Source organism: Acomys minous (assembly GCF_964271855.1).
Source record: "Acomys minous genome assembly, chromosome: 10".
Classification (NCBI taxonomy): Eukaryota; Metazoa; Chordata; class Mammalia; order Rodentia; family Muridae; genus Acomys; species Acomys minous.
The window spans coordinates 104,426,376-104,483,508 of record NC_140491.1 but is presented as its reverse complement, the minus strand read 5'-3'; the positions used below and the strand labels follow the sequence as shown (position 1 = coordinate 104,483,508).

Sequence of the window (57,133 nt, the reverse complement as noted above, 5' to 3'; positions counted from 1 at the left end):
ATTAGCTGCTCTCCTAAAAATGAGGATGCAACATACCCAAATTCTTGGGACACACTGAAAGCAGTGCAAAGATGAAAGTTCATAGCACTAAGTGTCTTCATAAAGAGATTAGAAACATCTCATATAGGAGACTTAACAACACATCTGGAAGCCCTAGGGGAAAAAGAAAAAGAAGCAGAAACACCCAAGAGGAGTAGACAAATGGAAGTCCTCAAACTCAAGGTTGAAATCATTAATTAGAAACAAAGAAGCCAGGTGTGGTGGCACATGCCTTTAATGCAAGCATTCGGGAGGCAGAAGCAGGCAGATCTTGTGAGTTGGAGGCCAACCTGGTTTACAAAACAAGTCCAGAACAGCAAAGGCTACACAGAGAAAACCTGTCTCAAAACATGGAGGTGGAGGAGAGAGAGAGAGAGAGAGAGAAAGAGAGAGAGAGAGAGAGAAAGAGAGAGAAAGAGAGAGAGAGAGAGAGAAGAAGAAGAAAAAAAGAAAGAAAGAAGGAGAAAAAAAAGAATTTGGGGCTGGAGAGATGCCTGAGAGATTATGAGCACTGTCTGCCATTCCAAAGGTCCTGAGTTCAATTTCCAGCAACCACATGATGGCTCACAACCACCTAAAAACAGATCTGGTGCCTTCTTGTGGTGGGCAGGCACACTTGTGGTCAGAAAACTATATAAATATTAAAACAAAACAAAAACTTTTTAAAAAAAAGTCAAAGAATCAACAAAACCCAGAACTTGTTAATTTGAGAAAATCAACGAGATAGACAAACTGTTAGCCAAAGTAACAAAAAGGAAGAAAGTCCAAATCAAACAAATCAGAAATGAAAAGGGAGGCAGGACAACAGACACAGAAGAAACACAAGGAATCATTAGATCTTACTTCCAAAGCCTATACACTTCCATATTACAATCTACAGGAAATGGACGATTATCTCATTGAATTACATTTCCCAAAGCTGAATCAACATCAGAGAAATAAAACAAATAGTCCTACTTGCCTGAACCTAGGAAGGTCCAAGGCGTGCAACTTAGAATAAAACAGTAGATGACCAATGAGTGTTGAGTTAGAGAGACCTGGATGCTGCTTTGGAGTTAGGAAGGCAATATCCAAGCCAGGCATGATGCAGCAAGTGTTTAAGGCAGAGACAGGCTGATTTCTGTGAGTTTGAGGCCAACTCAGTCTACAAAGTGGCTGCAGGACACACAGTGCTGTTATACAAGGAAACCCAGTCTCCAAAATCAACAACAACAAAACCCCCACCAAAAGGTAAGGACAACAAAAAAGGATGGCACCATCCTGCCATGTTGTTTCCTTCCCCAAGCTGGAGAAGTCCCCAAGCCTAAACCCCATCGAATCAGCTTAAAATCTCCCTCTAGACACCCAGACACATTGTGTTGAGAACAAAGGTGGTTCTTCTTGTGTTTAGCTAATCAAAGGGATGGAGTGCGGACCTCCCTGTTGCTTCCCACCAGGTTCCTTGGATGTTACCTGATTAAGCATTTTGGCAAAATATGTCTACCTTAGAGACAGGCAGGTGTCCTAATCTGGCTCTCTATGCCAGTTTGTGCCTTTGACTGTTCAGTGATTGTTCAGCTTTCAAATCACCTGTGTCTGGTGCTCAAGGTGTCACTAGGTGGCTAGTTTGAAGCCTTAAGTAGGCACGCCTCAACAAGTCTAGGTCATGCATTGAGATCTGATCTCTGGTTTTGTGAATGCTAAGCAAGGACTTTCCTACCTGAGTTACCGACAGAGAAATCCATGCCATAAATGTTAGAGATGCAAAGCATCCTCCTGCCTCAGCCTTCTGAGCTTCTGCTGAAGTAGTAGAGGATGGGATGAAGTTCAGTTCTTTTTTTTCCCTGGCACCAGAAAACTACTGTATCTTTTCAGGAAGAGGTTAACCCCTCCACCCCCAGAGGACTCACACTCTGGACCATGCTGAACACAAATGAATCAGCACAGCCAGGTGAGTTGGCTCACACAGTCCTGAATCCTAGCAGCAGGAAGGCTGAGGCAGGAGGACCCCTGTGAGTTGGAACTGGAAGTTACCCTTAGCCATAGAACAATGGTGTCTCAGAAAACAATCCAAAACCAAGGACATCAAGAGCAAATAGAAGACTAAACAGTAAACAGACAAGCAAGAAAATGGAAGGATTTGGAGGAAAGAAGTCAATGGACTCATGATTTCCTCCTCTTTTTTATTGTTGTTTGTTTGTTTGTTTGCATTGCCCCAGAAAGCCTTGATTCAATTTAGAGACTGGGATAATCCAGGGTGGGATTAGCAGTCTGGGACTCAATTATCTGGTCACATGGCAGCTGGGGTTGGGAGGTGTGGCCTTCCCAGGGGCAGCCTGAGCCTCAGGGTATATAAAGGCTTCAGGGGAGCCACAGGAGCCATTTTGGGACCTGAAGCCTGCAGTTCCAGCCGGAATCTACAGGGATCCAGAGACACTGTGCTCATAGGAGCTCAGAACCTGTAAGTCACTTCCTGATAATAGCTGGGGCCCAATGAAAGAGAGAAATAAGACATTCATTGATTGTGTATGTTTTGTTCTTTTTGTACTATTTATTTATTTTGGTTTCTAAAAGATTTAATTCTAGAAGACTAGAATTAAGTAAATAGTTTTTTATTTAAAATGCAGGGTTTTTGTTCCTTAGACAAAACTTTAAGTGATACAGGATGGAGGAACAAGCCCATTTCATAGATGACCTCAGGTTTCCCCAGTTTGAGAAACAATATGTGTAAGTTGGGTGTGTAAATGTGCTGTAGTCTCTTTGTTGCAGATTTGTGACATGGTCTATGTGTGCTTGCCCCCCAAAGATGGTACTCAGCTTTCAGGGTGCTGGGTCCCCTTTCCCAGTGAGGATGGGATTGGGTAGAGCATTGGTTAGGGATGCATGTGTGCCCCTTGGTTGTCCTTGTAGGAGGCACCCAATGCTGTGAGGGAGAAAGTTTGGCTTTGAGACCACCATTGACATCAAGGGCTTAAGGGGACAATTAATCACTAGCTGTGAGCTTGAGTGATCCAGGGAAGGTGAGGAAGTGGTTTAATCCTTTTCCTGACCATCTCTTCTTGCCTGAATGTTTCCCCAGGAGTCTTGTGACTGAAGACCTTGCAGGATGAGTGTGCAGACCCCACCCACACTCCTGAAGCTGGCCAGGCAGGCTCTGCAGAGAGATGAGGCCTTGGCCATCTCCTGTCTGGAGATACTGCCTGTGGAGCTGCTCCCAGCTCTGTTCAAGGAGGCCTTGACTGGCAGACAGCCTCGCCTGGTGAGGGCCATGGTGGCCACCTGGCCTTTTCCCCGTCTCCCTGTGGGAGCATGGATGGAGACTCCTGACTTGGAAACCTTCCAGGCTGTGCTAGCAGGAATAGATATGTGGCTGACAAGAAAGAGTCACCCCAGGTAAGCAAGAAGCAAGAAGTGTAGAAAGGAGCCCATGGGAGAGATGGTGGGGTAGGGAGAATGGCTTCTCAATGAGTGGGTGGAAGGCTTCTGGTGATGCTCAGGCAGGCATGCGGGGGCCTTGGCAGCTGTTCTCTGCTTGTTGGAAGGACAGTGGGTTATGGGCTGGAGCTGAGAATAGAAGGGAAGAAGCCTACTGTGGCATCCCACAACCACTCATAACGGGACTAAGGTAAATAGAGAGTGCCTTAGTGGAAGGAAGTAGTGAGGTCTACACATGCATCCCTAGGAAAGCATCTGTAGCAGGCATGTGGACCCACTAGGTACCCTGTGTTGGCTGGAAAAGAAGCAGCCCTTGGCATGAGGAAAGCTGAGGTTAGAGCTGTGTGAAAAGGCTGGCTCAGGGTGGGGTCTTGCCTTGTAGCTGACACTTGCCATGATTTACCCACAGGAGGGGAAAGCTTCAGGTTCTAGACCTGAGGAAGGAACGCCATGGATCGTGGAGCATCTGGGCTGCAGCAGAGGATGGTGGCTGCTCAGATGAGCCTGTGGATGAGATGCTGCAAGATAAGAAGGTCCTTCCCAGATATGCCCTGAGGCCAAGGCGGAGATGCTGGCCTCTCAAGGTGGTAGCTGACCTTTGCCTCAGGCCCGGCCTGCAGGAAGAACAAGCATGCTTCTTGCAGTGGGCCCAGCAGAGACAGGGCTCCCTCCAGCTCTGCTGTGAGAAGATGCAGATCTGGGCTCAGCCTGTCCATGTTGTCAGACAGGTCTTGAACCTGTTTCCTCCAGAGTACATTGTAGACTTGGAACTGAACACAGAGTGGGATGTGTCCACGCTGGCACAGTTTGCTCCCTGCTTAGGCCAGATGAGAAATCTTCGCAGATTCTGCCTGGCTCCCATCTCCCAGAACGTCTTCCAGATTGGCCGCAGCACAACTGACGGAGAAGAGAAGTGTGTCCACAAGCTCCTTTCTCAGTTCTCCAGGCTCAAGCGTCTCCAGCATCTCTCCATGACTGGAGTCCACTTTCTCAGAGACCGCATGAGTCAGGCCCTTAGGTAAGTGAGGATGGGGAGATGGGCAGGCTACCAGGGCAGACCTTTCTCTCTGATGGGAAGGATTAGTGGTTCATGATGCCTGCTAGTCCGTGGGAACACACCTGTAGCTCTTTCCATTAGATTCTGGACTTGTTCAGGTCTTGTTTCCCTGTCCCCTGAGTCAAGTTCTCCAATGAGCACCTATGAAGGGGAGGACTGAAGTGTGCTGAAGAGTAAGTAGGTCAGGCCTCGTAAGGAAGGGTCTGGATTCCTCTTGGTACCAGCCCAAGCAATCTAAGGGAAAAGGAACAGGAAGGGGAGAGTGCAGTCAGGAGTCCTGGGACTCACTGCACAGTGTGGAGTGGAGCTCTGTGCTCAGATCTCTGAGCACAGGCTCGCTCTGCCCTGAGTTTTCTATGAGCGAAATGATTTAAGCCGAAGGAGAACTGAGTTCATGGCCAGTGTGGACAGTGTGGGTGTTCAGTAAGAGCAGAGTGACTGTGCAGAGGACAGGATGGAACCCAGAGTCATGGAGGCCACAGGAAATGTCCCTAGATTTGTTCAGGACATTCATGGATTGGAACTGCTCCTTCCTGGCTGCTTCCTGGGCTTCTGGGCTGAGCTGGGTTTGGGCTCAGGACATGAACTGTGAGTTTGACCGCAGTGGGTGAGCAGATTCCAACTGGGAGATTCTTAAAGAAGGTCCTTGGTGTGTGTGTGTCCAACTGAGCTAGGGTCACCTGTGCCCTTCGTCCTCTGTGTCCACCCTACTCTACACTCCCCTACACCCATTGCCTCACCTAATCCCCTGGTGTATCCCTAGGTGCCTGAAGATGCCTTTGCAGACCCTGCGCATCACTCACCAACAGATTTCCCGGTCAGACTTGAATTCCTTCTCTTGCTGCCTGAAGCTCTTTCAGCTAAAACATCTGCACATGAGAGGTGTGGTCTTAAGGGCTTTGGATGGGATGGCTCTCCGAGTTCTCCTAGACAACGTGGCAGACACTCTGCAGACCCTGGACTTGAACGGTTGTAAGATGAAGGACTCTCAGCTCACTGTCCTCATCCCTGCCCTCAGCAAGTGCTGCCAGCTGACCCAGCTCAGTCTCTATGGGAATGAATTCTCCAGGCCCATCCTGGGTGACCTTTTGCAGCACACAGCCCACTGGAGCAAGATGAGTGTGGAACAGTACCCTGCCCCCACGGAGTGCTATGGTGCTTTGGGTTCTGTCTTTGTGGAGAGATTTACCCAGCACTGTCCTGAGCTGGTAGAGACACTCAGGGCCATAAGGCAGCCCAAGTGCATCTCCTTTGCTACAGAGATCTGCCCTAGGTCTGGACAGCGCTACTTCTATCAACCGGGATCCAGACTACGTTACTGCTGGGGGTAGGAGGAACACCTGACATCTGGAGTTGAAGAAAAGGAATGCTTGGGCTGCCTGCATCTCTCATGCCATGTGGCCAGATCCTGTGGCTTCAAACTGTGTTCAGAGTGTTGGAAACCAGATGATGTGTGGTTAGTTGGAATTTGGAGTCTGAAGTGGACCTGGAGGAAACTGGGAGTGTGGGAACAGGGCTGTTTTGGTGTCAGTGAGACAGTTATGCATTGATAAGTGGCTTCTGTCCTGCCTGGATCTGCAGTGGCTTTATCCTGCACCTGGAAGCCTGTATGAGCTCCCTCTGGGGTCTTTTTCAGTTCTTACCCTCACAGCCAGGGTCAGGGTCAGGAGGATAAGATGACTCCCTGAGAAAGCCTGGGAGCTAATGAGTGAGGCCCAGGTCCAGATCAAAGTGTCATTTAGAGGTTAAATCTTGTTTGGTGACACTCGTTCCATCCTTGTCCTTTTCCTGCACAGTAGTTACAACCCTCTTGTGTACCTCTTCCATTATATGCACAAAAAGTATCAACTGCTGCAGTCAACATAGACACACCTCAGCTGAAGCAGAATTCTCCTGCTCACAGACAATCAACATCCACACTGTCAGGCCCCAGGGCAGCATGGACCCGAGACTGGTGGCCGAAGGGAAAGATGGTACAGCACAGGGTAAAGAGCACAGTGTTGTCACTGTTGATTCTCCTTTCATTCTTAAACCCTTCTTTCTGGTGTGTTGAAAGACTCATGCACTCCAGCCTGGCCTTGAACATTTGATCTTTTTGTCTCAGTAAGATCAACACCAAGAACCAGCCTCTGCAACCAGCATGACACATGTCTCTAGGGACATATTCCTTTGGACTCCAAACTCTATGAAGTAGCCGGAGTGTATAGACACGTGTGGAGTACTACACAAGCCCCTGTGCAGCATAAAACTCTTACTCCACATAAGAATGGTATCTTACGTCTCCCATTGGACCCTCTGTATCCATTTCTCTTTACAAATATTTTCCAGGCCTAGCCAGTCTATGCCCCCTCTTCTGTGTGGTATGAAATCAATAAAACGATTTATCATTACACAGTTTTCTTTGGTGCTCTATGTCTTGAACACATAGACATGGGCTCTTTGTTTCACTGTTCTTGGTGTTTTTTGAATTCCATAAAGCATCTAAGTTTAAGGGCTCTTCAACAAATTCTCTCTGGACAGTAATGTGAAGGTTCTCAAATCTGGGTAGGTACATAAAGTTCTCAGGCGGGATGGGCCCCATGTGGACATCTAGGCCAGCTTAGAGTACCGAGAAAAACATTGCCTTAAATCAAAAGCACAAACTACCCCTAGATAGAGAGAGAGAGAGAGGTAGCTCAGAGGTGATGAGCTCCTGTTGCTATTTCAAAGGACCAAAGTCAGTTTAAGCACTCACATCCTGTGGCTCTAAGTGGAACTCAAGGTCCAGGTACAGGTCCACCTCTTCTGGCCTGTGTGGATCCCTACTTTCATATTCACAAACCTAAACAACACGCATAGATATAAACCTAACTTGGAAAGTTATCAAAGATAAAAGAATTCAATTGTTCCAAGTTTAAACATAAGCAACATTGCCTACTCACACCATGTAGTGAGCACACCATGACACACACACTACACAAGTATAAACTTACACAGAGAATTCCAGACAGAGTTTCCTCATGAACACTGATGCAAAAATAGTCAATCATTGCTTTAGAGATGGCTGTGAGGTTAAGAGCACTGGGTGCCCTTCAAGAAGTTCTGAGTTCAATCCCAGTATCCACATGATGGCTCACAACCATCTCTAATGAGATCTGCTTCCCTCCTCTGGCGGGCAGGCACCTAGGCAAGCTAAATATATCATAGATAATAAAAAATATACCATAGATAATAATAAAACCAACCCCAAACCTAAATAAAATCCTAATCATCCATCAATAATGCAAAACAAAAACACTCTGAAAGAAAAACAATCAGATGATCATCTCATCAGATGCAGAAAGAGCCTTTGACAAAATCCAACACTCTTTCATGATAAAAGTCTTGTAGAGATCAGGAATACAAGGCCCATTCTTAAATATAATAATGGCTCCTTCCACTAAGTCAATAGCCAACATCAAATTAAATGAATGGAAACTGAAAGCTCTTTTCCTATAATCAGGGACAAAAAAAGTCTGCCCACTCTCTCTATATCACTCAGTTTAGTGCTGGAAGTTCTAGCTAGAGCAGTAAGACAACTAAAGGAGATCAGGGATTCCAAAGTGGAAAGGAAGAAGTCAAAGTATCCTTTTCTAGATGTTATGAGACTGTACTCAAGTGACTCCCAAAATACTACCAGACAAGTCTTCCAGCTGATAAACACCTTAGTATAGGTGGTGGGATAAAATATTGAACTCAAAAGTAAAAAATCAGCAGCCCTCATACAAATGAAGATGCCACATACCCAAATTCGTGGGACACACTCAAAGCAGTGCAAAGATGAAAGTTCATAGCAGTAAGCGCCTTCATAAAGAGATTAGAAACATCTCATTTAGGAGACTTAATAACACATCTGGAAGCCCTAGGGGGAAAAAGAAAAAGAAGCAGAAACACCCAAGAGGAGTAGACAAATGGAAGTCATCAAACTCAAGGTTGAAATCATTTATTAGAAACAAAGAAGCCAGGTGTGGTGGCACATGCCTTTAATGCAAGCATTCAGGAGGCAGAAGCAGACAGATCTTGTGAGTTGGAGGCCAACCTGGTCCACAAAACAAGTCCAGGTCAGCCAAGGCTACACAGAGAAAACCTGTCTCAAAATATGGATGGGAGGGAGAGAGAGTGAAAGAGAGGAGAAAAGCAAAAAGAAAGAAAGAAGGAAAAAAAGAAAGAAAGAAAGAAGGGGGAAGTCAAAGAATCGGTGGCTGGAGAGAAAGCTCAGAGGTTAAGAGCAAAGATCTGAGTTCAATTTCCAGCAACCACATGATGGCTTACAGCCACCTGTAATGAGATCTGGTGCCTTCTTGTGCTAGGCAGGCACACATGTGGGCAGACACTGTATAAGTAATAAAACCAAAGAAAACCTTTTTTTAAAAAGTCAAAGAATCAACAAAACCCAGGGCTTGTTAATTTGAGAAAATCAACGAGATCGACAAACTGTTAGCCAAAGTAACTAAAAGGAAGAGGGATGCTATCCAAATCAACCAAATCAGAAATGAGAAGGGAGGCAGGACAACAGACACTGAAGAAACACAAAGAATCATTAGATCTTACTTCCAAAGCCTATATACAATTCCAGATTTTACAATCTACAGGAAATGGACTATTTTCTCGATGAATTACTTTTGCTAAAGTTGAGTCAACATCAGAGAAACAAATTAAATTGTCGTACTTGCCTGAACCTAGGAAGGTCCAAGGCGTGCAACTTAGAATAAAACAGTAGATGATCATAACAGTGTTGAGTTAGAGAGACCTGGATGCTGCATTGGAGTTAGGAAGGCAATATCCCAGCCGGGCATGGGTCAGCAAGTGTTTAAGGCAGAGGCAGGCCGATTTCTGTGAGTTTGAGGCCAACTCAGTCTACAAAGTGGCTGCAGGACACACAGTGCTGTTATACAAGGAAACCCAGTTTCCAAAATCAACAACAACAAAAAACCCACCAAAAGGTAAGGACAACAAAAAAGGATGGCACCATCCTGCCATGTTGTTTCCTTCCCCATGCTGAAGTCCCCAAGCCTAAATCCCATCGAATCAGCTTAAAATCTTCTTCTAGCCACCCAGACACATTGTGTTGAGAACAAAGGTGGTTCTTCTTGTGTTTAGCTAATCAAAGGGATGGAGTGCAGGCCTCCCTGTTGCTTCCCACCTGGTTCCTTGGAGGTTACCTGATTAAGCATTTTGGCAAAATATGTCTACCTTAGAGACAGGCAGGTGTCCTAATCTGGCTCTCTTTGCCAGTTTGTGCCTTTGACTGTTCAGTGATTGTTCAGCTTTCAAATCATCTGTGTCTGGTGCTCAAGGTGTCACTAGGTGGCTAGTTTGAAGCCTTAAGTAGGCATGCCTCAACAAGTCTAGGTCACGCATTGAGATCTGATCTATGGTTTTGTTAATGCCAAGCAAGGACTTTCCTACCTGAGTTACCGACAGAGAAATCCATGCCATAAATGTTAGAGATGCAAAGCATCCTCCTGCCTCAGCCTTCTGAGCTTCTGCTGAAGTAGTAGAGGATGGGATGAAGTTCAGTTCTTTTTTTTTCCTGGCACCAGAAAAATACTGTATCTTTTCAGGAAGAGGTTAACCCCTCCACCCCCAGAGGACTCACACTCTGGACCATGCTGAACACAAATGAATCAGCACAGCCAGGTGAGTTGGCTCACACAGTCCTGAATCCTAGCAGCAGGAAGGCTGAGGCAGGAGGACCCCTGTGAGTTGGAACTGGAAGTTACCCTTAGCTACAGAACAACGGTGTCTCAGAAAACAATCCAAAACCAAGGACATCAAGAGCAAATAGAAGACTAAACAATAAACAGACAAGCAACAAAATGGAAGGATTTGGAGGAAAGAAGTCAATTGACTCATGATTTCCTCCTCTTTTTTATTGTTGTTTGTTTGTTTGTTTGCATTGCCCCAGAAAAAGCCTTGATTCAATTTAGAGACTGGGATAATCCAGGGCGGGATTAGCAGTCTGGGACTCAATTATCTGGTCACATGGCAGCTGGGGTTGGGAGGTGTGGCCTTCCCAGGGGCAGCCTGAGCCTCAGGGTATATAAAGGCTTCAGGGGAGCCACAGGAGCCATTTTGGGACCTGAAGCCTGCAGTTCCAGCCAGAATCTACAGGGATCCAGAGACACTGTGCTCATAGGAGCTCAGAACCTGTAAGTCACTTCCTTATAATAGCTGGGGCCCAATGAAAGAGAGAAATAAGACATTCATTGATTGTGTATGTTTTGTCCTTTTTGTACTATTTATTTATTTTGGTTTCTAAAAGATTTAATTCTAGAAGACTAGAATTAAGTAAATAGTTTTTTATTTAAAATGCAGGGTTTTTGTTCCTTAGACAAAACTTTAAGTGATACAGGATGGAGGAACAAGCCCATTTCATAGATGACCTCAGGTTTCCCCAGTTTGAGAAACAATATGTGTAAGTTGGGTGTGTAAACGACCTGTAGTCTCTTTGTTGCAGATTTGTGACATGGTCTATGTGTGCTTGCCCCCCAAAGATGGTACTCAGCTTTCAGGGTGCTGGGTTCCCTTTCCCAGTGAGGATGGGATTGGGTAGAGCATTGGTTAGGGATGCATGTGTGCCCCTTGGTTGTCCTTGTAGGAGGCACCCAATGCTGTGAGGGAGAAAGTTTGGCTTTGAGACCACCATTGACATCAAGGGCTTAAGGGGACAATTAATCACTAGCTGTGAGCTTGAGTGATCCAGGGAAGGTGAGGAAGTGGTTTAATCCTTTTCCTGACCATCTCTTCTTGCCTGAATGTTTCTCCAGGAGTCTTGTGACTGAAGACCTTGCAGGATGAGTGTGCAGACCCCACCCACACTCCTGAAGCTGGCCAGGCAGGCTCTGCAGAGAGATGAGGCCTTGGCCATCTCCTGTCTGGAGATACTGCCTGTGGAGCTGCTCCCAGCTCTGTTCAAGGAGGCCTTGACTGGCAGACAGCCTCGCCTGGTGAGGGCCATGGTGGCCACCTGGCCTTTTCCCCGACTCCCTGTGGGAGCATGGATGGAGACTCCTGACTTGGAAACCTTCCAGGCTGTGCTAGCAGGAATAGATATGTGGCTGACAAGAAAGAGTCACCCCAGGTAAGCAAGAAGCAAGAAGTGTAGAAAGGAGCCCATGGGAGAGATGGTGGGGTAGGGAGAATGGCTTCTCAATGAGTGGGTGGAAGGCTTCTGGTGATGCTCAGGCAGGCATGCGGGGGCCTTGGCAGCTGTTCTCTGCTTGTTGGAAGGACAGTGGGTTATGGGCTGTAGGTGAGAATAGAGTGGAAGAAGCCTACTGTGGCATCCCACAACCACTCATAACGGGACTAAGGGAAATAGAGAGTGCCTTAGTGGAAGGAAGTAGTGAGGTCTACACATACATCCCTAGGAAAGCATCTGTAGCAGGCATGTGGGCCCACTAGGTACCATGTGTTGGCTGGAAAAGAAGCAGCCCTTGGCATGGGGAAAGCTGAGGTTAGAGCTGTGTGAAAAGGCTGGCTCAGTGTGGGGTCTTGCCTTGTAGCTGACACTTGCCATGATTTACCCACAGGAGGGGAAAGTTTCAGGTTCTAGACCTGAGGAAGGAACGCCATGGATCGTGGAGCATCTGGGCTGCAGCAGAGGATGGTGGCTGCTCAGATGAGCCTGTGGATGAGATGCTGCAAGATAAGAAGGTCCTTCCCAGATATGCCCTGAGGCCAAGGCGGAGATGCTGGCCTCTCCAGGTGGTAGCTGACCTTTGCCTCAGGCCCGGCCTGCAGGAAGAACAAGCATGCTTCTTGCAGTGGGCCCAGCAGAGACAGGGCTCCCTCCAGCTCTGCTGTGAGAAGATGCAGATCTGGGCTCAGCCTGTCCATGTTGTCAGACAGGTCTTGAACCTGTTTCCTCCAGAGTACATTGTAGACTTGGAACTGAACACAGAGTGGGATGTGTCCACGCTGGCACAGTTTGCTCCCTGCTTAGGCCAGATGAGAAATCTTCGCAGATTCTGCCTGGCTCCCATCTCCCAGAACGTCTTCCAGATTGGCCGCAGCACAACTGATGGAGAAGAGAAGTGTGTCCACAAGCTCCTTTCTCAGTTCTCCAGGCTCAAGCGTCTCCAGCATCTCTCCATGACTGGAGTCCACTTTCTCAGAGACCGCATGAGTCAGGCCCTTAGGTAAGTGAGGATGGGGAGATGGGCAGGCTACCAGGGCAGACCTTTCTCTCTGATGGGAAGGATTAGTGGTTCATGATGCCTGCTAGTCCGTGGGAACACACCTGTAGCTCTTTCCATTAGATTCTGGACTTGTTCAGGACTTGTTTCCCTGTCCCCTGAGTCAAGTTCTCCGATGAGCACCCATGAAGGGGAGGACTGAAGTGTGCTGAAGAGTAAGTAGGTCAGGCCTCGTAAGGAAGGGTCTGGATTCCTCTTGGTACCAGCCCAAGCAATCTAAGGGAAAAGGAACAGGAAGGGGAGAGTGCAGTCAGGAGTCCTGGGACTCACCATGCATTGTGGAGTGGAGCTTTGTGCTCAGATCTCTGAGGACAGGCTCGCTCTGCCCTGAGTTTTCTAAGAGCGAAATGATTTAAGCCCAAGGAGAACTGAGTGCATGGCCAGAGTGGACGGTGTGGGTGTTCAGTAAGAGCAGAGTGACTGTGCAGAGGCCAGGATGGAACCCAGAGTCATGGAGGCCACAGGAAATGTCCCTAGATCCGCTCAGGACAAACATGGGTGGGAACTGCTCCTTCCTGGCTGCTTCTTGGGCTTCTGGGCTGAGCTGGGTTTGGGCTCAGGAGATGAACTGTGAGTTTGACCGCAGTGGGTGAGCAGATTCCAACTGGGAGATTCTTAAAGAAGGTCCTTGGTGTGTGTGTGTCCAACTGAGCTAGGGTCACCTGTGCCCTTCGTCCTCTGTGTCCACCCTACTCTACACTCCCCTACACCCATTGCCTCACCTAATCCCCTGGTGTATCCCTAGGTGCCTGAAGATGCCTTTGCAGACCCTGCGCATCACTCACCAACAGATTTCCCGGTCAGACTTGAATTCCTTCTCTTGCTGCCTGAAGCTCTTTCAGCTAAAACATCTGCACATGAGAGGTGTGGTCTTAAGGGCTTTGGATGGGATGGCTCTCCGAGTTCTCCTAGACAACGTGGCAGACACTCTGCAGACCCTGGACTTGAACGGTTGTAAGATGAAGGACTCTCAGCTCACTGTCCTCATCCCTGCCCTCAGCAAGTGCTGCCAGCTGACCCAGCTCAGTCTCTATGGGAATGAATTCTCCAGGCCCATCCTGGGTGACCTGTTGCAGCACACAGCCCACTGGAGCAAGATGAGTGTGGAACAGTACCCTGCCCCCACGGAGTGCTATGGTGCTTTGGGTTCTGTCTTTGTGGAGAGATTTACCCAGCACTGTCCTGAGCTGGTAGAGACACTCAGGGCCCTAAGGCAGCCCAAGTGCATCTCCTTTGCTACAGAGATCTGCCCTAGATCTGGACAGCGCTACTTCTATCAACCGGGATCCAGACTACGTTACTGCTGGGGGTAGGAGGAACACCTGACATCTGGAGTTGAAGAAAAGGAGCGCTTGGGCTGCCTGCATCTCTCATGCCATGTGGCCAGATCCTGTGGCTTTAAACTGTGTTCAGAGTGTTGGAAACCAGATGATGTGTGGTTAGCTGGAATTTGGAGTCTGAAGTGGACCTGGAGGAAACTGGGAGTGTGGGAACAGGGCTGTTTTGGTGTCAGTGAGACAGTTATGCATTGATAAGTGGCTCCTGTACTGCCTGTATCTGCAGTGGCTTTATCCTGCACCTGGAAGCCTGTATGAGCTCCCTCTGGGGTCTTTTTCAGTTCTTACCCTCACAGCCAGGGTCAGGGTCAGGAGGGTAAGATGACTCCCTGAGAAAGCTGGGAGTTAATGAGTGAGGCCCAGGTCCAGATCAAAGTGTCATTTAGAGGTTAAATCTTGTTTTGTGACACTCGTTCCATCCTTGTCCTTTGCCTGCACAGTAGTTACAACCCTCTTGTGTACCTCTTCCATTATATGCACAAAAAGTATCAACTGCTGCAGTCAACATAGACACACCTCAGCTGAAGGAGAATTCTCCTGCTCACAGACAATCAACATCCACACTGTCAGGCCCCAGGGCAGCATGGACCCGTGACTGGTGGCCGAAGGGAAAGATGGTACAGCACAGGGCAAAGAGCACAGTGTTGTCACTGTTGATTCTCCTTTCATTCTTAAACCCTTCTTTCTGGTGTGTTGAAAGTCTCATGGACTCGAGCCTGGCCTTGAACATTTGATCTTTTTGTCTCAGTAAGATCAACACCAAGAACCAGCCTCTGCAACCAGCATGACACATGTCTCCAGGGACATATTCCTTTGGACTCCAAACTCTATGAAGTAGCCGGAGTGTATAGACACGTGTGGAGTACTACACAAGCCCCTGTGCAGCATAAAACTCTTACTCCACAAAAGAATGGTACATTAAGTCTCCCGTTGGACCCTCTGTATCCATTTCTTTTTACAAATATTTTCCAGGCCTAGCCAGTCTATGCCCCCTCTTCTGTGTGGTGTGAAATCAATAAAACGATTTATCATTACACAGTTTTCTTTGGTGCTCTATGTCTTGAACACATAGACATGGACTCTTTGTTTCACTGTTCTTGGTGTTTTCTGAATTCCATAAAGCATCTAAGTTTAAGGGCTCTTCAACAAATTCTCTCTGGACAGTAATGTGAAGGTTCCCAAATCTGGCTAGGTACATAAACTTCTCAGGCGGGATGGGCCTCATGTGGACATCTAGGCCAGCTTAGAGTACCGAGAAAAATATTGTCTTAAATCAAAAGCACAAACTACCCCTAGATAGAGAGAGAGAGAGAGGTAGCTCAGAGGTGAAGAGCTCCTATTGCTATTTCAAAGGACCAAAGTCAGTTTAAGCACTCACATACTGTGGCTCTCAACTGGAACTCAAGGTCCAGGTGACAGGTCCACCTCTTCTGGCCTGTGTGGATCCCTACTTTCATATTCACAAACCCAAACAACACGCATAGATATAAACCTAACTTGAAAAGTTATCAAAGATAAAAGAATTCAATTGTTCCAAGTTTAAACATAAGCTACTCACACCATGTAGTGAGCACACCATGACACACACACCACACAAGTATAAACTTACACAGAGAATTCCAGACAGAGTTTCCTCATGAACATTGATGCAAAAATAGTCAATCAGGGCTTTAGAGATGGCTGTGAGGTTAAGAGCACTGGGTGCCCTTCAAGAAGTTCTGAGTTCCATCCCAGTATCCACATGATGGCTCACAACCATCTCTAATGAGATCTGCTTCCCTCCTCTGGCGGGAAGCTAAATATTTAGCTAGGCAAGCTAAATATTGCATAGATAATAAAAAATATACCATAGATAATAATAAAACCAACCCCAAACCTAAATAAAATCCTAATCATCATTCAATAATCCAAAACAGAAACACTCTGAAAGAGAAACAATCAGATGATCATCTCATCAGATGCAGAAAGAGCCTTTGACAAAATCCAACACTCTTTCATGATAAAAGTCTTGTAGAGATCAGGAATACAAGGCCCATTCTTAAATATAATAATGGCTCTGTACTCTAAGTCAACAGCCAACATCAACTTAAATGGACAGAAACTGAAAGCTCTTTTCCTATAATCAGGGACAACAAAAGTCTGCCCACTCTCTCTATATCACTTCAATGTAGTGCTGGAAGTTCTAGCTAGAGCAGTAAGACAACTAAAGGAGAGCAGGGATTCCAAAGTGGAAAGGAAAAAGTCAAAGTATCCTTATCTAGATGATATGAGACTGTACTCAAGTGACTCCCAAAATACTACCAGACAAGTCTTCCAGCTGATAAACACCTTAGTTTAGGTGGTGGGATAAAATATTTAACTCAAAAGTAAAAAATCAGCAGCCCTCCTAAAAATGAGGATGCCACATACTCAAATTTGTGGGACACACTGAAAGCAGTGCAAAGATGAAAGTTCCTAGCAGTAAGCGCCTTCATAAAGAGATTAGAAACATCTCATATAGGAGACTTAACAACACATCTGGAAGCCCTAGGGGGAAAAAGAAAAAGAAGCAGAAACACCCAAGAGGAGTAGACAAATGGAAGTCCTCAAACTCAAGGTTGAAATCATTAATTAGAAACAAAGAAGCCAGGTGTGGTGGCACATGCCTTTAATGCAAGCATTCGGGAGGCAGAAGCAGGCAGATCTTGTCAGTTGGAGGCCAACCTGGTCTACAACGCAATTCCAGAACAGCAAAGGCTACACAGAGAAAACCTGTCTCAAAACATGGAGGTGGAGGGGGGAGAGAGAGAGAGAGAGAGAGAGAGAGAGAGAGAGAGAGAGAGAGAGAGAGAGAGAGAAAAGAAGAAGAAGAAGAAAAAAAGAAAGAAAGAAGGAGAAAAAAAAGAATTTGGGGCTGGAGAGATGGCTGAGAGATTATGAGCACTGTTTGCCATTCCAAAGGCCCTGAGTTCAATTTCCAGCAACCACATGATGGCTTAAAACCACCTGTAAAGAGACCTGGTGGCTTCTTGTGGTGGGCAGGCACACTTGTGGTCAGAACACTATATAAATATTAAAACAAAACAAAAACTTTTTTTAAAAAGGCAAAGAATCAACAAAACCGAGAACTTGTTAATTTGAGAAAATCAACGAGATAGACAAACTGTTAGCCAAAGTAACAAAAAGGAAGAAAGTCCAAGTCAAATCAGAAATGAAAAAGGAGGCAGGACAACAGACACAGAAGAAACACAAGGAATCATTAGATCTTACTTCCAAAGCCTATACACTTCCATATTACAATCTACAGGAAATGGACGATTATCTCATTGAATTACATTTCCCAAAGTTGAATCAACATCAGAGAAATAAAACAAATAGTACTACTTGTCTGAACCCAGGAAGGTCCAAGGCGTGCAACTTAGAATAAAACAGTCGATGACCAATGAGTGTTGAGTTAGAGAGACCTGGATGCTGCTTTGGAGTTAGGAAGGCAATATCCAAGCCGGGCATGATGCAGCCAGTGTTTAAGGCAGAGGCAGGCTGATTTCTGTGAGTTTGAGGCCAACTCAGTCTACAAAGTGGCTGCAGGACACACAGTGCTGTTATACAAGGAAACCCAGTCTCCAAAATCAACAACAACAAAACCCCCACCAAAAGGTAAGGACAACAAAAAAGGATGTTTCCTGCCATGTTGTTTCCTTCCCAAAGCTCAAGAAGTCCCCAAAGCTAAATCCCATCGAATCAGCTTAAAATCTTCCTCTAGACACCCAGACACATTGTGTTGAGAACAAAGGTGGTTCTTCTTGTGTTTAGCTAATCAAAGGGATGGAGTGCAGGCCTCCCTGTTGCTTCCCACCTGGTTCCTTGGAGGTTACCTGATTAAGCATTTTGGCAAAATATGTCTACCTTAGAGACAGGCAGGTGTCCTAATCTGGCTCTCTTTGCCAGTTTGTGCCTTTGACTGTTCAGTGATTGTTCAGCTTTCAAATCATCTGTGTCTGGTGCTCAAGGTGTCACTAGGTGGCTAGTTTGAAGCCTTAAGTAGGCATGCCTCAACAAGTCTAGGTCACGCATTGAGATCTGATCTATGGTTTTGTTAATGCCAAGCAAGGACTTTCCTACCTGAGTTACCGACAGAGAAATCCATGCCATAAATGTTAGAGATGCAAAGCATCCTCCTGCCTCAGCCTTCTGAGCTTCTGCTGAAGTAGTAGAGGATGGGATGAAGTTCAGTTCTTTTTTTTTCCTGGCACCAGAAAAATACTGTATCTTTTCAGGAAGAGGTTAACCCCTCCACCCCCAGAGGACTCACACTCTGGACCATGCTGAACACAAATGAATCAGCACAGCCAGGTGAGTTGGCTCACACAGTCCTGAATCCTAGCAGCAGGAAGGCTGAGGCAGGAGGACCCCTGTGAGTTGGAACTGGAAGTTACCCTTAGCTACAGAACAACGGTGTCTCAGAAAACAATCCAAAACCAAGGACATCAAGAGCAAATAGAAGACTAAACAATAAACAGACAAGCAACAAAATGGAAGGATTTGGAGGAAAGAAGTCAATTGACTCATGATTTCCTCCTCTTTTTTATTGTTGTTTGTTTGTTTGTTTGCATTGCCCCAGAAAAAGCCTTGATTCAATTTAGAGACTGGGATAATCCAGGGCGGGATTAGCAGTCTGGGACTCAATTATCTGGTCACATGGCAGCTGGGGTTGGGAGGTGTGGCCTTCCCAGGGGCAGCCTGAGCCTCAGGGTATATAAAGGCTTCAGGGGAGCCACAGGAGCCATTTTGGGACCTGAAGCCTGCAGTTCCAGCCAGAATCTACAGGGATCCAGAGACACTGTGCTCATAGGAGCTCAGAACCTGTAAGTCACTTCCTTATAATAGCTGGGGCCCAATGAAAGAGAGAAATAAGACATTCATTGATTGTGTATGTTTTGTCCTTTTTGTACTATTTATTTATTTTGGTTTCTAAAAGATTTAATTCTAGAAGACTAGAATTAAGTAAATAGTTTTTTATTTAAAATGCAGGGTTTTTGTTCCTTAGACAAAACTTTAAGTGATACAGGATGGAGGAACAAGCCCATTTCATAGATGACCTCAGGTTTCCCCAGTTTGAGAAACAATATGTGTAAGTTGGGTGTGTAAACGACCTGTAGTCTCTTTGTTGCAGATTTGTGACATGGTCTATGTGTGCTTGCCCCCCAAAGATGGTACTCAGCTTTCAGGGTGCTGGGTTCCCTTTCCCAGTGAGGATGGGATTGGGTAGAGCATTGGTTAGGGATGCATGTGTGCCCCTTGGTTGTCCTTGTAGGAGGCACCCAATGCTGTGAGGGAGAAAGTTTGGCTTTGAGACCACCATTGACATCAAGGGCTTAAGGGGACAATTAATCACTAGCTGTGAGCTTGAGTGATCCAGGGAAGGTGAGGAAGTGGTTTAATCCTTTTCCTGACCATCTCTTCTTGCCTGAATGTTTCTCCAGGAGTCTTGTGACTGAAGACCTTGCAGGATGAGTGTGCAGACCCCACCCACACTCCTGAAGCTGGCCAGGCAGGCTCTGCAGAGAGATGAGGCCTTGGCCATCTCCTGTCTGGAGATACTGCCTGTGGAGCTGCTCCCAGCTCTGTTCAAGGAGGCCTTGACTGGCAGACAGCCTCGCCTGGTGAGGGCCATGGTGGCCACCTGGCCTTTTCCCCGACTCCCTGTGGGAGCATGGATGGAGACTCCTGACTTGGAAACCTTCCAGGCTGTGCTAGCAGGAATAGATATGTGGCTGACAAGAAAGAGTCACCCCAGGTAAGCAAGAAGCAAGAAGTGTAGAAAGGAGCCCATGGGAGAGATGGTGGGGTAGGGAGAATGGCTTCTCAATGAGTGGGTGGAAGGCTTCTGGTGATGCTCAGGCAGGCATGCGGGGGCCTTGGCAGCTGTTCTCTGCTTGTTGGAAGGACAGTGGGTTATGGGCTGTAGGTGAGAATAGAGTGGAAGAAGCCTACTGTGGCATCCCACAACCACTCATAACGGGACTAAGGGAAATAGAGAGTGCCTTAGTGGAAGGAAGTAGTGAGGTCTACACATACATCCCTAGGAAAGCATCTGTAGCAGGCATGTGGGCCCACTAGGTACCATGTGTTGGCTGGAAAAGAAGCAGCCCTTGGCATGGGGAAAGCTGAGGTTAGAGCTGTGTGAAAAGGCTGGCTCAGTGTGGGGTCTTGCCTTGTAGCTGACACTTGCCATGATTTACCCACAGGAGGGGAAAGTTTCAGGTTCTAGACCTGAGGAAGGAACGCCATGGATCGTGGAGCATCTGGGCTGCAGCAGAGGATGGTGGCTGCTCAGATGAGCCTGTGGATGAGATGCTGCAAGATAAGAAGGTCCTTCCCAGATATGCCCTGAGGCCAAGGCGGAGATGCTGGCCTCTCCAGGTGGTAGCTGACCTTTGCCTCAGGCCCGGCCTGCAGGAAGAACAAGCATGCTTCTTGCAGTGGGCCCAGCAGAGACAGGGCTCCCTCCAGCTCTGCTGTGAGAAGATGCAGATCTGGGCTCAGCCTGTCCATGTTGTCAGACAGGTCTTGAACCTGTTTCCTCCAGAGTACATTGTAGACTTGGAACTGAACACAGAGTGGGATGTGTCCATGCTGGCACAGTTTGCTCCCTGCTTAGGCCAGATGAGAAATCTTCGCAGATTCTGCCTGGCTCCCATCTCCCAGAACGTCTTCCAGATTGGCCGCAGCACAACTGATGGAGAAGAGAAGTGTGTCCACAAGCTCCTTTCTCAGTTCTCCAGGCTCAAGCGTCTCCAGCATCTCTCCATGACTGGAGTCCACTTTCTCAGAGACCGCATGAGTCAGGCCCTTAGGTAAGTGAGGATGGGGAGATGGGCAGGCTACCAGGGCAGACCTTTCTCTCTGATGGGAAGGATTAGTGGTTCATGATGCCTGCTAGTCCGTGGGAACACACCTGTAGCTCTTTCCATTAGATTCTGGACTTGTTCAGGACTTGTTTCCCTGTCCCCTGAGTCAAGTTCTCCAATGAGCACCCATGAAGGGGAGGACTGAAGTGTGCTGAAGAGTAAGTAGGTCAGGCCTCGTAAGGAAGGGTCTGGATTCCTATTGGTACCAGCCCAAGCAATCTAAGGGAAAAGGAACAGGAAGGGGAGAGTGCAGTCAGGAGTCCTGGGACTCACCATGCATTGTGGAGTGGAGCTTTGTGCTCAGATCTCTGAGGACAGGCTCGCTCTGCCCTGAGTTTTCTAAGAGCGAAATGATTTAAGCCCAAGGAGAACTGAGTGCATGGCCAGAGTGGACAGTGTGGGTGTTCAGTAAGAGCAGAGTGACTGTGCAGAGGCCAGGATGGAACCCAGAGTCATGGAGGCCACAGGAAATGTCCCTAGATCCGCTCAGGACAAACATGGGTGGGAACTGCTCCTTCCTGGCTGCTTCTTGGGCTTCTGGGCTGAGCTGGGTTTGGGCTCAGGAGATGAACTGTGAGTTTGACCGCAGTGGGTGAGCAGATTCCAACTGGGAGATTCTTAAAGAAGGTCCTTGGTGTGTGTGTGTCCAACTGAGCTAGGGTCACCTGTGCCCTTCGTCCTCTGTGTCCACCCTACTCTACACTCCCCTACACCCATTGCCTCACCTAATCCCCTGGTGTATCCCTAGGTGCCTGAAGATGCCTTTGCAGACCCTGCGCATCACTCACCAACAGATTTCCCGGTCAGACTTGAATTCCTTCTCTTGCTGCCTGAAGCTCTTTCAGCTAAAACATCTGCACATGAGAGGTGTGGTCTTAAGGGCTTTGGATGGGATGGCTCTCCGAGTTCTCCTAGACAACGTGGCAGACACTCTGCAGACCCTGGACTTGAACGGTTGTAAGATGAAGGACTCTCAGCTCACTGTCCTCATCCCTGCCCTCAGCAAGTGCTGCCAGCTGACCCAGCTCAGTCTCTATGGGAATGAATTCTCCAGGCCCATCCTGGGTGACCTGTTGCAGCACACAGCCCACTGGAGCAAGATGAGTGTGGAACAGTACCCTGCCCCCACGGAGTGCTATGGTGCTTTGGGTTCTGTCTTTGTGGAGAGATTTACCCAGCACTGTCCTGAGCTGGTAGAGACACTCAGGGCCCTAAGGCAGCCCAAGTGCATCTCCTTTGCTACAGAGATCTGCCCTAGATCTGGACAGCGCTACTTCTATCAACCAGGATCCAGACTACGTTACTGCTGGGGGTAGGAGGAACACCTGACATCTGGAGTTGAAGAAAAGGAGCGCTTGGGCTGCCTGCATCTCTCATGCCATGTGGCCAGATCCTGTGGCTTTAAACTGTGTTCAGATTGTTGGAAACCAGATGATGTGTGGTTAGCTGGAATTTGGAGTCTGAAGTGGACCTGGAGGAAACTGGGAGTGTGGGAACAGGGCTGTTTTGGTGTCAGTGAGACAGTTATGCATTGATAAGTGGCTCCTGTACTGCCTGTATCTGCAGTGGCTTTATCCTGCACCTGGAAGCCTGTATGAGCTCCCTCTGGGGTCTTTTTCAGTTCTTACCCTCACAGCCAGGGTCAGGGTCAGGAGGGTAAGATGACTCCCTGAGAAAGCTGGGAGTTAATGAGTGAGGCCCAGGTCCAGATCAAAGTGTCATTTAGAGGTTAAATCTTGTTTTGTGACACTCGTTCCATCCTTGTCCTTTGCCTGCACAGTAGTTACAACCCTCTTGTGTACCTCTTCCATTATATGCACAAAAAGTATCAACTGCTGCAGTCAACATAGACACACCTCAGCTGAAGGAGAATTCTCCTGCTCACAGACAATCAACATCCACACTGTCAGGCCCCAGGGCAGCATGGACCCGTGACTGGTGGCCGAAGGGAAAGATGGTACAGCACAGGGCAAAGAGCACAGTGTTGTCACTGTTGATTCTCCTTTCATTCTTAAACCCTTCTTTCTGGTGTGTTGAAAGTCTCATGGACTCGAGCCTGGCCTTGAACATTTGATCTTTTTGTCTCAGTAAGATCAACACCAAGAACCAGCCTCTGCAACCAGCATGACACATGTCTCCAGGGACATATTCCTTTGGACTCCAAACTCTATGAAGTAGCCGGAGTGTATAGACACGTGTGGAGTACTACACAAGCCCCTGTGCAGCATAAAACTCTTACTCCACAAAAGAATGGTACATTAAGTCTCCCGTTGGACCCTCTGTATCCATTTCTTTTTACAAATATTTTCCAGGCCTAGCCAGTCTATGCCCCCTCTTCTGTGTGGTGTGAAATCAATAAAACGATTTATCATTACACAGTTTTCTTTGGTGCTCTATGTCTTGAACACATAGACATGGACTCTTTGTTTCACTGTTCTTGGTGTTTTCTGAATTCCATAAAGCATCTAAGTTTAAGGGCTCTTCAACAAATTCTCTCTGGACAGTAATGTGAAGGTTCCCAAATCTGGCTAGGTACATAAACTTCTCAGGCGGGATGGGCCTCATGTGGACATCTAGGCCAGCTTAGAGTACCGAGAAAAATATTGTCTTAAATCAAAAGCACAAACTACCCCTAGATAGAGAGAGAGAGAGAGGTAGCTCAGAGGTGAAGAGCTCCTATTGCTATTTCAAAGGACCAAAGTCAGTTTAAGCACTCACATACTGTGGCTCTCAACTGGAACTCAAGGTCCAGGTGACAGGTCCACCTCTTCTGGCCTGTGTGGATCCCTACTTTCATATTCACAAACCCAAACAACACGCATAGATATAAACCTAACTTGAAAAGTTATCAAAGATAAAAGAATTCAATTGTTCCAAGTTTAAACATAAGCTACTCACACCATGTAGTGAGCACACCATGACACACACACCACACAAGTATAAACTTACACAGAGAATTCCAGACAGAGTTTCCTCATGAACATTGATGCAAAAATAGTCAATCAGGGCTTTAGAGATGGCTGTGAGGTTAAGAGCACTGGGTGCCCTTCAAGAAGTTCTGAGTTCCATCCCAGTATCCACATGATGGCTCACAACCATCTCTAATGAGATCTGCTTCCCTCCTCTGGCGGGAAGCTAAATATTTAGCTAGGCAAGCTAAATATTGCATAGATAATAAAAAATATACCATAGATAATAATAAAACCAACCCCAAACCTAAATAAAATCCTAATCATCATTCAATAATCCAAAACAGAAACACTCTGAAAGAGAAACAATCAGATGATCATCTCATCAGATGCAGAAAGAGCCTTTGACAAAATCCAACACTCTTTCATGATAAAAGTCTTGTAGAGATCAGGAATACAAGGCCCATTCTTAAATATAATAATGGCTCTGTACTCTAAGTCAACAGCCAACATCAACTTAAATGGACAGAAACTGAAAGCTCTTTTCCTATAATCAGGGACAACAAAAGTCTGCCCACTCTCTCTATATCACTTCAATGTAGTGCTGGAAGTTCTAGCTAGAGCAGTAAGACAACTAAAGGAGAGCAGGGATTCCAAAGTGGAAAGGAAAAAGTCAAAGTATCCTTATCTAGATGATATGAGACTGTACTCAAGTGACTCCCAAAATACTACCAGACAAGTCTTCCAGCTGATAAACACCTTAGTTTAGGTGGTGGGATAAAATATTTAACTCAAAAGTAAAAAATCAGCAGCCCTCCTAAAAATGAGGATGCCACATACTCAAATTTGTGGGACACACTGAAAGCAGTGCAAAGATGAAAGTTCCTAGCAGTAAGCGCCTTCATAAAGAGATTAGAAACATCTCATATAGGAGACTTAACAACACATCTGGAAGCCCTAGGGGGAAAAAGAAAAAGAAGCAGAAACACCCAAGAGGAGTAGACAAATGGAAGTCCTCAAACTCAAGGTTGAAATCATTAATTAGAAACAAAGAAGCCAGGTGTGGTGGCACATGCCTTTAATGCAAGCATTCGGGAGGCAGAAGCAGGCAGATCTTGTCAGTTGGAGGCCAACCTGGTCTACAACGCAATTCCAGAACAGCAAAGGCTACACAGAGAAAACCTGTCTCAAAACATGGAGGTGGAGGGGGGAGAGAGAGAGAGAGAGAGAGAGAGAGAGAGAGAGAGAGAGAGAGAGAGAGAGAGAGAGAGAGAGAAAAGAAGAAGAAGAAGAAAAAAAGAAAGAAAGAAGGAGAAAAAAAAGAATTTGGGGCTGGAGAGATGGCTGAGAGATTATGAGCACTGTTTGCCATTCCAAAGGCCCTGAGTTCAATTTCCAGCAACCACATGATGGCTTAAAACCACCTGTAAAGAGACCTGGTGGCTTCTTGTGGTGGGCAGGCACACTTGTGGTCAGAACACTATATAAATATTAAAACAAAACAAAAACTTTTTTTAAAAAGGCAAAGAATCAACAAAACCCAGAACTTGTTAATTTGAGAAAATCAACGAGATAGACAAACTGTTAGCCAAAGTAACAAAAAGGAAGAAAGTCCAAGTCAAATCAGAAATGAAAAGGGAGGCAGGACAACAGACACAGAAGAAACACAAGGAATCATTAGATCTTACTTCCAAAGCCTATACACTTCCATATTACAATCTACAGGAAATGGACGATTATCTCATTGAATTACATTTCCCAAAGTTGAATCAACATCAGAGAAATAAAACAAATAGTACTACTTGTCTGAACCCAGGAAGGTCCAAGGCGTGCAACTTAGAATAAAACAGTCGATGACCAATGAGTGTTGAGTTAGAGAGACCTGGATGCTGCTTTGGAGTTAGGAAGGCAATATCCAAGCCGGGCATGATGCAGCCAGTGTTTAAGGCAGAGGCAGGCTGATTTCTGTGAGTTTGAGGCCAACTCAGTCTACAAAGTGGCTGCAGGACACACAGTGCTGTTATACAAGGAAACCCAGTCTCCAAAATCAACAACAACAAAACCCCCACCAAAAGGTAAGGACAACAAAAAAGGATGGCACCATCCTGCCATGTTGTTTCCTTCCCCAAGCTGGAGAAGTCCCCAAAGCTAAATCCCATCGAATCAGCTTAAAATCTTCCTCTAGACACCCAGACACATTGTGTTGAGAACAAAGGTGGTTCTTCTTGTGTTTAGCTAATCAAAGGGATGGAGTTCCGACCTCCTTGTTGCTTCCCACCTGGTTCCTTGGATGTTACCTGATTAAGCATTTTGGCAAAATATGTCTACCTTAGAGACAGGCAGGTGTCCTAATCTGGCTCTCTATGCCAGCTTATGCCTTTGACTGTTCAGTGATTGTTCAGCTTTCAAATCACCTGTGTCTGGTGCTCAAGGTGTCACTAGGTGGCTAGTTTGAAGCCTTAAGTAGGCATGCCTCAACAAGTCTAGATCACGCATTGAGATCTGATCTATGGTTTTGTGAATGCTAAGCAAGGACTTTCCTACCTGAGTTACCGACAGAGAAATCCATGCCATAAATGTTAGAGATGCAAAGCATCCTCCTGCCTCAGCCTTCTGAGCCTCTGCTGAAGTAGTAGAGGATGGGATGAAGTTCAGTTCTTTTTTTTCCCTGGCACCAGAAAAATACTGTATCTTTTCAGGAAGAGGTTAACCTCTCGACCCCCAGAGGACTCACACTCTGGACCATGCTGAACACAAATGAATCAGCACAGCCAGGTGAGTTGGCTCACACAGTCCTGAATCCTAGCAGCAGGAAGGCTGAGGCAGGAGGACCCCTGTGAGTTGGAACTGGAAGTTACCTTTAGCTACAGAACAACGGTGTCTCAGAAAACAATCCAAAACCAAGGACATCAAGAGCAAATAGAAGACTAAACAGTAAACAGACAAGCAAGAAAATGGAAGGATTTGGAGGAAAGAAGTCAATTGACTCATGATTTTCATCCTCTTTTTTATTGTTGTTTGTTTGTTTGTTTGCATTGCCCCAGAAAGCCTTGATTCAATTTAGAGACTGGGATAATCCAGGGTGGGATTAGCAGTCTGGGACTCAATTATCTGGTCACATGGCAGCTGGGGTTGGGAGGTGTGGCCTTCCCAGGGGCAGCCTGAGCCTCAGGGTATATAAAGGCTTCAGGGGAGCCACAGGAGCCATTTTGGGACCTGAAGCCTGCAGTTCCAGCCTGAATCTACAGGGATCCAGAGACACTGTGCTCATAGGAGCTCAGAACCTGTAAGTCACTTCCTTATAATAGCTGGGGCCCAATGAAAGAGAGAAATAAGACATTCATTGATTGTGTATGTTTTGTTCTTTTTGTACTATTTATTTATTTTGGTTTCTAAAAGATTTAATTCTAGAAGACTAGAATTAAGTAAATAGTTTTTATTTAAAATGCAGGGTTTTTGTTCCTTAGACAAAACGTTAAGTGATACAGAATGGAGGAACAAGCCCATTTCATAGATGACCTCAGGTTTCCCCAGTTTGAGAAACAATATGTGTAAGTTGGGTGTGTAAACGTCCTGTAGTCTCTTTGTTGCAGATTTGTGACATGGTCTATGTGTGCTTGCCCCCCAAAGATGGTACTCAGCTTTCAGGGTGCTGGGTCCCCTTTCCCAGTGAGGATGGGATTGGGTAGAGCATTGGTTAGGGATGCAGTGTGCCCCTTTGTTGTCCTTGTAGGAGGCACCCAATGCTGTGAGGGAGAAAGTTTGGCTTTGAGACCACCATTGACATCAAGGGTTTAAGAAGACAATTAATCACTAGCTGTGAGCGTGAGTGATCCAGGGAAGGTGAGGAAGTAGTTTAATCCTTTTCCTGACCATCTCTTCTTGCCTGAATGTTTCCCCAGGAGTCTTGTGACTGAAGACCTTGCAGGATGAGTGTGCAGACCCCACCCACACTCCTGAAGCTGGCCAGGCAGGCTCTGCAGAGAGATGAGGCCTTGGCCATCTCCTGTCTGGAGATACTGCCTGTGGAGCTGCTCCCAGCTCTGTTCAAGGAGGCCTTGACTGGCAGACAGCCTCGCCTGGTGAGGGCCATGGTGGCCACCTGGCCTTTTCCCCGACTCCCTGTGGGAGCATGGATGGAGACTCCTGACTTGGAAACCTTCCAGGCTGTGCTAGCAGGAATAGATATGTGGCTGACAAGAAAGAGTCACCCCAGGTAAGCAAGAAGCAAGAAGTGTAGAAAGAAGCCCATGGGAGAGATGGTGGGGTAGGGAGAATGGCTTCTCAATGAGTGGGTGGGAGGCTTCTGGTGATGCTCAGGCAGGCATGCGGGGGCCTTGGCAGCTGTTCTCTGCTTGTTGGAAGGACAGTGGGTTATGGGCTGGAGCTGAGAATAGAGGGGAAGAAGCCTACTGTGGCATCCCACAACCACTCATAACGGGACTAAGGGAAATAGAGAGTGCCTTAGTGGAAGGAAGTAGTGAGGTCTACACATGCATCCCTAGGAAAGTATCCGTAGCAGGCATGTGGACCCACTAGTTACCCTGTGTTGGCTGGAAAAGAAGCAGCCCTTGGCATGGGGAAAGCTGAGGTTAGAGCTGTGTGAAAAGGCTGGCTCAGTGTGGGGTCTTGCCTTGTAGCTGACACTTGCCATGATTTACCCACAGGAGGGGAAAGCTCCAGGTTCTAGACCTGAGGAAGGAACGCCATGGATCGTGGAGCATCTGGGCTGCAGCAGAGGATGGTGGCTGCTCAGATGAGCCTGTGGATGAGATGCTGCAAGATAAGAAGGTCCTTCCCAGATATGCCCTGAGGCCAAGGCGGAGATGCTGGCCTCTCCAGGTGGTAGCTGACCTTTGCCTCAGGCCCGGCCTGCAGGAAGAACAAGCATGCTTCTTGCAGTGGGCCCAGCAGCGACAGGGCTCCCTCCAGCTCTGCTGTGAGAAGATGCAGATCTGGGCTCAGCCTGTCCATGTTGTCAGACAGGTCTTGAACCTGTTTCCTCCAGAGTACATTGTAGACTTGGAACTGAACACAGAGTGGGATGTGTCCATGCTGGCACAGTTTGCTCCCTGCTTAGGCCAGATGAGAAATCTTCGCAGATTCTGCCTGGCTCCCATCTCCCAGAACGTCTTCCAGATTGGCCGCAGCACAACTGACGGAGAAGAGAAGTGTGTCCACAAGCTCCTTTCTCAGTTCTCCAGGCTCAAGCGTCTCCAGCATCTCTCCATGACTGGAGTCCACTTTCTCAGAGACCGCATGAGTCAGGCCCTTAGGTAAGTGAGGATGGGGAGATGGGCAGGCTACCAGGGCAGACCTTTCTCTCTGATGGGAAGGATTAGTGGTTCATGATGCCTGCTAGTCCGTGGGAACACACCTGTAGCTCTTTCCATTAGATTCTGGACTTGTTCAGGACTTGTTTCCCTGTCCCCTGAGTCAAGTTCTCCAATGAGCACCCATGAAGGGGAGGACTGAAGTGTGCTGAAGAGTAAGTAGGTCAGGCCTCGTAAGGAAGGGTCTGGATTCCTCTTGGTACCAGCCCCAGCAATCTAAGGGAAAAGGAACAGGAAGGGGAGAGTGCAGTCAGGAGTCCTGGGACTCACTGCACAGTGTGGAGTGGAGCTTTGTGGTCAGATTTCTGAGCACAGGCTCGCTGTGCCCTGAGTTTTCTATGAGTGAAATGATTTAAGTCCAATGAGAACTGAGTTCATGGCCAGTGTGGACAGTGTGGGTGTTCAGTAAGAGCAGAGTGAGTGTGCAGAGGCCAGGATGGCACCCAGAGTCATGGAGGCCACAGGAAATGTCCCTAGATCCGCTCAGGACATTCATGGGTTGGAAATGCTCCTTCCTGGCTGCTTCCTGGGCTTCTGGGCTGAGCTGTGTTTGGGCTCAGGAGATGAACTGTGAGTTTGACCGCAGTGGGTGAGCAGATTCCAACTGGGAGATTCTTAAAGAAGGTCCTTGGTGTGTGTGTGTCCAACTGAGCTAGGGTCACCTGTGCCCTTCGTCCTCTGTGTCTACCCTACTCTACACTCCCCTACACCCATTGCCTCACCTAATCCCCTGGTGTATCCCTAGGTGCCTGAAGATGCCTTTGCAGACCCTGCGCATCACTCACCAACAGATTTCCCGGTCAGACTTGAATTCCTTCTCTTGCTGCCTGAAGCTCTTTCAGCTAAAACATCTGCACATGAGAGGTGTGGTCTTAAGGGCTTTGGATGGGATGGCTCTCCGAGTTCTCCTAGACAACGTGGCAGACACTCTGCAGACCCTGGACTTGAACGGTTGTAAGATGAAGGACTCTCAGCTCACTGTCCTCATCCCTGCCCTCAGCAAGTGCTGCCAGCTGACCCAGCTCAGTCTCTATGGGAATGAATTCTCCAGGCCCATCCTGGGTGACCTGTTGCAGCACACAGCCCACTGGAGCAAGATGAGTGTGGAACAGTACCCTGCCCCCACGGAGTGCTATGGTGCTTTGGGTTTTGTCTTTGTGGAGAGATTTACCCAGCACTGTCCTGAGCTGGTAGACACACTCAGGGCCATAAGGCAGCCCAAGTGCATCTCCTTTGCTACAGAGATCTGCCCTAGATCTGGACAGCGCTACCTCTATCAACCGGGATCCAGACTACGTTACTGCTGGGGGTAGGAGGAACACCTGACATCTGGAGTTGAAGAAAAGGAACGCTTGGGCTGCCTGCATCTCTCATGCCATGTGGCCAGATCCTGTGGCTTCTAACTGTGTTCAGAGTGTTGGAAACCAGATGATGTGTGGTTAGCTGGAATTTGGAGTCTGAAGTGGACCTGGAGGAAACTGGGAGTGTGGGAACAGGGCTGTTTTGGTGTCAGTGAGACAGTTATGCATTGATAAGTGGCTTCTGTCCTGCCTGGATCTGCAGTGGCTTTATCCTGCACCTGCAAGCCTGTATGAGCTCCCTCTGGGGTCTTTTTCAGTTCTTACCCTCACAGCCAGGGTCAGGGTCAGGAGGGTCAGATGACTCCCTGAGAAAGCCTGGGAGCTAATGAGTGAGGCCCAGGTCCAGATCAAAGTGTCATTTAGAGGTTAAATCTTGTTTTGTGACACTCGTTCCATCCTTGTTCTTTGCCTGCACAGTAGTTACAACCCTCTTGTGTACCTCTTCCATTATATGCACAAAAAGTATCAACTGCTGCAGTCAACATAGACACACCTCAGCTGAAGGAGAATTCTCCTGCTCACAGACAATCAACATCCACACTGTCAGGCCCCAGGGCAGCATGGACCCCTGACTGGTGGCCGAAGGGAAAGATGGTACAGCACAGGGCAAAGAGCACAGTGTTGTCACTGTTGATTCTCCTTTCATTCTTAAACCCTTCTTTCTGGTGTGTTGAAAGTCTCATGGACTCTAGCCTGGCCTTGAACATTTGATCTTTTTGTCTCAGTAAGATCAACACCAAGAACCAGCCTGTGCAACCAGCATGATACATGTCTCCAGGGACATATTCATTTGGACTCCAAGTTCCATGAAGTAGCCGGAGAGTACAGAAATATGTGGAGTAATACACAAGCCCCTGTGCAGCATCAAACTCTTACTCTACAAAATAATTGTCTGTTAAGTCTCTCATTGGACCTTCTGTATCCATTTCTTTTTAAAAATATTTCCCAGGCATAGCCATTTCATGCCACCCATTCTGTGTAATAAGATATCAATAAAACTATTTATCATTGCACAGTTTTCTTTGGTGCTCTATGTCTAGAACACATAGACATGGGTTCTTTGTCTCACTGTTCTTGGTGTTGTCTGAATTCCATAAAGTATCTAAGTTTAAGGACTTTTCAACAAATTCTCTCTGGATACATGTCAAAAGGAAAGACTCTTGATAATAATGTGAAGGTTCCAAAATGTGATAGGTGCATAAAGTTCCCCAGCATGGTCAGCCCATGTGGACATCTAGGCCAACCTAGAGTACAGAGCAAAGCATTGTCTTAAATCAAAAGGACAACCCAACTCCTAGATTGAGAGAGATGGCTCAGAGGAGAAGAGCTCCTGTTGCTATTTCAAAGGACCAAAGTCAGTTTTCAGCACTCACATCCTGTGGCTCTCAACTGGAACTTCAGGTCCAGGTGACAGGTCCACCTCTTCTGGCCTGTGTGGATCCCTCTCTTCATAGTCACACCCAAACAACACACAGAGATATAAACCTAACTTGAAAAGTTATCAAAACAAAACAAAAAATGCCTCAATCGTTCCAAATTGGAAACATAAGAAACGATGCATTATTCAGTCCATGAAGTAAAGACACCATAATATATAAGGCACACAAAGATAAGCAAATACAGAGAATTCCAGACAGAGTTCTCTCATGAACATTGATGCAAAAATAGGCAATCAGGGCTTTAGACATGGCCGTGAGGTTAAGAGCACTGGCTGCCCTTCAAGAAGTTCTGAGTTCAATCCCAGTATCCATATGATGCCTCACAACCATCTCTAATGAGATCTGCTTCCCTCCTCTGGTGGGCAGGCACATATGCAAGCCAAACATTGCATACATAATAAAAAGTACACCATAGTCAATAAAAAAAACCCAACTCCAGAACCTAAATATAATCCTCAAAATCCTCATCATCCATCAATGTAATCCAAAACAGAAACACTCTGAAAGAAAAACAATCAGATGATCATCTCATCAGATACAGAAAGAGCCTTTGACAAAATCCAACACTCTTTCATGATAAAAGTCTTGTAGAGATCAGGAATACAAGGCCCATTCCTAAATATAATAATGGCTCTGTACACTAAGTCAACAGCCTACATCAACTTAAATGGACAGAAACTGAAAGCTCTTTTCCTATAATCAGGGACAAAAAAAGTCTGCCCACTCTCTCTATATCACTTCAGTTTAGTGCTGGAAGTTCTAGCTAGAGCAGTAAGACAACTAAAGGAGAGCAGGGATTCCAAAGTGGAAAGGAAGAAGTCAAAGTATCCTTATCTAGATGATATGAGACTGTACTCAAGTGACTCCCAAAATACTACCAGACAAGTCTTCCAGCTGATAAACACCTTAGTTTAGGTGGTGGGATAAAATAATTAAATCAAAATTAAAAAATTAGCTGCTCTCCTAAAAATGAGGATGCTACATACCCAAATTTGTGGGACACACTGAAAGCAGTGCAAAGATGAAAGTTCACAGCAGTAAGCACCTTCATAAAGAGATTAGAAACATCTCATATAGGAGACTTAACAACACATCTGGAAGCCCTAGGGGGAAAAAGAAAAAGAAGCAGAAACACCCAAGAGGAGTAGACAAATGGAAGTCCTCAAACTCAAGGTTGAAATCATTAATTAGAAACAAAGAAGCCAGGTGTGGTGGCACATTGCCTTTAATGCAAGCATTCAGGAGGCAGAAGCAGGCAGATCTTGTGAGTTGGAGGCCAACCTGGTCTACAAAACAAGTCCAGAACAGCCAAGGCTACACAGAGAAAACCTGTCTTAAAACATGGGGGTGGAGGAGAGAGAGAGAGAGAGAGAGAGAGAGAGAGAGAGAGAGAGAGAGAGACAGAGAGAGACAGAGAGAGACAGAGAGAGACAGAGAGACAGAGAAAGACAGAAGTGAGAGAGAGAGAGACAGAGAGACAGAGAGAGACAGAGAGAGAGAGAGAGAGACAGAGAGAGAGAGAGAGACAGAGACAGAGAGAGAGAGAGAGAGAGAGAGAGAGAGAGAGAGAGAGAGAGATAGAGAGAGAGAGAGAAGAAAAAGAGAAAGAAAGAAGAAAAAAAGAATTTGGGGCTGGAGAGATGCCTGAGAGATTATGAGCACTGTCTTCCATTCCAAAGGTCCTGAGTTCAATTTCCAGCAACCACATGATGGCTTACAACCACCTGTAAAGAGATCTGGTGCCTTCTTGTGGTGGGCAGGCACACTTGTGGTCAGAACACTGTATAATATTAAAACAAAACAAAAACTTAAAAAAAAAAAGGCAAAAAATCAACAAAACCCAGGGCTTGTTAATTTGAGAAAATCAACGAGATAGACAAACTGTTAGCCAAAGTAACAAAAAGGAAGAAAGTCCAAATCAAACAAATCAGAAATGAAAAGGGAGGCAGGACAACAGACACAGATGAAACACAAGGTATCATTAGATCTTACGTCCAAAGCCTATACACTTCCATATTACAATCTACAGGAAATGGACGATTATCTCATTGAATTACATTTCCCAAAGCTGAATCAACATCAGAGAAATAAAACAAATAGTCCTACTTGCCTGAACCTAGGAAGGTCCAAGGCGTGCAACTTAGAATAACACAGTAGATGACCAATGAGTGTTGAGTTAGAGAGACCTGGATGCTGCATTGGAGTTAGGAAGGCAATATCCCAGCCGGGCATGATGCAGCAAGTGTTTAAGGCAGAGGCAGGCTGATTTCTGTGAGTTTGAGGCCAACTCAGTCTACAGAGTGGCTGCAGGACACACAGTGCTGTTATACAAGGAAACCCAGTCTCCAAAATCAACAACAACAAAACCCCCACCAAAAGGTAAGGACAACAAAAAAGGATGGCACCATCCTGCCATGTTGTTTCCTTCCCAAAGCTGAAGAAGTCCCCAAAACTAAATCCCATCGAATCAGCTTAAAATCTTCCTCTAGACACCCAGACACATTGTGTTGAGAACAAAGGTGGTTCTTCTTGTGTTTAGCTAATCAAAGGAATGGAGTGCAGACCTCCCTGTTGCTTCCCACCTGGTTCCTTGGATGTTACCTGATTAAGCATTTTGGCAAAATATGTCTACCTTAGAGACAGCCAAGTGTCCTAATCTGGCTCTCTATGCCAGCTTATGCCTTTGACTGTTCAGTGATTGTTCAGCTTTCAAATCACCTGTGTCTGGTGCTCAAGGTGTCACTAGGTGGCTAGTTTGAAGCCTTAAGTAGGCACGCCTCAACAAGTCTAGATCACGCCTTGAGATCTGATCTATGGTTTTGTGAATGCCAAGCAAGGACTTTCCTACCTGAGTTACCGACAGAGAAATCCATGCCATAAATGTTAGAGATGTGCCGGGCGTGGTGGCGCACGCCTTTAATCCCAGCACTCGGGAGGTAGAGGTAGGCGGATCGCTGTGAGTTCGAGGCCAGCCTGGTCTACAAAGTGAGTCCAGAGCAGCCAAGGCTACCCAGAGAGACCCTGTCTCAAAAAAAAAAAAAAATGTTAGAGATGCAAAGCATCCTCCTGCCTCAGCCTTCTGAGCCTCTGCTGAAGTAGTAGAGGATGGGATGAAGTTCAGTTCTTTATTTTCCCTGGCACCAGAAAAATACTGTATCTTTTCAGGAAGAGGTTAACCCCTCGACCCCCAGAGGACTCACACTCTGGACCATGCTGAACACAAATGAATCAGCACAGCCAGGTGAGTTGGCTCACACAGTCCTGAATCCTAGCAGCAGGAAGGCTGAGGCAGGAGGACCCCTGTGAGTTGGAACTGGAAGTTACCCTTAGCTATAGAACCACGGTGTCTCAGACCACCAAAACCAACAATCCAAAACCAAGGACATCAAGAGCAAATAGAAGACTAAACAGTAAACAGACAAGCAACAAAATGGAAGGATTTGGAGGAAAGAAGTCAATTGACTCATGATTTTCATCCTCTTTTTTATTGTTGTTTGTTTGTTTGTTTGCATTGCCCCAGAAAGCCTTGATTCAATTTAGAGACTGGGATAATCCAGGGTGGGATTAGCAGTCTGGGACTCAATTATCTGGTCACATGGCAGCTGGGGTTGGGAGGTGTGGCCTTCCCAGGGGCAGCCTGAGCCTCAGGGTATATAAAGGCTTCAGGGGAGCCACAGGAGCCATTTTGGGACCTGAAGCCTGCAGTTCCAGCCTGAATCTACAGGGATCCAGAGACACTGTGCTCATAGGAGCTCAGAACCTGTAAGTCACTTCCTTATAATAGCTGGGGCCCAATGAAAGAGAGAAATAAGACATTCATTGATTGTGTATGTTTTGTTCTTTTTGTACTATTTATTTATTTTGGTTTCTAAAAGATTTAATTCTAGAAGACTAGAATTAAGTAAATAGTTTTTATTTAAAATGCAGGGTTTTTGTTCCTTAGACAAAACTTTAAGTGATACAGAATGGAGGAACAAGCCCATTTTATAGATGACCTCAGGTTTCCCCAGTTTGAGAAACAATATGTGTAAGTTGGGTGTGTAAACGTCCTGTAGTCTCTTTGTTGCAGATTTGTGACATGGTCTATGTGTGCTTGCCCCCCAAAGATGGTACTCAGCTTTCAGGGTGCTGGGTCCCCTTTTCCAGTGAGGATGGGATTGGGTAGAGCATTGGTTAGGGATGCAGTGTGCCCCTTTGTTGTCCTTGTAGGAGGCACCCAATGCTGTGAGGGAGAAAGTTTGGCTTTGAGACCACCATTGACATCAAGGGTTTAAGAAGACAATTAATCACTAGCTGTGAGCGTGAGTGATCCAGGGAAGGTGAGGAAGTAGTTTAATCCTTTTCCTGACCATCTCTTCTTGCCTGAATGTTTCCCCAGGAGTCTTGTGACTGAAGACCTTGCAGGATGAATGTGCAGACCCCACCCACACTCCTGAAGCTGGCCAGGCAGGCTCTGCAGAGAGATGAGGCCTTGGCCATCTCCTGTCTGGAGATACTGCCTGTGGAGCTGCTCCCAGCTCTGTTCAAGGAGGCCTTGACTGGCAGACAGCCTCGCCTGGTGAGGGCCATGGTGGCCACCTGGCCTTTTCCCCGGCTCCCTGTGGGAGCATGGATGGAGACTCCTGACTTGGAAACCTTCCAGGCTGTGCTAGCAGGAATAGATATGTGGCTGACAAGAAAGAGTCACCCCAGGTAAGCAAGAAGCAAGAAGTGTAGAAAGAAGCCCATGGGAGAGATGGTGGGGTAGGGAGAATGGCTTCTCAATGAGTGGGTGGGAGGCTTCTGGTGATGCTCAGGCAGGCATGCGGGGGCCTTGGCAGCTGTTCTCTGCTTGTTGGAAGGACAGTGGGTTATGGGCTGTAGGTGAGAATAGAGGGGAAGAGGCCTACTGTGGCATCCCACAACCACTCATAATGGGACTAAGGGAAATAGAGAGTGCCTTAGTGGAAGGAAGTAGTGAGGTCTACACATGCATCCCTAGGAAAGTATCTGCAGCAGGCATGTGGACCCACTAGGTACCCTGTGTTGGGTGGAAAAGAAGCAGCCCTTGGCATGGGGAAAGCTGAGGTTAGAGCTGTGTGAAAAGGCTGGCTCAGTGTGGGGTCTTGCCTTGTAGCTGACACTTGCCATGATTTACCCACAGGAGGGGAAAGCTCCAGGTTCTAGACCTGAGGAAGGAACGCCATGGATCGTGGAGCATCTGGGCTGCAGCAGAGGATGGTGGCTGCTCAGATGAGCCTGTGGATGAGATGCTGCAAGATAAGAAGGTCCTTCCCAGATATGCCCTGAGGCCAAGGCGGAGATGCTGGCCTCTCAAGGTGGTAGCTGACCTTTGCCTCAGGCCCGGCCTGCAGGAAGAACAAGCATGCTTCTTGCAGTGGGCCCAGCAGCGACAGGGCTCCCTCCAGCTCTGCTGTGAGAAGATGCAGATCTGGGCTCAGCCTGTCCATGTTGTCAGACAGGTCTTGAACCTGTTTCCTCCAGAGTACATTGTAGACTTGGAACTGAACACAGAGTGGGATGTGTCCATGCTGGCACAGTTTGCTCCCTGCTTAGGCCAGATGAGAAATCTTCGCAGATTCTGCCTGGCTCCCATCTCCCAAAACGTCTTCCAGATTGGCCGCAGCACAACTGACAGAGAAGAGAAGTGTGTCCACAAGCTCCTTTCTCAGTTCTCCAGGCTCAAGCGTCTCCAGCATCTCTCCATGACTGGAGTCCACTTTCTCAGAGACCGCATGAGTCAGGCACTGAGGTAAGTGAGGATGGGGAGATGGGCAGGCTACCAGGGCAGACCTTTCTCTCTGATGGGAAGGATTAGTGGTTCATGATGCCTGCTAGTCCGTGGGAACACACCTGTAGCTCTTTCCATTAGAAGCTGGGCTTGTTTAGGTCTTGTTTCCCTGTCCTCTGAGTCAAGTTCTTTAATGAGCACCCATGATGGGGAGGACTGAAGTGTGCTGAAGACTTAGTAGGTCAGGCCTCGTAAAGAAGGGTCTGGATTCCTCTTGGTACCAGCCCAAGCAATCTAAGGGAAAAGGAACAGGAAGGGGAGAGTGCAGTCAGGAGTCCTGGGACTCACCATGCATTGTGGAGTGGAGCTCTGTGCTCTGATCTCTGAGCACAGGCTCGCTCTGCCCTGAGTTTTCTATGAGCGAAATGATTTAAGCCCAAAGAGAACTGAGTGCATGGCCAGAGTGGACGGTGTGGGTGTTCAGTAAGAGCAGAGTGACTGTGCAGAGGCCAGGATGGAACCCAGAGTCATGGAGGCCACAGGAAATGTCCCTAGATACGCTCTGGACATTCATGGGTTGGAACTGCTCCTTCTTGGCTGCTTCCTGGGCTTCTGGGCTGAGCTGGGTTTGGGCTCAGGAGATGAACTGTGATTTTGACCACAGTGGGTGAACAGATTCCAACTGGGAGATTCTTAAAGAAGGTCCTTGGTGTGTGTGTCCAACTGAGCTAGGGTCACATGTGCCCTTGGTCCTCTGTGTCCACCCTACTCTACACTCCCCTACACCCATTGCCTCACCTAATCCCCTGGTGTATCCCTAGGTGCCTGAAGATGCCTTTGCAGACCCTGCGCATCACTCACCAACAGATTTCCCGGTCAGACTTGAATTCCTTCTCTTGCTGCCTGAAGCTCTTTCAGCTAAAACATCTGCACATGAGAGGTGTGGTCTTAAGGGCTTTGGATGGGATGGCTCTCCGAGTTCTCCTAGACAACGTGGCAGACACTCTGCAGACCCTGGACTTGAACGGTTGTAAGATGAAGGACTCTCAGCTCACTGTCCTCATCCCTGCCCTCAGCAAGTGCTGCCAGCTGACCCAGCTCAGTCTCTATGGGAATGAATTCTCCAGGCCCATCCTGGGTGACCTGTTGCAGCACACAGCCCACTGGAGCAAGATGAGTGTGGAACAGTACCCTGCCCCCACGGAGTGCTATGGTGCTTTGGGTTCTGTCTTTGTGGAGAGATTTACCCAGCACTGTCCTGAGCTGGTAGAGACACTCAGGGCCATAAGGCAGCCCAAGTGCATCTCCTTTGCTACAGAGATCTGCCCTAGATCTGGACAGCGCTACTTCTATCAACCGGGATCCAGACTACGTTACTGCTGGGGGTAGGAGGAACACCTGACATCTGGAGTTGAAGAAAAGGAACGCTTGGGCTGCCTGCATCTCTCATGCCATGTGGCCAGATCCTGTGGCTTCTAACTGTGTTCAGAGTGTTGGAAACCAGATGATGTGTGGTTAGCTGGAATTTGGAGTCTGAAGTGGACCTGGAGGAAACTGGGAGTGTGGGAACAGGGCTGTTTTGGTGTCAGTGAGACAGTTATGCATTGATAAGTGGCTTCTGTCCTGCCTGGATCTGCAGTGGCTTTATCCTGCACCTGGAAGCCTGTATGAGCTCCCTCTGGGGTCTTTTTCAGTTCTTACCCTCACAGCCAGGGTCAGGGTCAGGAGGGTCAGATGACTCCCTGAGAAAGCCTGGGAGCTAATGAGTGAGGCCCAGGTCCAGATCAAAGTGTCATTTAGAGGTTAAATCTTGTTTGGTGACACTCGGTCCATCCTTGTCCTTTGCCTGCACAGTAGTTACAACCCTCTTGTGTACCTCTTCCATTATATGCACAAAAAGTATCAACTGCTGCAGTCAACATAGACACACCTCAGCTGAAGGAGAATTCTCCTGCTCACAGACAATCAACATCCACACTGTCAGGCCCCAGGGCAGCATGGACCCGTGACTGGTGGCCGAAGGGAAAGATGGTACAGCACAGGGCAAAGAGAACAGTGTTGTCACTGTTGATTCTCCTTTCATTCTTAAACCCTTCTTTCTGGTGTGTTGAAAGTCTCATGGACTCGAGCCTGGCCTTGAACATTTGATCCTTTTTGTCTCAGTAAGATCAACACCAAGAACCAGCCTCTGCAACCAGCATGACACATGTCTCCAGGGACATATTCCTTTGGATTCCAAACTCTATGAAGTAGCCGGAGTGTATAGACACGTGTGGAGTAATACACAAGCCCCTGTGCAGCATAAAACTCTTACACCACAAAAGAATGGTATATTAAGTCTCCCGTTGGACCCTCTGTATCCATTTCTTTTTACAAATATTTTCCAGGCCTACCCAGTCTATGCCCTCTCTTCTGTGTGGTATGAAATCAATAAAACGATTTATCATTACACAGTTTTCTTTGGTGCTCTATGTCTTGAACACATAGACATGGGCTCTTTGATTCACTGTTCTTGGTGTTTTCTGAATTCCATAAAGCATCTAAGTTTAAGGGCTCTTCAACAAATTCTCTCTGGACAGTAATGTGAAGGTTCCCTAATCTGGCTAGGTACATAAAGTTCTCAGGTGGGATGGGCCCCATGTGGACATCTAGGCCAGCTTAGAGTACCGAGAAAAATATTGTCTTAAATCAAAAGCACAAACTACCCCTAGATAGAGAGAGAGAGAGAGGTAGCTCAGAGGTGAAGAGCTCCTGTTGCTATTTCGAAGGACCAAAGTCAGTTTAAGCACTCAAGTCCTGTGGCTCTGAACTGGATTTCAAGGTCCAGGTGACAGGTCCACCTCTTCTGGCCTGTGTGGATCCCTACTTTCATATTCACAAACCTAAACAACACGCATAGATAGAAACCTAACTTCAAAAGTTATCAAAGATAAAAGAATTCAATTGTTCCAAGTTTAAACATAAGCAACATTGCGTTACTCACACCATGTAGTGAGCACACCATGACACACACACCACACAAGTATAAACTTACACAGAGAATTCCAGACAGAGTTTCCCTCATGAACATTGATGTAAAAATAGTCAATCAGGGCTTTAGAGATGGCTGTGAGGTTAAGAGCACTGGCTGCCCTTCAAGAAGTTCTAAGTTCAATCCCAGTATCCACATGATGGCTCACACCATCTCTAATGAGATCTGCTTCCCTCCTCTGGTGGGCAGGCACCTAGGCAAGCTAAATATTGCATAGATAATAAAAAAATATACCATAGATAATAATAAAACCAACCCCAAGCCTAAATAAAATCCTAATCATCTATCAATAATGCAAAACAGAAACACTCTGAAAGAAAAACAATCAGATGATCATCTCATCAGATGCAGAAAGAGCCTTTGACAAAATTCAACACTCTTTCATGATAAAAGTCTTGTAGAGATCAGGAATACAAGGCCCATTCCTAAATATAATAATGGCTCTGTACACTAAGTCAATAGCCAACATTAAATTAAATGGCCAGAAACTGAAAGCTCTTTTCCTATAATCAGGGACAACAAAAGTCTGCCCACTCTCTCTATATCACTTCAATTTAGTGCTGGAAGTTCTAGCTAGAGCAGTAAGACAACTAAAGGAGATCAGGGATTCCAAAGTGGAAAGGAAAAAGTCAAAGTATCCTTATCTAGATGATATGAGACTGTACTCAAGTGACTCCCAAAATACTACCAGACAAGTCTTCCAGCTGATAAACACCTTAGTTTAGATGGTGGGATAAAATAATTAACTCCAAAGTAAAAATCAGCAGCCCTCCTAAAAATGAGGATGCCACATACCCAAATTTGTGGGATACACTCAAAGCAGTGCAAAGATGAAAGTTCCTAGCAGTAAGCACCTTCATAAAGAGATTAGAAACATCTCATATAGGAGACTTAACAACACATCTGGAAGCCCTAGGGGGAAAAAGAAAAAGAAGCAGAAACACCCAAGAGGAGTAGACAAATGGAAGTCCTCAAACTCAAGGTTGAAATCATTAATTAGAAACAAAGAAGCCAGGTGTGGTGGCATATGTCTTTACTGCAAGCATTAGGGAGGCAGAGGCAGGCAGATCTTGTGAGTTGGAGGCCAACCTGGTCTACAAAGCAATTCCAGAACAGCAAAGGCTACACAGAGAAAACCTGTCTCAAAACATGGAGGTGAAGGAGAAAGAGAGAGAGAGAGAGAGAGAGAGAGAGAGAGAGAGAGAGAGAGAGAGAGAGAGAGAGAGAGAGAGGAAGAAGATAAAAAGAAAGAAAGAAGGAGAAAAAAAGAATTTGGGGCTGGAGAGATGCCTGAGAGATTATGAGCACTGTCTGCCATTCCAAAGGTCCTGAGTTCAATTTCCAGGAACCACATGATGGCTTAAAACCACCTGTAAAGAGATCTGGTGCCTTCTTGTGGTGGGCAGGCACACTTGTGGTCAGAACACTATATAAATATTAAAACAAAACAAAAACTTTTTTAAAAAGGTCAAAGATTCAACAAAACCCAGGGCTTGTTAATTTTAGAAAATCAACGAGATAGACAAACTGTTAGCCAAAGTAACAAAAAGGAAGACAGTCCAAATCAAACAAATCAGAAATGAAAAGGGAGGCAGGACAACAGACACAGAAGAAACACAAGGAATCATTAGATCTTACTTCCAAAGCCTATACACTTCCATATTACAATCTACAGGAAATGGACGATTATCTCATTGAATTACATTTCCCAAAGCTGAATCAACATCAGAGAAATAAAACAAATAGTCCTACTTGCCTGAACCTAGGAAGGTCCAAGGCGTGCAACTTAGAATAAAACAGTAGATGACCAATGAGTGTTAAGTTAGAGAGACCTGGATGCTGTATTGGAGTTAAGAGGGCAATATCCAAGCCGGGCATGATGCAGCCAGTGTTTAAGGCAGAGGCAGGCTGATTTCTGTGAGTTTGAGGCCAACTCAGTCTACAAAGTGGCTGCAGGACACACAGTGCTGTTATACAAGGAAACCCAGTCTCCAAAATCAACAACAACAAAACCCCCACCAAAAGGTAAGGACAACAAAAAAGGATGGCACCATCCTGCCATGTTGTTTCATTCCCCAAGCTGGAGAAGTCCCCAAAGCTAAATCCCATCCAATCAGCTTAAAATCTTCCTCTAGACACCCAGACACATTGTGTTGAGAACAAAGGTGGTTCTTCTTGTGTTTAGCTAATTAAAGGGATGGAGTTCCGACCTCCTTGTTGCTTCCCACCTGGTTCCTTGGATGTTACCTGATTAAGCATTTTGGCAAAATATGTCTACCTTAGACACAGGCAGGTGTCCTAATCTGGCTCTCTATGCCAGCTTATGCCTTTGACTGTTCAGTGATTGTTCAGCTTTGAAATCACCTGTGTCTGGTGCTCAAGGTGTCACTAGGTGGCTAGTTTGAAGCCTTAAGTAGGCATGCCTCAACAAGTCTAGATCACGCATTGAGATCTGATCTATGGTTTTGTGAATGCCAAGCAAGGACTTTCCTACCTGAGTTACCGACAGAAAAATCCATGCCATTAATATTAGAGATGCAAAGCATCCTCCTGCCTCAGCCTTCTGAGCATCTCCTGAAGTAGTGGAGGATGGGATGAAGTTCAGTTCTTTTTTTTCCCTGGCACCAGAAAAATACTGTATCTTTTCAGGAAGAGGTTAACCCCTCGACCCCCAGAGGACTCACACTCTGGACCATGCTGAACACAAATGAATCAGCACAGCCAGGTGAGTTGGCTCACACAGTCCTGAATCCTAGCAGCAGGAAGGCTGAGGCAGGAGGACCCCTGTGAGTTGGAACTGGAAGTTACCCTTAGCTATAGAACAGTGGTGTCTCAGAAAACAATCCAAAACCAAGGACATCAAGAGCAAATAGAAGACTAAACAATAAACAGACAAGCAAGAAAATGGAAGGATTTGGAGGAAAGAAGTCAATTGACTCATGATTTTCATTCTCTTTTTTATTGTTGTTTGTTTGTTTGTTTGCATTGCCCCAGAAAGCCTTGATTCAATTTAGAGACTGGGATAATCCAGGGTGGGATTAGCAGTCTGGGACTCAACTATCTGGTCACATGGCAGCTGGGGTTGGGAGGTGTGGCCTTCCCAGGGGCAGCCTGAGCCTCAGGGTATATAAAGGCTTCAGGGGAGCCACAGGAGCCATTTTGGGACCTGAAGCCTGCAGTCCCAGCCGGAATCTACAGGGATCCAGAGACACTGTGCTCATAGGAGCTCAGAACCTGTAAGTCACTTCCTTATAATAGCTGGGGCCCAATGAAAGAGAGAAATAAGACATTCATTGATTGTGTATGTTTTGTTCTTTTTGTACTATTTATTTATTTTGGTTTCTAAAAGATTTAATTCTAGAAGACTAGAATTAAGTAAATAGTTTTTTATTTAAAATGCAGGGTTTTTGTTCCTTAGACAAAACTTTAAGTGATACAGAATGGAGGAACAAGCCCATTTCATAGATGACCTCAGGTTTCCCCAGTTTGAGAAACAATATGTGTAAGGTGGGTGTGTAAACGTGCTGTAGTCTCTTTGTTGCAGATTTGTGACATGGTCTATGGGTGCTTGCCCGGCAAAGATGGTACTCAGCTTTCAGGGTGCTGGGTCCCCTTTCCCAGTGAGGATGGGATTGGGTAGAGCATTGGTTAGGGATGCATGTGTGCCCCTTGGTTGTCCTTGTAGGAGGCACCCAATGCTGTGAGGGAGAAAGTTTGGCTTTGAGACCACCATTGACATCAAGGGCTTAAGGGGACAATTAATCACTAGCTGTGAGTGTGAGTGATCCAGGGAAGGTGAGGAAGTGGTTTAATCCTTTTCCTGACCATCTCTTCTTGCCTGAATGTTTCCCCAGGAGTCTTGTGACTGAAGCCCTTGCAGGATGAGTGTGCAGACCCCACCCACACTCCTGAAGCTGGCCAGGCAGGCTCTGCAGAGAGATGAGGCCTTGGCCATCTCCTGTCTGGAGATACTGCCTGTGGAGCTGCTCCCAGCTCTGTTCAAGGAGGCCTTGACTGGCAGACAGCCTCGCCTGGTGAGGGCCATGGTGGCCACCTGGCCTTTTCCCCGTCTCCCTGTGGGAGCATGGATGGAGACTCCTGACTTGGAAACCTTCCAGGCTGTGCTAGCAGGAATAGATATGTGGCTGACAAGAAAGAGTCACCCCAGGTAAGCAAGAAGCAAGAAGTGTAGAAAGGAGCCCAGGGGAGAGATGGTGGGGTAGGGAGAATGGCTTCTCAATGAGTGGGTGGGAGGCTTCTGGTGATGCTCAGGCAGGCATGCGAGGGCCTTGGCAGCTGTTCTCTGCTTGTTGGAAGGACAGTGGGTTATGGGCTGGAGCTGAGAACAGAGGGGAAGAAGCCTACTATGGCATCCCACAACCACTCATAATGGGACTAAGGGAAATAGAGAGTGCCTTAGTGGAAGGAAGTAGTGAGGTTTACACATGCATCCCTAGAAAGTATCTGTAGCAGGCATGTGGACCCACTAGGTACCCTGTGTTGGCTGGAAAAGAAGCAGCCATTAGCATAGGGAAAGCTGAGGTTAGAGCTGTGTGAAAAGGCTGGCTCAGGGTGGGGTCTTGCCTTGTAGCTGATACTTGCCATGATTTACCCACAGGAGGGGAAAGCTTCAGGTTCTAGACCTGAGGAAGGAACGCCATGGATCGTGGAGCATCTGGGCTGCAGCAGAGGATGGTGGCTGCTCAGATGAGCCTGTGGATGAGATGCTGCAAGATAAGAAGGTCCTTCCCAGATATGCCCTGAGGCCAAGGCGGAGATGCTGGCCTCTCAAGGTGGTAGCTGACCTTTGCCTCAGGCCCGGCCTGCAGGAAGAACAAGCATGCTTCTTGCAGTGGGCCCAGCAGAGACAGGGCTCCCTCCAGCTCTGCTGTGAGAAGATGCAGATCTGGGCTCAGCCTGTCCATGTTGTCAGACAGGTCTTGAACCTGTTTCCTCCAGAGTACATTGTAGACTTGGAACTGAACACAGAGTGGGATGTGTCCACGCTGGCACAGTTTGCTCCCTGCTTAGGCCAGATGAGAAATCTTTGCAGATTCTCCCTGGCTCCCATCTCCCAGAACGTCTTCCAGATTGGCCGCAGCACAACTGACGGAGAAGAGAAGTGTGTCCACAAGCTCCTTTCTCAGTTCTCCAGGCTCAAGCGTCTCCAGCATCTCTCCATGACTGGAGTCCACTTTCTCAGAGACCGCATGAGTCAGGCCCTTAGGTAAGTGAGGATGGGGAGATGGGCAGGCTACCAGGGCAGACCTTTCTCTCTGATGGGAAGGATTAGTGGTTCATGATGCCTGCTAGTCCGTGGGAACACACCTGTAGCTCTCTACATTAGAAGCTGGACTTGTTCGGGTCTTGTTTCCCTGTCCCCTGAGTCAAGTTCTCTGATGAGTACCCATGAAGGGGAGGACTGAAGTGTGCTGAAGAGTAAGTAGGTCAGGCCTCGTAAGGAAGGGTCTGGATTCCTCTTGGTACCAGCCCCAGCAATCTAAGGGAAAAGGAACAGGAAGGGGAGAGTGCAGTCAGGAGTCCTGGGACTCACTGCACAGTGTGGAGTGGAGCTCTGCCCTGAGTTTTCTATGAGCGAAATGATTTAAGCCCAAGGAGAACTGAGTTCATGGCTAAAGTGGACAGTGTGGGTGTTCAGTAAGAGCAGAGTGACTGTGCAGAGGCCAGGATGGAACCCAGAGTCATGGAGGCCACAGGAAATGTCCCTAGATCCGCTCAGGACAAACATGGGTGGGAACTGCTTCTTCCTGGCTGCTTCCTGGGCTTCTGGGCTGAGCTGGGTTTGGGCTCAGGAGATGAACTGTGAGTTTGACCGCAGTGGGTAAGCAGATTCCAACTGGGAGATTCTTAAAGAAGGTCCTTGGTGTGTGTGTGTCCAACTGAGCTAGGGTCACCTGTGACATTCATCCTCTGTGTCCACCCTACTCTACACTCCCCTACACCCATTGCCTCACCTAATCCCCTGGTGTATCCCTAGGTGCCTGAAGATGCCTTTGCAGACCCTGCGCATCACTCACCAACAGATTTCCCGGTCAGACTTGAATTCCTTCTCTTGCTGCCTGAAGCTCTTTCAGCTAAAACATCTGCACATGAGAGGTGTGGTCTTAAGGGCTTTGGATGGGATGGCTCTCCGAGTTCTCCTAGACAACGTGGCAGACACTCTGCAGACCCTGGACTTGAACGGTTGTAAGATGAAGGACTCTCAGCTCACTGTCCTCATCCCTGCCCTCAGCAAGTGCTGCCAGCTGACCCAGCTCAGTCTCTATGGGAATGAATTCTCCAGGCCCATCCTGGGTGACCTGTTGCAGCACACAGCCCACTGGAGCAAGATGAGTGTGGAACAGTACCCTGCCCCCACGGAGTGCTATGGTGCTTTGGGTTCTGTCTTTGTGGAGAGATTTACCCAGCACTGTCCTGAGCTGGTAGAGACACTCAGGGCCATAAGGCAGCCCAAGTGCATCTCCTTTGCTACAGAGATCTGCCCTAGATCTGGACAGCGCTACTTCTATCAACCGGGATCCAGACTACGTTACTGCTGGGGGTAGGAGGAACACCTGACATCTGGAGTTGAAGAAAAGGAACGCTTGGGCTGCCTGCATCTCTCATGCCATGTGGCCAGATCCTGTGGCTTCTAACTGTGTTCAGAGTGTTGGAAACCAGATGATGTGTGGTTAGCTGGAATTTGGAGTCTGAAGTGGACCTGGAGGAAACTGGGAGTGTGGGAACAGGGCTGTTTTGGTGTCAGTGAGACAGTTATGCATTGATAAGTGGCTTCTGTCCTGCCTGGATCTGCAGTGGCTTTATCCTGCACCTGGAAGCCTGTATGAGCTCCCTCTGGGGTCTTTTTCAGTTCTTACCCTCACAGCCAGGGTCAGGGTCAGGAGGGTAAGATGACTCCCTGAGAAAGCCTGGGAGCTAATGAGTGAGGCCCAGGTCCAGATCAAAGTGTCATTTAGAGGTTAAATCTTGTTTGGTGACACTCGTTCCATCCTTGTCCTTTGCCTGCACAGTAGTTACAACCCTCTTGTGTACCTCTTCCATTATATGCACAAAAAGTATCAACTGCTGCAGTCAACATAGACACACCTCAGCTGAAGGAGAATTCTCCTGCTCACAGACAATCAACATCCACACTGTCAGGCCCCAGGGCAGCATGGACCCGTGACTGGTGGCCGAAGGGAAAGATGGTACAGCACAGGGCAAAGAGCACAGTGTTGTCACTGTTGATTCTCCTTTCATTCTTAAACCCTTCTTTCTGGTGTGTTGAAAGTCTCATGGACTCCAGCCTGGCCTTGAACATGTGATCTTTTCGTCCAGTAAGATCAACACCAAGAACCAGCCTCTGCAACCAGCATGACATATGTCTCCAGGGACATATTCCTTTGGACTCCAAACTCTATGAAGTAGCCGGAGTGTATAGACACGTGTGGAGTAATACACAAGCCCCTGTGCAGCATCCAACTCTTACTCCACAAAAGAATGGTATATTAAGTCTCCCATTGGACCCTCTGTATCCATTCCTTTTTACAATTATTTTCCAGGCCTAGCCCGTCTATGCCCCCTCTTCTGCGTGGTATGAAATCAATAAAACGATTTATCATTACACACTTTTCTTTGGTGCTCTATGTCTTGAACACATAGACATGGGCTCTTCGTTTCACTGTTCTTGGTGTTTTCTGAATTCCATAAAGCATCTAAGTTTAAGGGCTCTTCAACAAATTCTCTCTGGACAGTAATGTGAAGGTTCCCAAATCTGGCTAGGTACATAAAGTTCTCAGGTGAGATGGGCCCCTTGTGGACATCTAGGCCAGCTTAGAGCAGCGAGAAAAACATTGTCTTAAATCAAAAGCACAATCTACCCCTAGATAGAAAGAGAGAGAGAAGTAGCTCAGAGGTGAAGAGCTCCTGTTGCTATTTCAAAGGACCAAAGTCAGTTTAAGCACTCACATCCTGTGGCTCTCAACTGGAACTCAAGGTCCAGGTGACAGGTCCACCTCTTCTGGCCTGTGTGGATCCCTACTTTCATATTCACAAACCTAAACAACACGCATAGATATAAACCTAACTTGAAAGGTTATCAAAGATAAAAGAATTCAATTATTCCAAGTTTAAACATAAGCACCATTGCGTTACTCACACCATGTAGTGAGCACACCATGACACACACACCACACAAGTATAAATTTACACAGAGAATTCCAGACAGAGTTTCCTCATGAACATTGATGCAAAAATAGTCAATCAGGGCTTTAGAGATGGCTGTGAGGTTAAGAGCACTGGGTGCCCTTCAAGAAGTTCTGAGTTCAATCCCAGTATCCACATGATGGCTCACAACCATCTCTAATGAGATCTGCTCCCCTCCTCTGGCGGGCAGGCACCTAGGCAAGCTAAATATTGCATAGATAATAAAAAAATATACCATAGATAATAATAAAACCAACCCCAAGCCTAAATAAAATCCTAATCATCCATCAATAATGCAAAACAGAAACACTCTGAAAGAAAAACAATCAGATGATCATCTCATCAGATGCAGAAAGAGCCTTTGACAAAATCCAACACTCTTTCATGATAAAAGTCTTGTAGAGATCAGGAATACAAGGCCCATTCTTAAATATAATAATGGCTCTGTACACTAAGTCAATAGCCAACATCAAATTAAATGAATGGAAACTGAAAGCTCTTTTCCTATAATCAGGGACAAAAAAAATCTGCCCACTCTCTCTATATCACTTCAATTTAGTGCTGGAAGTTCTAGCTAGAGCAGTAAGACAACTAAAGGAGAGCAGGGATTCCAAAGTGGAAAGGAAGAAGTCAAAGTATCCTTATCTAGATGATATGAGACTGTACTCAAGTGACTCCCAAAATACTACCAGACAAGTCTTCCAGCTGATAAACACCTTAGTTTAGGTGGTGGGATAAAATAATTAACTCAAAAGTAATTAATCAGCAGCCCTCCTAAAAATGAAGATGCCACATACCCAAATTCGTGGGACACACTCAAAGCAGTGCAAAGATGAAAGTTCATAGCAGTAAGCGCCTTCATAAAGAGATTAGAAACATCTCATATAGGAGACTTAACAACACATCTGAGAGCCCTAGGGGGGAAAAAGAAAAAGAAGCAGAAACACCCAAGAGGAGTAGACAAATGGAAGTCATCAAACTCAAGGTTGAAATCATTAATTAGAAACAAAGAAGCCAGGTGTGGTGGCACATGCCTTTAATGCAAGCATTCAGGAGGCAGAAGCAGACAGATCTTGTGATTTGGAGGCCGACCTGGCCTACAAAACAAGTCCAGGTCAGCCAAGGCTACACAGAGAAAACCTGTCTCAAAATATGGATGGGAGGGAGAGAGAGTGAAAGAGAGGAGAAAAGCAAAAAGAAAGAAAGAAGGAAAAAAAGAAAGAAAGAAAGAAGGGGGAAGTCAAAGAATCGGTGGCTGGAGAGAAAGCTCAGAGGTTAAGAGCAAAGATCTGAGTTCAATTTCCAGCAACCACATGATGGCTTACAGCCACCCGTAATGAGATCTGGTGCCTTCTTGTGCTAGGCAGGCACACATGTGGGCAGAATACTGTATAAATAATAAAACCAAAGAAAAACTTTTTTTAAAATGTCAAAGAATCAACAAAACCCAGGGCTTGTTAATTTGAGAAAATCAAGGAGATCGACAAACTGTTATCCAAAGTAACTAAAAGGAAGAGGGATGCTATCCAAATCAATCAAATCAGAAATGAGAATGGAGGCAGGACAACAGACACTGAAGAAACACAAAGAATCATTAGATCTTACTTCCAAAGCCTATACAATTCCAGATTTTACAATCTACAGGAAATGGACTATTTTCTCGATGAATTACTTTTGCCAAAGTTGAGTCAACATCAGAGGAACAAATTAAATTGTCCTACTTGCCTGAACCTATGAAGGTCCAAGGCGTGCATCTTAGAATAAAACAGTAGATGATCATAACAGTGTTGAGTTAGAGAGACCTGGATGCTGCATTGGAGTTAGGAAGGCAATATCCCAGCCGGGCATGGGGCAGCAAGTGTTTAAGGCTGAGGCAGGCCGATTTCTGTGAGTTTGAGGCCAACTCAGTCTACAAAGTGGCTGCAGGACACACAATGCTGTTATACAAGGAAACCCAGTCTCCAAAATCAACAACAACAACAAAACCCACCAAAAGGTAAGGACAACAAAAAAGGATGGCACCATCCTGCCATGTTGTTTCCTTCCCCAAGCTGGAGAAGTCCCCAAAGCTAAATCCCATCCAATCAGCTTACACTCTTCCTCTAGCCACCCAGACACATTGTGTTGTGAACAAAGGTGGTTCTTGTGTTTAGCTAATCAAAGGGATGGAATGCGGACCTCCCTGTTGCATCCCACCTAGTTCCTTGGATGTTACCTGGTTAAGGATTTTGCTAAAAGATGTCTACCTTAGAGACAGGCAGGTGTCCTAATCTGGCACACTATGCTAGACTATGCCTTTCCCTGGTCAGTGTTTGTTCAGCATTCAAATCACCTGTGTCTGGTGCTGAAAGTGTCACTAGGTGGCTAGTTTGAAGCCTTAAGTAGGCACGCCTCAACAAGTCTAGATCACACATTGAGGTCTGATCTATGGTTTTGTGAATGCTAAGCAAGGACTTTCCTACCTGAGACACAGACAGAGAAATCCCTGCCAAAACGTTCTGGATGCAAAGCATCCTCCTGCCTCAGCCTTCTGAGCATCTGCTGAAGTAGTAGAAGATGGGTAAAGGATGAATTCAGTTCTTTTTTCCCTGGAACCGGCAAGATACTGTATGTTTTCAGGACCAGGTTAACCCCTCCATCCCTAGATGACTCACATTCGGGACCATGCTGGACACAAATGAATCAGCACAGCCAGGTGAGTTGGCTCACACAGTCCTGAATCCTAGCAGCAGGAAGGCTGAGGCAGGAGGACCCCTGTGAGTTGGAACTGGAAGTTACCCTTAGCTATAGAACAATGGTGTCTCAGAAAACAATCCAAAACCAAGCACATCAAGAGCAAATAGAAGACTAAACAATAAACAGAGAACCAAGAAAATGGAAGGATTTGGAGGAAAGAAGTCAATTGACTCATGATTTTCATCCTCTTTTTGGTTTTTGTTTCTTTGTTTGTTTGCATTGCCCCAGAAAGCCTTGATTCAATTGAGAGGCTGGGATAATCCAGGGTGGGATTAGCAGTCTGGGACTCAATTATCTGGTCACATGGCAGCTGGGGTTGGGAGGTGTGGCCTTCCCAGGGGCAGCCTGAGCCTCAGGGTATATAAAGGCTTCAGGGTAGCCACAGGAGCCATTTTGGGACCTGAAGCCTGCAGTTCCAGCCAGAATCTACAGGGATCCAGAGACACTGTGCTCATAGGAGCTCAGAACCTGTAAGTCACTTCCTTATAATAGCTGGGGCCCAATGAAAGAGAGAAATAAGACATTCATTGATTGTGTATGTTTTGTTCTTTTTGTACTATTTATTTATTTTGGTTTCTAAAAGATTTAATTCTAGAAGACTAGAATTAAGTAAATAGTTTTTTATTTAAAATGCAGGGTTTTTGTTCCTTAGACAAACTTTAAGTGATACAGGATGGAGGAACAAGCCCATTTCATAGATGACCTCAGGTTTCCCCAGTTTGAGAAACAATATGTGTATGTTGGGTGTGTAAACGTGCTGTAGTCTCTTTGTTGCAGAATTGTGACATGGTCTATGTGTGCTTGCCCCCCAAAGATGGTACTCAGCTTTCAGGGTGCTGGGTCCCCTTTTCCAGTGAGGATGGGATTGGGTAGAGCATTGGTTAGGGATGCATGTGTGCCCCTTTGTTGTCCTTGTAGGAGGCACCCATTGCTGTGAAGGAGAAAGTTTGGCTTTGAGACCACCATTGACATCAAGGGCTTAAGGGGACAATTAATCACTAGCTGTGAGCTTGAGTGATCCAGGGATGTTGAGGAAGTGGTTTATTCCTTTTCCTGACCATCTCTTCTTGCCTGAATGTTTCCCCAGGAGTCTTGTGACTGAAGACCTTGCAGGATGAGTGTGCAGACCCCACCCACACTCCTGAAGCTGGCCAGGCAGGCTCTGCAGAGAGATGAGGCCTTGGCCATCTCCTGTCTGGAGATACTGCCTGTGGAGCTGCTCCCAGCTCTGTTCAAGGAGGCCTTGACTGGCAGACAGCCTCGCCTGGTGAGGGCCATGGTGGCCACCTGGCCTTTTCCCCGTCTCCCTGTGGGAGCATGGATGGAGACTCCTGACTTGGAAACCTTCCAGGCTGTGCTAGCAGGAATAGATATGTGGCTGACAAGAAAGAGTCACCCCAGGTAAGCAAGAAGCAAGAAGTGTAGAAAGGAGCCCATGGGAGAGATGGTGGGGTAGGGAGAATGGCTTCTCAATGAGTGGGTGGGAGGCTTCTGGTGATGCTCAGGCAGGCATGCGGGGGCCTTAGCAGCTGTTCTCTGCTTGTTGGAAGGACAGTGGGTTATGGGCTGGAGCTGAGAATAGAGTGGAAGAAGCCTACTGTGGCATCCCACAACCACTCATAACGGGACTAAGGGAAATAGAGAGTGCCTTAGTGGAAGGAAGTACTGAGATCTACACATGCATCCCTAGGAAAGCGTCTGTAGCAGGCATGTGGACCCACTAGGTACCCTGTGTTGGCTGGGAAAGAAGCAGCCCTTGGCATGGGGAAAGCTGAGGTTAGAGCTGTGTGAAAAGGCTGGCTCAGGGTGGGGTCTTGCCTTGTAGCTGACACTTGCCATGATTTACCCACAGGAGGGGAAAGCTTCAGGTTCTAGACCTGAGGAAGGAACGCCATGGATCGTGGAGCATCTGGGCTGCAGCAGAGGATGGTGGCTGCTCAGATGAGCCTGTGGATGAGATGCTGCAAGATAAGAAGGTCCTTCCCAGATATGCCCTGAGGCCAAGGCAGAGATGCTGGCCTCTCCAGGTGGTAGCTGACCTTTGCCTCAGGCCCGGCCTGCAGGAAGAACAAGCATGCTTCTTGCAGTGGGCCCAGCAGAGACAGGGCTCCCTCCAGCTCTGCTGTGAGAAGATGCAGATCTGGGCTCAGCCTGTCCATGTTGTCAGACAGGTCTTGAACCTGTTTCCTCCAGAGTACATTGTAGACTTGGAACTGAACACAGAGTGGGATGTGTCCACGCTGGCACAGTTTGCTCCCTGCTTAGGCCAGATGAGAAATCTTGGCAGATTCTCCCTGGCTCCCATCTCCCAGAACGTCTTCCAGATTGGCTGCAGCACAACTGACGGAGAAGAGAAGTGTGTCCACAAGCTCCTTTCTCAGTTCTCCAGGCTCAAGCGTCTCCAGCATCTCTCCATGACTGGAGTCCACTTTCTCAGAGACCGCATGAGTCAGGCCCTTAGGTAAGTGAGGATGGGGAGATGGGCAGGCTACCAGGGCAGACCTTTCTCTCTGATGGGAAGGATTAGTGGTTCATGATGCCTGCTAGTCCGTGGGAACACGCCTGTAGCTCTTTCCATTAGAAGCTGGACTTGTTCGGGTCTTGTTTCCCTGTCCCCTGAGTCAAGTTCTCTAATGAGTACCCATGAAGGGGAGGACTGAAGTGTGCTGAAGAGTAAGTAGGTCAGGCCTCGTAAGGAAGGGTCTGGATTCCTCTTGGTACCAGCCCAAGCAATCTAAGGGAAAAGGAACAGGAAGGGGAGAGTGCAGTCAGGAGTCCTGGGACTCACCATGCATTGTGGAGTGGAGCTCTGTGCTCAGATCTCTGAGGACAGGCTCGCTCTGCCCTGAGTTTTCTATGAGCGAAATGATTTAAGCCCAAAGAGAAGTGAGTGCATTGCCAGAGTGGACAGTGTGGGTGTTCAGTAAGAGCAGAGTGACTGTGCAGAGGCCAGGATGGAACCCAGAGTCATGGAGGCCACAGGAAATGTCCCTAGGTCCGCTCAGGACATTCATGGGTTAGAACTGCTCCTTCCTGGCTGCTTCCTGGGCTTCTGGGCTGAGCTGGGTTTGGGCTCAGGAGATGAACTGTGAGTTTGACCGCAGTGGGTGAGCAGATTCCAACTGGGAGATTCTTAAAGAAGGTCCTTGGTGTGTGTGTGTCCAACTGAGCTAGGGTCACCTGCGCCCTTCGTCCTCTGTGTCCACCCTACTCTACACTCCCCTACACCCATTGCCTCACCTAATCCCCTGGTGTATCCCTAGGTGCCTGAAGATGCCTTTGCAGACCCTGCGCATCACTCACCAACAGATTTCCCGGTCAGACTTGAATTCCTTCTCTTGCTGCCTGAAGCTCTTTCAGCTAAAACATCTGCACATGAGAGGTGTGGTCTTAAGGGCTTTGGATGGGATGGCTCTCCGAGTTCTCCTAGACAACGTGGCAGACACTCTGCAGACCCTGGACTTGAACGGTTGTAAGATGAAGGACTCTCAGCTCACTGTCCTCATCCCTGCTCTCAGCAAGTGCTGCCAGCTGACCCAGCTCAGTCTCTATGGGAATGAATTCTCCAGGCCCATCCTGGGTGACCTGTTGCAGCACACAGCCCACTGGAGCAAGATGAGTGTGGAACAGTACCCTGCCCCCACGGAGTGCTATGGTGCTTTGGGTTCTGTCTTTGTGGAGAGATTTACCCAGCACTGTCCTGAGCTGGTAGAGACACTCAGGGCCCTAAGGCAGCCCAAGTGCATCTCCTTTGCTACAGAGATCTGCCCTAAGTCTGGACAGCGCTACTTCTATCAACCGGGATCCAGACTACGTTACTGCTGGGGGTAGGAGGAACACCTGACATCTGGAGTTGAAGAAAAGGAACGCTTGGGCTGCCTGCATCTCTCATGCCATGTGGCCAGATCCTGTGGCTTCAAAGTGTGTTCAGAGTGTTGGAAACCAGATGATGTGTGGTTAGTTGGAATTTGGAGTCTGAAGTAGACCTGGAGGAAACTGGGAGTGTGGGAACAGGGCTGTTTTGGTGTCAGTGAGACAGTTATGCATTGATAAGTGGCTTCTGTCCTGCCTGGATCTGCAGTGGCTTTATCCTGCACCTGGAAGCCTGTATGAGCTCCCTCTGGGGTCTTTTTCAGTTCTTACCCTCACAGCCAGGGTCAGGGTCAGGAGGGTCAGATGACTCCCTCCGAGAGCCTGGGAGCTAATGAGTGAGGCCCAGGTCCAGATCAAAGTGTCATTTAGAGGTTAAATCTTGTTTGGTGACACTCATTCCATCCTTGTCCATTGCCTGCACAGTAGTTACAACCCTCTTGTGTACCTCTTCCATTATATGCACAAAAAGTATCAACTGCTGCAGTCAACATAGACACACCTCAGCTGAAGGAGAATTCTCCTGCTCACAGACAATCAACATCCACACTGTCAGGCCCCAGGGCAGCATGGACCCGTGACTGGTGGCTGAAGGGAAAGGCGGTACAGCACAGGGCAAAGAGCACAGTGTTGTCACTGTTGATTCTCCTTTCACTCTTAAACCCTTCTTTCTGGTGTGTTGAAAGTCTCATGGACTCGAGCCTGGCCTTGAACATTTGATCTTTTTGTCTCAGTAAGATCAACACCAAGAACCAGTCTCTGCAGCCAGCATGACACATGTCTCCAGGGACATATTCCTTTGGACTCCAAACTCTATGAAGTAGCCGGAGTGTACAGACACGGGTGGAGTACTACACAAGGCCCTGTGCAGCATAAAACTCTTACTCCACATAAGAATGGTATCTTACGTCTCCCATTGGACCCTCTGTATCCATTTCTCTTTACAAATATTTTCCAGGCCTAGCCAGTCTATGCCCCCTCTTCTGTGTGGTATGAAATCAATAAAATGATTTATCATTACACAGTTTTCTTTGGTGCTCTATGTCTTGAACACATAGACATGGGCTCTTTGTTTCACTGTTCTTGGTGTTTTCTGAATTCCATAAAGCATCTAAGTTTAAGGGCTCTTCAACAAATTCTCTCTGGACAGTAATGTGAAGGGTCCCAAATCTGGCTAGGTACATAAAGTTCTCAGGTGGGATGGGCCCCATGTGGACATCTAGGCCAGCTTAGAGCACCGAGAAAAACATTGTCTTAAATCAAAAGCACAAACTACCCCTAGATAGAGAGAGAGAGAGAGGCAGCTCAAAGGTGAAGAGCTCCTGTTGCTATTTCAAAGGACCAAAGTCAGTTTAAGCACTCACATCCTGTGGCTCTCAATTGGAACTCAAGGTCCAGGTGACAGGTCCACCTCTTCTGGCCTGTGTGGATCCCTACTTTCATATTCACAAACCCAAACAACACGCATAGATATAAACCTAACTTGGAAAGTTATCAAAGATAAAAGAATTCAATTGTTTCAAGTTTAAACGTAAGCAACATTGCGTTACTCACACCATGTT

General features: G+C 47.0%; 7 protein-coding genes across 7 annotated transcripts; all 7 read left to right on the top strand.

Moving 5' to 3' along the window:
* The first annotated feature begins 2,614 nt into the window (after positions 1-2,614).
* Positions 2,615-6,158, top strand: LOC311606660 (PRAME family member 8-like). Its single transcript, XM_084798027.1, has 3 exons — positions 2,615-3,411; positions 3,863-4,471; positions 5,274-6,158. The coding sequence occupies exons 1-3, from the start codon at positions 3,125-3,127 to the stop codon at positions 5,839-5,841; spliced, it is 1,464 nt and encodes a 487-aa protein (XP_084654153.1). The 5' UTR covers positions 2,615-3,124; the 3' UTR covers positions 5,842-6,158.
* A 5,167-nt stretch (positions 6,159-11,325) lies between these two features.
* On the top strand, positions 11,326-14,042 carry LOC311607331 (PRAME family member 8-like; the record flags this gene model as incomplete). The annotated part of the gene is made up of 3 exons (XM_084798987.1): positions 11,326-11,612; positions 12,064-12,672; positions 13,475-14,042. 3 exons carry the CDS (start codon positions 11,326-11,328, stop codon positions 14,040-14,042), a joined length of 1,464 nt encoding a protein of 487 aa, XP_084655113.1.
* A 5,513-nt stretch (positions 14,043-19,555) lies between these two features.
* On the top strand, positions 19,556-22,272 carry LOC311607330 (PRAME family member 12-like; the record flags this gene model as incomplete). Its single annotated transcript, XM_084798986.1, has 3 exons — positions 19,556-19,842; positions 20,294-20,902; positions 21,705-22,272. 3 exons carry the CDS (start codon positions 19,556-19,558, stop codon positions 22,270-22,272), a joined length of 1,464 nt encoding a protein of 487 aa, XP_084655112.1.
* Positions 22,273-27,794: 5,522 nt separating this feature from the next.
* LOC311606429 (PRAME family member 8-like) lies at positions 27,795-30,524 on the top strand (the record flags this gene model as incomplete). The annotated part of the gene is made up of 3 exons (XM_084797742.1): positions 27,795-28,081; positions 28,536-29,141; positions 29,944-30,524. 3 exons carry the CDS (start codon positions 27,795-27,797, stop codon positions 30,509-30,511), a joined length of 1,461 nt encoding a protein of 486 aa, XP_084653868.1. The 3' UTR covers positions 30,512-30,524.
* A 5,879-nt stretch (positions 30,525-36,403) lies between these two features.
* On the top strand, positions 36,404-39,118 carry LOC311607329 (PRAME family member 12-like; the record flags this gene model as incomplete). Its single annotated transcript, XM_084798985.1, has 3 exons — positions 36,404-36,690; positions 37,142-37,750; positions 38,551-39,118. The coding sequence occupies 3 exons, from the start codon at positions 36,404-36,406 to the stop codon at positions 39,116-39,118; spliced, it is 1,464 nt and encodes a 487-aa protein (XP_084655111.1).
* Positions 39,119-44,572: 5,454 nt separating this feature from the next.
* LOC311606428 (PRAME family member 8-like) lies at positions 44,573-48,027 on the top strand. The gene is made up of 3 exons (XM_084797741.1): positions 44,573-44,928; positions 45,379-45,987; positions 46,759-48,027. The coding sequence occupies exons 1-3, from the start codon at positions 44,642-44,644 to the stop codon at positions 47,324-47,326; spliced, it is 1,464 nt and encodes a 487-aa protein (XP_084653867.1). The 5' UTR covers positions 44,573-44,641; the 3' UTR covers positions 47,327-48,027.
* A 5,725-nt stretch (positions 48,028-53,752) lies between these two features.
* On the top strand, positions 53,753-55,532 carry LOC311607328 (preferentially expressed antigen in melanoma-like protein 7; the record flags this gene model as incomplete). Its single annotated transcript, XM_084798984.1, has 2 exons — positions 53,753-54,162; positions 54,965-55,532. Exons 1-2 carry the CDS (start codon positions 53,834-53,836, stop codon positions 55,530-55,532), a joined length of 897 nt encoding a protein of 298 aa, XP_084655110.1. The 5' UTR covers positions 53,753-53,833.
* Positions 55,533-57,133: the final 1,601 nt, after the last annotated feature.

Coding starts and splice junctions, on each gene's coding strand:
- LOC311606660 (XM_084798027.1), top strand. CDS start 3,125: ATGAGTGTGCAGACCCCACCCACACTCCTGAAGCTGGCCAGGCAGGCT. Junction 3,412..3,862: donor ACAAGAAAGAGTCACCCCAG/GTAAGCAAGAAG, acceptor ATTTACCCACAG/GAGGGGAAAGCTTCAGGTTC. Junction 4,472..5,273: donor CGCATGAGTCAGGCCCTTAG/GTAAGTGAGGAT, acceptor GTGTATCCCTAG/GTGCCTGAAGATGCCTTTGC.
- LOC311606428 (XM_084797741.1), top strand. CDS start 44,642: ATGAGTGTGCAGACCCCACCCACACTCCTGAAGCTGGCCAGGCAGGCT. Junction 44,929..45,378: donor ACAAGAAAGAGTCACCCCAG/GTAAGCAAGAAG, acceptor ATTTACCCACAG/GAGGGGAAAGCTTCAGGTTC. Junction 45,988..46,758: donor CGCATGAGTCAGGCCCTTAG/GTAAGTGAGGAT, acceptor GTGTATCCCTAG/GTGCCTGAAGATGCCTTTGC.